This window comes from Lactuca sativa, chromosome 2 (genome assembly GCF_002870075.4).
Source record: "Lactuca sativa cultivar Salinas chromosome 2, Lsat_Salinas_v11, whole genome shotgun sequence".
Taxonomy (NCBI): domain Eukaryota; kingdom Viridiplantae; phylum Streptophyta; class Magnoliopsida; order Asterales; family Asteraceae; genus Lactuca; species Lactuca sativa.
The window spans coordinates 142778117-142850205 of NC_056624.2; the positions used below are offsets into that span (position 1 = coordinate 142778117).

The 72089-nt window shown below is 37.8% G+C and overlaps 2 protein-coding genes across 2 annotated transcripts; one reads left to right on the forward strand and one right to left on the reverse strand.

Moving 5' to 3' along the window:
• The first annotated feature begins 27241 nt into the window (after nt 1–27241).
• LOC111887803 (aldehyde oxidase GLOX) lies at nt 27242–28843 on the forward strand. Its single transcript, XM_023883951.1, has one exon. The coding sequence runs from the start codon at nt 27242–27244 to the stop codon at nt 28841–28843; it is 1602 nt and encodes a 533-aa protein (XP_023739719.1).
• Nucleotides 28844–35266: 6423 nt separating this feature from the next.
• Nucleotides 35267–36061, reverse strand: LOC111887806 (uncharacterized). Its single transcript, XM_023883952.1, has one exon. It carries the CDS (start codon nt 36059–36061, stop codon nt 35267–35269), a length of 795 nt encoding a protein of 264 aa, XP_023739720.1.
• Between the last annotated feature and the right edge of the window lie 36028 nt (nt 36062–72089).

Here is a 72089-nt window from a genome sequence, read left to right on the forward strand (position 1 = left end):
TTGAAGTAGCCTTCTACTAAGACCTGACTGTACAACTATTATCATTATAATAAATTGTATCCTTTGGTACTAGGATACTCAAATATAATTCACCTCATCGGTTATGTGAATATGACACATAGTAAACGTATTAATAATTTATTGACTGGAGTTTTATATCCTTTTGTAATTGTCGTAAGTACTGTAGTATTTGTAATAAGTGACTACTTTTGTACTATTTTGCCTTAATTGAGGGTTAAGGCATAATGTGATAGCTAGATCCTAGGCTAGACGCTCCCCTGTCAAAGAGATTTTGGGAGCCACACACGACCCCTGCATGATTGCAAGCCGCGAACATCCACATTACTATGATCATGTATACCCAATATAACTATCACTAATGCGTTAGTGATTCATTGGTATAGTTAGATCCTGAATTTGTTCCATGCTATAGCACCTAGTTATGTCTGTTCTATTGACGTATATGTAAACGTACTCATGTAAGCGTATCTATGTAAACGTACTCATGTAAGCGTAATCATGTAAACGTATAGATGTAAGCATATTCATATAAAATGTAATGTATTAGTATAGAACCATGAATGAACTGACTCTTGTGTGATTCCCTGTACTTGGAATGGTAAGTAGTATCTCCTAACTATACCTATAATAGTTACTAATAGTGTACATGTATAAGTGAAGTATGCCTTTGCTACCCAAAGGTACTGAACTGACTGAGGAAAACTTTTATGTCTCTATATGTATACATGATATATAACTGATAGTGAAACGACCTTCGGACAGATACCTGATACCCTACCAGACCACGTCCCAACGGGGAAAAGGAAATAAAGCGGGTTAGCCTTCCTAAGTCTTTTAAATATTATTTATACAACTATACATATACAGGCATGCAATTGATAATATAAAAGCATAAAAGAAGTTTTGTAAAACCTTTGAAAAAGATTACTATCTAAGAAAAGATCAACTTGATGTCAGTCTATAAAACGGGTTGAAAGTATTTGTTTGATAAAACAGTTTAAGTATAAAGAAACCTTTGTTTGAAACACAATTGTAAATGAGTTTGAAATGAAACATACAGTGTATAATGAATAGTTTAATAAAGAGTTTCAAACATATAAAACGTTTATGAAAATCATTTGAAGAAATCCGTTTGGTAAAACGGTAAACGTATAGTAAATCCATTTGCATGTTAGTTATTAATCACATGTGATTGATATAATAACTAACATGGTTCAACTTGTATCCCCCCCCCCCCCATAAAGCATTTAAAAACATGTAGAAACATTTTAAAGGTTAATTCAAGGGGTATGAACTCACCTGCAGTGAGCGGATCGGAAGGAAGTGTCGGATAAGTGCTTGGTGTCAAGTGAAGACTTAGACACGCACAATGATCCTAATAACATATAAAGACATATGTATATAAACAATTAGTGATTATAACACTAATTAAACATGTAAAAACATCCTAATGTGAGGAAAACACTTTGGTAAAAGTGTTAGGAGGCTATCGGGTTGCAACAAAGGAGTGCAAGGCCTCATACGGGAGTTTATGATCCAATGACCATGTTTGTTGGAGTTTACGGCCTAGAAGAGTAAACTCCTGGCCATAAACTCTCATTTGGTCACCAAAAGGGGCTTAAAACTCTAAGGGTTCAAGTGGTTAAGTGCTCCAAAGCTTAAACAAGTGTTTAGGTGAGTTTAAGGTCTTAAAATGACCCTAACTTGTGTTTACGGTTTTTGAACCATGTCCTTGGGAGTTTACTGCTGTAAACACATGAGTTTACGGTAGTAAACTCATGGTAACCCATCCATTTCATGAATTGAGGTCCTTAGGTCAAGGGTGTAAGGTTCTATGCTACTAACCAATGCTTAAAAGGGTGTTTAGGGCATTAAAACACACTTTGGGGGAGTTTACGGTTTTGGGAAATTCCCAAACCGTAAACCCATATTCCAGGGGGTTTTATGGTGCTTTTCACGTGCTAAAAACATCAAGGAAGGATTTATACATGTTTCCTAAGCTTGTGAAGGGACTAGGGCCATTTATGCACACTTTGGGGGTGTTTACAGTTTTGGGAGATCTCCAAACCGTAAACCCATATACAAGGGGGTCTTAAGGTGTTTTTCATGAGATATAACAATTAGGGAAGGGTTCCATACTAGTTTCTAAGCATAAGGGAAGAGTTGGAAGCACTTTGGCACCAAAAATAGAGTTTACGGTCCAAGAAGATCTTGGCCATAAACTCCTTCTTCTTGTGATTCTTGAGTGTTTTCAATCATATCTAAGCATGTAATACACTTTAATATACTCTAGGTTTGAACTACTTACAATTTGGGGTGAACAGATGAAGATCCTTGGAAGAGAATTCGGGCTTTTCTCTAGTTGAAAATGGAAGAAATGAACTAAAATGGCTAAATGTCCTTTATATAGTCCATTGAGTTTTTGGTCCAAAAATATTATTTGAGTCGTAAACTTCAAACTCTTGGAGTTTTGAAACTTATAAGATGCACAAGGTACTCTAGGGCATCCTCTCTCCTGCTATCACCCGAAGTGTAAATCCTAAAATACTCAAACTTGTTCCAAAAAGTTTGAAACTTAGCAGCAACTATTCTGACTTCTATTGACCTGACTTGTTTGTACATAATAGAAATTTCGGGTTGTCACATCAATTGTAGTCTGTTGTCAGTCGTCATAAATCGGAAGTCGGGAAGCAGTATAGAGAGAATGATTTAAATTCATGTCTTGTATTTATACGATATCTTGAGAATGGAGGAATATATGGTCCCTTATCTAAAGGACACGTGTATCTGATAAGATCAGAGTTGGTAGCGGCTTTTGAAAGCTATGATTGCTGATCAGGTTCTGAAGTCATACAGAAAATAGTTATTAGACTTATCCAAGTGGGAGACTGTTGGATTAGTGTCTAAGTCCATAACTATTTTGGTATGTACTTGACCCGATTATGAGCATGGTCCTTTTGGGTTGCCTTCACCATAGTAATATGTAGGATGAATTAAGGAGAGAAATGTTTAATTCTGATTTATTAATATATTATAAGAATAATATATTCAAGGAGAAATCAGAATGTTTAATTAATATTAGTCAAGAATTAATTTTGTGGCTAAAAGAGATTAATTAAACTTAAGAGTCTTATTGTGTAATTATAAGATAATTACATAGATGGGCATATGGACTCCATAGAAGGAGGAGTGGATGAATTCTATGGGGAAACCCATTAGAAATCGTCCAAGGCTTCTAAAGAAGGAGTCCATGGGCTGCTTAGGGCTTAAGCAGTCAAATTAGGGTTTCCTTGTTAGATAACCCTAATTGCCTAAGTATATAAGGAGCCCTTAGGCACCAAAAACGTGGCTAACACTTGTATTAGGGTTTCCAGCCGTTTTTGGTGCCTCCCCTCTCTTCTCTTCTTCATCTTGTTGCTTAGTGGTGTTTGTGACTCCATTAGAGGTGCAACACTTGAGGCACTAAGCTTTCTAAAGCTAAGGATTGATTGTTATTGCTATATAACAGTCTAAGGTCAGATCTAAACCCTATTTTATGTTAATATGATTAATTGTATGCTAGATCTAGGGTTTATAGCTTTGGATATTCAATTGCATGTTCATTAGACAAACTAGATCCAAAAGATATTAGGGTTTGCATGTACACCATAGGATTGATGTATTGCTCGAAACCCATCAGTATTCTCCTTGATTATTTTTAAAACCATTTGAATATTGTTTTAAATATATTTTTCCTTAGTTTGAGACTGGATTCACACGAGTGTTTCATCCAATTCACTCAAACCAAGGTTCTAATACCAACTTGTAACATCCATAAAATTCATGAAAAATTTAAACTTTTAAAACCAATCCACAAATCATCATTGTTTACAAAATTAGTTTTCAAAACATGTTTAATATCATAGTTTTCCCAAAATCATAAAAAAAAACACGATGAGGTGCATGATCACACCTTTTCCTTGCTGCGATCATTTGAGGTACTTGAAACATAACCCAAAGCTGTAAGCCCGAAGCTTAGTGAGTTTCCCCAAAATACCAAAAAATCACATAACCATAATAATAATAACATCAAACAACATGCATATAGAGCCTTCAGTCTAACTGGAACGCCCCACCAACCTACAGTCTACTTGGTACCCTCACAGAACCTTCAACATGACTAGTACGCCACACCAGGCCGTCAACCTATCTGGATCGTTCTTCGGGCCTTTGGCCTGACTGGTATGCCCCACTGGCCTTCAGTCTATCCGGGACACCATGGGTATGTTGGTCTTCAGCACAAAGCAAGACCACCTTAACCCAACCACATACAGACACACACACACACACACACACACACACACACACATATATATATATATATATATATATATATAAGCCTTAACCGACTTATGAATAGTAGCGTTCATAAGCCGACTTCAGGTTTTGAGTTGCGCCTTGAATAGGCATCGTCATCGGCTTCTGACACACCAAGCCACTTGTTTTCATCTCTTCATCCATCATCTTTTACACTACCTTATAGTCATTCAATTGCATGTTCTACTTCAACCGCCACTGTTCCTCAAATCGATTTCATTCATTCTTACTTCTTATTAATTTTTACTCATACCTCAGATCCTTCATCGTTCAATTTGAGCTGCATAAAACCACTTCTTCTTCTCTTATATATTTGTTGGTAAAGATGGACAAAAGATAGATACTTCGCTTTACTATGACGTTTTTGGTTGTTTCTTTCAGATTTTGCTTCTCTTCTATAACCTATGGTAAGAGATGGAATCCTAAATCTACGATACATAAACTCTCTTTCCATCGATTTCAAAACTTACCCTCTCTAATCTTTATTCACTCTATCATATTCATGCTCCTTAATCTCCACCAGAATTCTATAGCAGTTCCAATTTCCACCAACACAGATGCATTCTGCATCCACGGTTAGCTTTTCCGTTGCTACACATTGCTATGTGGTACTCAGAAGGGAGGACATGACAAAGACTATGCAAATAAAACTATCATCCTCCTTGCCTTGCCAACTGCTTCTCTCTTCCCCTTGCTTAAAATCGATTGGGTTCCGTTTATTTTGGACACGACATTAACAAGGTATGAACTTTTGAAATTCTTTTATTCTGCCATCAATTTCTTCGTCAGTACCAATTTATGTTTAGTTAATTCAGATGAGATGATGTTTTCTATTCCAAGTACTTCATTTGCCTCCATGGTACCCCAAGAAAACACTTTAGTTATACATACCTTGTTGGTTATGAGATATGAAAGTCAGTTTCATGATGTACACCAACTGCTTGATAAAAATGCTTGAACGAGTTTTTTGAATTTTTATTTGAATCTATTATTTAGAGTAATCTTAATTTTGTGCTCACTTAGCTTTTGGTGGTTTTGGAGCAATGTTTTCATTCAAGATTGATCCTTGAAGCTTGGCAATTGAAGATCTTAACTTTCATCTACCTTCTAGACCTTTGTAAGTTATAAAGTTCCAAGTTTTATTGCATGTCACCTTGGATCAAAGTGTATTTGGTGTTTTGGTCCATTTCTAATGAGTTTTGAGTGAGAGTTAAGGATAAAGTTTAGAACTTTATTACTCTCCTAGGTCCCAAGAACATTGTATGTTTCATATCTGGACTCCAACACTTTTTTTTTCAGTTTAGAATGTTTTCTTATGCCTCATAAAATAGGAAAGTTTTGATCTTTTTCCTTTCCTTTTCATCCATGCAAGTTATCTTAGTTATTTAGGTCATTTTGGTGTATTAAAGTTTAGAACTTGAAAGATTGAGACATTATTATGGATAAAGTTAGAAACTTTATCCATCTATGCATCATGTTGATTCATATCTGAAGGTTGGAGACTTGGACTTGATGGATTTAGCTGAGAAAGATGCATTCTTGGTTCCTTTGAGACTTAAAGACTAGATCTTGGTTGTCGTTGAAAAAAAAAGACTAGATCTTGGTTGTTTGAACCATCCTAATGGATAAAGTTGGAAACTTTATCCATTATGAAGCTATTTAGTAACTAGATATGAGTTTATGGGCCTTGGTCTGAAGAAATTAAGCACTTAATGAAGATTCTGACCTTCTGACCAGAAGTCACGACATGACATAGGATGTGTCACGACGTGACGGTGCCCAACATCATGATTGTTTTGTTGTTGCATTCTCACGACGTGACCAAGGAATGGTCACAACATGACGTTGACTTTGACTAAGTTTACCGTTCACTCTTTGAAAAGTTTGATATTTTGGTTAGAATTGAGTATTTGACTTTGGTTTCGGTTTGGATTTAGGAATCTTAAGTTGGTTGTTTTGTTGGTGAGGTAGTTGTTGAGCTTCTGATGAGTAGTTTAGGTGAGTTTTCCTCATTGTACTCGTGGTTCGAAGGAACTAATGTCGACCCACTAGGTTGTGTTGTTATGTATCTGTGTGTATAGGATGATGCTATGCGGTAGTGATCTATTAGATTGGTAGATTTGTATGATTACATGTACTTTCTATTTATTTTTATCTATTGGATATGTCGACATAGTGTGGTTGGGTTGAGGCGGTATTGCTTTGTGTTGTATGCCAACAAACCTGGGAGCAATCCAATCATAAGTTGAGGGTCGGGAAAGGCATTCCAGTCTTATATTGTGGGCTCGGGAGCAAGCCAGTAATAAGCTGAGGGCCTGGAAAGGCATTCCAGTCTTATGATGTGGGCTCAAGAACAAGCTAGTCTTGGGCTGTGGGCTGGGGAAGGCAATCTAGTCTCATGATGTGGGCTCGGGGTTATTCAGTCCAATAATTGTGGGCCCTCATGCATGTTTGTATATGTTTTGTTGTGTGGGGTATTTTGGGGGAACTCACTAAGCTTTGGCCTACAGTTTGGTTTCATGGTTTCAGGTACATCAGAGGATCGGGGCAAGGCGAAGGCGTGATCGTACACATCATCCTTTGGATTTATGTTGAGAGATGTTTTTGGATACTCTAGTTTTATGACTATGTTTGGAAATAATGATTTGTATAACTTATGGTTTATAAAAATGGTTTTGAAAAATGAAAAATTTTATCATGATTTTTGGGACGTTACATAATCTTTCTTCATATTTTATGTCACATTTACTTAAACAGATATATTCACCACATTTGGATTATGCTCCACTAATATGGGTTCATTTTGCCCATGGACTACTTCTCTTCTTGTATCAGGTTCCTTTTAGATATATTAACTTCAAAATCAATTCTAATAACTTTTGGTATAAATCTTCATTAATTTACTTCTAAATTTCTCAATCTTCATACTAGACCTTTAATGATGTTGATGGAAAACAAGCTAGAAGGACAAGTTCTTCTAGCCCATAAGAGAACTTTTTGATCATGGATGCGATGCACTTATGTGTGTTGTATGTTATCTTTAATCCTCAATTCTTCTACTCCTTTCTTAAATGATCTTTTTAGATTATAATTTCTTGATTTGTAATTTAGTTGAAGGCTTTGGCTTTTGGAAGCATTGTTATGTGTGGAAGAAATACATTTTGGTTTTGGGTGATATCAGGCGTTCCATTTTATGGTGCCTGTAAGGTCCTGAAACGGATCTTACCAGTGATCAAACAAGCAAAACAATCAATAATAATAAGAATGAAGTAGAAACAGAAATCAAAACAAGCTTGCACACGCTTCTATTAATGAAAAACGTATGGTACAACTTATCTATAGCAGTCGTGAACTCTATGGCATCAACAACCATTAAATGACCTAGCTAGCATCTATATATAGTGGACTTGGGCCGACTTTGGGTTTACGGCCGTAAAGAGGCTTACGGCCGTAAATTGATAACATGGCCGTAAACTCCTATCAACACTACCAAAACTGCGTATCGACACAAAAGAACCTATTACAATGAAAGCCTAGACAAAACCATTAATTGGACCCTTCAATAAGGTCCTGAAACGGATCTTACCAGTGATCAAACAAGCAAAACAATCAATAATAATAAGAATGAAGTAGAAACAGAAATCAGAACAAGCTTGCACACGCTTCTATTAATGAAAACTGTCTGGTACAACTTGTCTATAGCATCCATGAACTCTGTGGCATCAACAACCATTAAATGACCTAGCTAGCATCTATATATAGTGGACTTGGGCCGACTTTGGGTTTATGGCCGTAAACAGGCTTACGGCCGTAAACTCATAACATGGCCTTAAACTACTATCAACACTACCAAAATTGCATATCGACACAAAAGAACCTATTACAACGAAAGCCTAGACCAAACCATCAAGTAGACCCTTCAATCTCCCCCTTGGTTTGGTGCTAGCTTAAAATTAATCTATATCGACCACCATCACATCTACCTACCCCATTGCCTCATTCCACATACGTTTATTGATGATCTCTACAACCACAGGCGTGTATTCTTTCGTTGCTTGCTCAAAAATCTCCTCAGCAACTATAATTTGATGAAGACTCAGATGATGAATATCCCACCTCCTGAACTGGAACAAATCCCTTCGATCATGAAGATGGATGCATCCATTTTTAAGCTTAATAACATCAGACGTTGTAGTCTCGTCGTAAACCCAGTACTCCATGGACCTTAGAGATCCATTTGGGTAACTTTGAAGCACATGGATTTGTTTGACCTGATTGGTTGCAGGCCACATCACCACCTGAAGAGAATGACCAGTCTTGGGATCTATGACATCAGGATAATGCTTGATAACAGACTCAGCAGTCTTCATCGAAGGAAAACCCGTTTTCACCTGGTCTTCTAGAAAATGTTTAAATTGAGTTGCTTGTGGATTATCCGAGGGATTTGAAAAAGGAGATCATGACAACTCTGATAAATCCACCCTAGTCCATGAATTGAAATCATGACGGTCTTTGTAGAGCTCGGTGTTGCCACTCGTTCTTCGTACTATCCACATGTTAAGAGGATCATGAAATCCCCAAGAAATGATTTATCAGAGTTGTAAACCCAGTACTCCATGGAGCTTAGAGATCCATTTGGGTAACTTTGAAGCACGTGGATTTGTTTGACCTGATTGGTTGCAGGCCACATCACCACCTGAAGAGAATGACCAGTCTTGGGATCTATGACATCAGGATAATGCTTGATAACAGACTCAACAGTCTTCATCAAAGGAAAACCCGTTTTCCTAAAGCAAACAGCTCCAAGATCCGTAACGATGATTGATGTTTGATCTGCACGTGCATTCTTGTCAGAATTCCTCTTAAATAAGAGTTGTCCCTTTTCAGCAGCTTCAGCTTGTCTATCACATATAATTGCCTCAACATGGGGAGCATGGGTGGGCTCCTCATCAAAACGATTAACAACCCGTGAAGTCTGAACGGTTGGCATGGTAACAGGAAATGCTTGAGTATGTAGATTGATCCTATACTCGTCTGCAGATGTTTGGTATTTGTCACCAAAATCACCTTCAAGCTTCTTCTTCAACTCAAAATAACTGGAGGTCAGGAGATTAAAATGGTCTTGAAGATCAGAGATTTCCTTTGTATTTATCGCTCGATCATCCTAAAGATCAGACACTTGAGACTTCAGTTTGGCATTCTCATTCAATAACTCATTGACTTGAATATCAAGTTCAATGTTCTTCTGATACAGGACACTGATCTTCTTTTGAAGCTCATCAACTGACGGTTTATCTGCTCCTTGATGACCTTCTTCGAAAGAAATTCCTTTACCATGAGAAGAAGGATCTACATTTTCATTTTGAGCGAGATGCATAGCTAATCGCACAGAGGCATCATCAGGATCTATCCTAGGAGGAGAGAATCATGGTGGAGCAGAGGAAACACCAACTTCAAAAGTGGTGCTAGGACCTCTATGAAATGCTTCTATTGATACGATGGTTGGTGTAGTAGTTGGCGTAATCGGCATGTCATGAGACAAATCAAAATCCAATGGCCCAAACCTAGGATCACGTCTTCTTCTCTTAGGTGGAGGCTGGAAGGTCTGGTCTGTTGTATCATCACCTTGAAGTGGTTCAATAGTAAGTGAGACAACGTCAAGGGGAGGAATCCCTGACACTGTCACCATTGGAGTTGTAGAATCAACCACTTGATCTGTAGACATGGGTGTTGATTCGAGAACGTCTTCAGGATCCCTTATCTCCATTGTCGTGCGAGCAACATCACTGATATTATCAAGCAATGTGTCGAGGTTGACATTCGACAAAACATCATCATTGCTTCCAAAGTTAGTTGGAATCTCATCTTTATCAAAACCTGTAAGATCAAGGTCTTCATACTGATTAGACTCAGTTGCATTCTTGGAAGACCCTTCATTGTAGTCACCTTCAACTTGGACAGATTGCAGGTCATGCTCCTCAGCTACAGATACATTAGGAGCAACTGTCTCTTCCCCTTCTTGATCTGATACCGTGATCACATCTCCTTCCAAGTTCAACCTTTCTGATGAAGTAGGCTCCGAAGATATCTTATCAGAAGATCCATGGGACTCGGTCGCTTCATTCGGCTCAGCAAATCGTCCGAATTTAACCAATGGATACATTCCTTGAAAGATAACCTTCCCTTTGCGATTTTGTTTAATGAGCCCAATAGTGTGAGGGCCCAAGGACTTCATATCAAGCGTTCCTCCCTCCTTTACCATGTCAGGAAATTGTTTGTTGATGAAGAGCTAAATGAATCGAGGGTACATTAGGAAGGTATCCCGAGTGATGGCATTGATGTTGACCACAAACTCGTCCAGGATAAACCTATAAAAGTTGAAGCCAATCCCCACAGCAAGAGAAACAATAGCTCCAGTATTTCTCATGGATATTTCATCTGCACCAGACCTTCTGCTGGAGATACAGCTCACGAACACGTGGGCTAGGAATCTCCAATAGGGCGGAAAAAGCTTCTTCATTGTAGGAGGAGAATCACCTTCATACCTCATCTTCTTTAAAATCTTCTGAGCATCTTCAATACCAATTTCAGTGGGAAAGCTCGGTAGGTCATTGATCAGCAATGTCTCTCTCACGAACGACTCATCGATCATAATTTTGCATCCTTTTACGACTGCATATACTGTCACTGCTCCATCACCGTCTCTTCTTATTTTGGCAGTCTGCCAAAACTCTCTGATAATCTTCTGATAAACGATGGTGTTCATGGTGATGACGGAGGCCAGAAAACACTCCCTTAGTCCATGAATCATCGACATAAATTATCCATGTGCCACCGGAGGATCTACCAGTACTATTACCAGATTGTGCATGTCTGTGAACTTTAAAGCTGCCATTTGATCTACACTAAAACATACCAAATAAGAATCGAAAGACATTTGAGCAATGAACAATATTTTTTTTTATTAAATCAATTTCAAATTTAGCCCAAAATAATAAATAATTTTGATCAAAATCAATTTTACAGTCAACATAGGGTTTACGGTCAAACTTGAGTTTGCGGCTGTAAACTGTCACACCCCAAAACCGGAACGGTGGAAACGTTCTGGGGTGGATGACGTCACGTCAAGTATCACAACACATGCATTATAGTAATCAAAGTACAACAAAACATTGCATTAATAGTAATAGTTTTACATGGTTACATTACAAAACACCAAAGTAATATAAGTAATACAGAACAGATATATGTAAGTACAGCGAGGCACTAAGCCGTCTTCATCAACTGCTCTGGGGATGTACCTGTCTAATGCTAACCTGAGAATATAAGTTATTTGAAAAGCGAGTATCAGCATTTTTACAATGCTGGTGAGTTCATAAGTATTTAGTGTCATTTTGTCAAATAACTTTATGAAGTAGTAGTTAAGTGTTTACTATGTATAGAGTTCTTTCCAGAAAATCCTATATTTTCTTTAAATAAAGCAGCCTTCTACCAAGACTGGTCAGTGTTATGTGGTAAAAAGTAGTTTTCCCTAAATTGCTATCATTATCAAAATACTGAATTTGATTATTAAAGAAAGCAACGACATCAGGGAATAACATACGCCTCAGCAGTGAGGACTGCTGACTAAGGCAAGGAATCATAGACTCCAAGAGAGTATCGAACGAACGACACGCATGGTTTAGTCTAATTAAGTGGAGACATAGACCCCAGGAGGTACCAAATGAAAGATACAACTGGTAAGGTCCAAAACAATGAATACAAACCGCAGACAGTATCAAATGAAAGATACGTCTAGCAAGGTCAAAAACAGTGAATACAGTGGATTCTGTGAATACAGTGGATACAGACCCCAGACAGCATCAAATGAGAGATACGCCTTGTAAGGTCAAAACAGTGAATACAAACCGCAGACAGTATCAAATGAAAGATACGTCTAGCAAGGTCAAAAACAATGAACACAGCGAATACAGTGAATACAGTGGATTCTGTGAATACAGTGGATATAGACCCCAGACAGCATCAAATGAGAGATACGTCTTGTAAGGTCAAAACAGAGGACACAGACCCCAGACAGTATCAAATGAAAGATACGTCTTGTAAGGTCAAACAGTGTGACTCTGAAAATGAATTACCAGCATACAGTGTAAATTGTTGGCGAAATACCATTACCTTAAGGCCAAAGAATTATAAGGTAACCCGGGATACTCGTAACCATACTGACTAGAGTTCCAGACGCCCTACAAGCATCTATAAGATGTGACATTTGTCACCTGTTGGCTTGGTAGGCCGGGACTGTAGCTAGCAGTCTGGGTGTGGGGTTGTCAATCCCGTATAGATCTATACACACAATGTCCGCCCTCCCTACAGGAGATTCTGGTTACCGACTAGACGACGGAGAAGGCCGTGTCCTGAAGATGCATCCCAAATAGTGGGTAGAGACTTCCAAATAGTGGGTAGTGTGAAAGTGCTAAACTAGAGGTAGAGACTTCCCAATAGTGGGTTTCTAATGTAAGTGTAGGCTAGAGGTAGAGATTCTTAACTGAACTGACTAGAGAATTCCTATATGTCCATGCTCGTATACATAATATATAACTAATGAGTCAAACGACCTTCGGATGGCCATCCGATCCCACCAGACCACATCTCAACGAAGAAAAGGAAATAGGGCGGACAAGCCTTCCTAAGTCCTTCAATCATTATTTATATGCATCTATACAAGCACAGACATACCTCTAACTACGACTGAGTGTGTATCAAGTAGAAGTGATCTTTGTGAAGTAGGAGTGTCTAACAAGTGAAGTAGGAGTGGTCGCAAGTGAAGTAAGAGTGTCGAACAAGTATAAGCGTATCACGAAGTAGAGACGAAAGTAAGTGAAGTAAGAGTGTATCGAGTATAAGTGAAGTAGAGGCGATATCAAGTATAAGTGAAGTAGAAGTGTATCTCTAAGTAAGAGTATGAATAAGTATAAGCGTCCATCAGGTATAAGCGACTACAAGTATAAGTGAAAGCGTTACAGAGTAGGAGTATAAAATAAGTATTAGCGAAGCAGCAGTATTTAACAAGTAAAAGTATACGTCGTAAAAGGGAAACTTTGATGAAAAACCTTTATATCCGGAGAATATCACAATTTGTATTGTTTTGTAAAATATGTTTGAAAACCTTAGAACATCTTTCATAATCAGTTTAGAATGAATTTAGATAAAACAGTATAAGTAAGAGTTTGAAACAATTGAAAACCATTATAGTGTCCTACTCGGTAAACACAGTGTACAGTGGTAACACTACCATAAATAACCCCAAATCCAAAACTTAAACATCATGCCTCTTATGTTTCGCACACGAACATAAATAACACTACCCAGGTCATAGAAGGTGACATCTCCTCTATCGACTGATTGCTCAACTCAGACCGAAATTCTCCCCTCCCTCTGACTCCTTACCAAAATACTCTGAAAGGCTCTCGACCTCCCTCTCAAGGGACGCCTCTTCGAACTCAATCATGGCCCACAGGCCTAAAACCCATAGCGTCCAATCTCTACCTCATCAATCATGACCGGAAAACCGGAGAACCACAAGCATCATTCACTATGAACCATGGTACTCATCCCATGACATCTCTTCTTAATATGCTCCGGTGTATGGTACCCGAACCATAGCATCACTCCTCCATCTGCTCCGATGTATGGTACTCGGACCATAACATCACTCCTCTACCCGCTCCGATGTATGGTACTCGAACCATAACATCACTCCTCAATCCGCTCCGATGTATGGTACTCGAACCATAACATCACTCCTCAATCCGCTCCGATGTATGGTACTCGAACCATAACATCACTCCTCAACCCACTCCGATGTATGGTACTCGAACCATAACATCACTCCTCAATCCGCTCCGATGTATGGTACTCGAACCATAACATCACTCCTCAATCCGCTCCGATGTATGGTACTCGAACCATAACATCACTCCTCAATCCGCTCCGATGTATGGTACTCGAACCATAACATCACTCCTCAATCTGCTCCGATGTATGGTACTCGAACCATAACATCACTCCTCAATCCGCTCCGATGTATGGTACTCGAACCATAACATCACTCCTCAACCCGCTCCGATGTATGATACTCGAACCATAACATCACTCCTCAATCCGCTCCGATGTATGGTACTCGAACCATAACATCACTCCTCAATCCGCTCCGATGGATGGTACTCGAACCATAACATCACTCCTCAACCCGCTCTGATGTATGGTACTCGAACCATAACATCACTCCTCAATCCGCTCCGATGTATGGTACTCGAACCATAACATCACTCCTCAATCCGCTCCGATGTATGGTACTCGAACCATAACATCACTCCTCAACCCGCTCATTAGAACCTTCAGAATACTCCCTTATCAAGTATGGGTCCTCTACTTTCAGTAGTACGGGCCCATACTACCTGCCACATCTACCCATACTTTCCACACGGACTATTCCGGAGCTCCTAAGTAGCTGCTCGACCTTCTCATTCACCAATTCCATCGCGCGTGCTTGCTCCCCAGCAAAATTCTCTACACTGCCAGTGCACTCATCTGGCTAAGGTTACTCCCTAGGCTCTTCCTTGATTCCCACACTTCTCTGCCATCAGCTGCTGAAGAGCTCCTAATGATGCCAGCCATCTACCTCCTGAATATTGTCAAATTCACTTGGTAGCTTACTCCCATCATCGAGAGTTCCACAAAGCAAGCAGCATTCGAGCATCGAAGAATACATAGGACTCACTTTGGGTGATAACTCCGCTTGCTCTGCTCATCCTCGAAAGTACCACCGAACTCTGCAACTCTTCCCCTCGCAGGTTCTAACTATTCTTTCGCCAAGTACCACGGTACTCATCTAGGCATCTCCCCTAGATTACTCCTCTACTCAAATCCCTTAAAGGATTCCAACTAAATATTCTCACTCACCACATACTCAAAAGCAAATTGCATATAACAGCAATTCCTAGGCTAAGGTATCACAAATCAGGTCACTCTAGTCCTAAGATATGAAATACCTAGCATGTCTCTAGCATGCAATAATATCTCATAAAGTGCATCATAAATATCTCATAACACAAAAGTAAGGGTATTTTGGGAAATCATCGTTCGGCTCTGGTTGATTGTACACACTGCTCTTTCTCGCTTTCTCTTTGAACTCTTATTCGTTTTAGAAAATTATTTCTTTGAAAACCTTTCTTACTTCCTCAGTTTGAGTCCAGATTTACCCGAAGGTGCATCCGAATCCCTCAAACCAAGGCTCTGATACCAACTTGTAACACCATAAATTTTAGAACAATTTTTTTCATTTAAAAATAATCGTTTAATTCATAAAACACTTTTCTTAAAATCTCATTCATAATCGAATTACAAAACATAACTCCATTTTCACTTGCATAATAAACCAGGATCTTCAAAACATGACTCTTTCTCTGGTGTGTACAATCGAGTCGGTGCCGTCCCGTGATCCTGAGAGAAACCTGAAACACATAACACAAAACACTGTAAGCACGAAGCTTAGTGAGTTCCCCAAAATACCACACATAACACATATTAGCCACTCGAGGCTATAACTCTATGGGTCCGTGGACCCTACTCTGTGAACCTTCTGGTTCTAACTCTATGAACCCTCCGATTCTAACTCTGGGAATCTTCCGGTTCTAACTCTGTAAACATGCACAACATAAATCACATAGAAATAATGCAGTACATAACATTCATAGCATGCAAATACTCTATCACATAACTATGGTTACCTACTCAAGGTAAAGTATAGTGAGAAGACTCACCTGGCAAGCAGTAAGCAAATATCCTCATGCTTGCATCTCGAACTCGCCACCATCTATCACATAAAGCAAATGCTCTCATGAACATAACTCTCAAGACTAGACTCAAACCTCTCTTGGCACTCTCTTAAGGGTAAAAGACCATTTTACCCCCTTTTAGGCCCAAAGGCCACATTGCTGACCAAACCCTAAAAGTCAACAAAAGTCAGCGGTCAAACTTTGACCCAACTCGTCGAGTGCACTCCGGTGACTCGGCGAGTACACACATGTCCACTAACTCTTTGTCCCGCTTGGTACGTCGCGTCCCTCCCTATGCTCGACGAGTCATACCAGACAGGAATCGCGGGGCCACCCCGACTCAACTCGCCGAGTCTCAAGAACAACTCAGCGAGTTCATGCCATGCACAAACTCTACTCACCTCCTGAGGTCAGATCTGTTTCCCCAAACCATAGATCTGGCCTCCCCAAGCATGAATGTCACGTAAAGTTCGAAACTTGATGCCTGTATAACCACAATCAAGGTATCAAAAGGAGATTTGGTCCCAAAAATGGCAACCTAAGGCCAATAACCCCAAACTGGTCCATAAAGCTCCAAGGGTCAAGGTCTCTGGACCTCTTTGAGTCCAGATCCAAGGCACAAACTCGAAGAGGGACCATTTGCTCCACATAATCACTCTCCAAAGGGGTTAGAAAACCCTAAATCTAATGATCAACACCAAAACTAAAGGAGGTTCTAACCATTACCTCAAAATGATGTCTCTGAACTCTGGTACTGCTTGAATCGCACCTCCTCTTTGCTCTTGTTACCTTCTTCTTGCTAAACCAAGGGTTCAAGGATCAAAAAGTGACTTCTTCTCCCTCACAACGATTTGGCTCGCTTAGGGTTCTCTCAAGGGACTGGTAGCCGCAATGGGAGGCTATAAGTGCCCTTAAATAGGCTCCAAACCCAGGGGATTAGGGTTTCATTAAACAGCGTGGACTCGCCGAGTCCGGACGTGAACCCGGATGAACATCCGCGACCCTACTCGGCAAGTCTTGGCTCCAACTCGCTGAGTTCCTCCTCAAACACCAAAATAATTAAATAAAATAATATACCTGGGAAATCAGGATGTTACAGGCTTGCAGTAAGATACATCAACGATCCGATCATCGATCTGTAGTGTGTCTGATCTACGGATTCGCCATTAGGATCTGGAGTCAGAAGAGGTCTTTCAGCCATCGGCGTCAATGCAGGCTTAGCGTCTTGAAATCCGAACTTCTCAAGAATATCCTCCACATACTTGGCTTGATGTAACAGGACTCCGGTTGAATTTTGTTTGACCTGAAGCCCCAGAAACATGGTCATTTCTCCTAACGAACTCATCTTGAACCGCTTTTTCATAACACCTTCAAACTCCTTGCATAGTTGCTGACTGGTAGCCCTGAAGATAATATCATCAACGTAGATTTGAACTAGAATCTGATCATTACCAACATGCTTGATAAAAAAAAATTGATCGATAGTGCCACGAGAGTATCCATGCTCGAGCAAGTGCTTTGTTAGAGTCGCATACCACGCTCGGGGAGCTTGATGTAACCCAGACAATGCCTTGTCTAACTTGTAGACATGATTAGGATACTTCGAGTTAACAAACCCAGGGGGCTGATCAACATAGATTTCTTCCTTCACCTTGCCATACAAGAAGGCAGTCTTGACGTCCATTTGATAAACCGTGAAGTTCATGTAAGAGGCATATGCAAGGAAGATACGAATAGCCTACAAGCGAGCTAATGGAGCATAAACTTCAGTATAATCAAGACCCTCGACTTGTTGAAACCCTCGAACCACCAATCTAGCTTTATTTCGCACTATAACCCCTGAATCATCCTACTTGTTTCGATAGACCCAGCGTGTGTCAAGAGACTTTTTGCCCTTTGGTAACTCAACCAATTTCCAAACCTGAGTTTTTCAAACTGATTCGATTCTTCATGCATAGCATCTACCCAGCTGGGCTCATTCAGATCCATTTCAACATTCTTGGGCTCTATTTGAGAGATAAAGCAAGAGTAAAGACATGTATTGACATCTCCACTCTGACTTCTGGTTTTAACGCCATCGCCGAGCTGGCCAAAGATGTTCTCGATCGGATGATCGCGTTGAATTTTTGAGGGTATCTCCTGGCTGATATCATTAAGCAAGACAGGAAGATTGTTAATATTGACACCTCCTTCATTTGCTAATTGTTCCATACCGGATGACTCTGCTACAAACTCATTTGAAATGTCTTCAGGAAAGAGTAGTTCCATAAAAGTTGAAGTGACAGCGGAAGCATCTCTAAACATGAACTCTCTTTCAATAGGAGTGAGTGGTGTAGCCTCAGCATCAGGAGCATCATTCTAAACTCGAGATTTTGGATTATCAGGTGTTACATAAAACTCCCCCTCAGGCGAAGCAGAGGACTCCCCCTCAGATGGTGAAGAGGATATTGTTGGAGGTCTGTAGACAACTTCTTCGTCTTCGTATTCAGAAACATTCTTCGAACTAGAGAAAGACCCAGATGAGCTATCCGAAGACACGTTTATGGACTTGAAAAGCGATGTGTAATCAAATGACCAATCCGGACCCACTCGAGCATCCGTTTCATTCTCCTATAACCAGCACACGTCATAGGATTCCACAATCTGCTTCGTCTTCTTATTGTAGACCCTATATGCGGTGCATGCAGCATACCCTACGAAGTAACAATCATCGTATTTGGCATTAAACTTTGGGTTTGACTCTAGGTGAAGAAGGGTGCAAGGGCAGCCAAATACACGGAAATGACTTACTGATGGCTTGTAACCATATAGAATCTCATATGAAGTCTTCATCTGAGCTTTGTTGATCAACATGATTCTGAACGTAGCAAGCAGTGTTAATCGCCTCGGCCCAAAAGAAAACTGGCAACTTGGAGTCACATAACATTGTCCTTGCAGCCTCTTTTAAGGTTCTATTTCTCCTTTCAGCAACACCTTTTTTGTTGAGGTGTGTGAGTGGAGCTGTATTGACGCATAATCCCCTTTTCAGCGCAAAAATGATCAAGAATAGAATTCTTGAACTCTGTTCCGTTGTCGGTACGAAGTGCCTTCACCCAATTGTTGGTTTGGTTCTCAATTAGCACTGTGAACTTCTTTATCAGTTCTGCAACCCCGGCTTTGTTGGATAAGAAGAAGACCCACGTAAATCGATAAAAATCATCAATCACAACCAGACAGTATGAACTTTTATTGATGCTAAGGACGTTGACTGGACCGAACAAGTCCATATGTAATAATTGGAGCAGCTGACTGATTGAGTTAACTTGTTTTGGCAGGTGTGGTTTTCTATGATGTTTACCCTGGGCACATGACACACACTTTTCAAACGTTATGAAGTCTCTGACAAGTAAACCACGAACCATCTCATTCTTTGCAAGACGATTTAGGTTTTTGGCATTAGCATGACCGAGTCTTCTATGCCACAGCATTGCATTTTGTTCTGAGATCTTTGAAAAGAGGCATGTAACTTGTTCTGGAAGATTGCTATTCATATCAATAATGTAAGCATTTCCATCCCTTTTAGATTTGACAAGAATCCACTCTTCTGGGATGACAAAGCCTTGCTTGAGAATCATACATTCCTTGTCAGTGAAATGTGTAGAATAGCCTTTGTCGCATATCTGAGACACACTCAACAAACTATGCTTTAATTCGGGAGCAAAGTTGACATTCTCGAAACTTAACACTCCATTTGTAATGGTTCCTATCTGAGTGATCTTACCACCTTCTCCACCCGCAAAGGAAACATATCCCCCATTAAAAGATTGAATGTTGTTCAATTGGGAGATATCTCATGTCATATTCCGGGAGTAGCCGTTGTCGACGAACCAAAGTCTGACGACATTCCCCCGCAACTGTCCCTGCAAAATGTGCGGGTTCATTCAGATTTCGGAACCCAGGTCATCACTTTCCTGGGTTGACCCATTGCCTTTTCAGATTTATCATTATTCACTAATTTTCTTGAGGATACAGATGATGGATTGGAACTTATTTTGGGCAGCCATTGATAATTAGGTTTTCTAACAGTCACCGATGGTTTTGAGCATCTGGGTTTTCTACCAAAATTGGTTGAAGACCCAGAGCTGCTCCTTGACGAAACCAATCTTGGCTGAGCCATGTTTGGTTTTGGCAAACTGTTCGGGACTTTGTTATGAAAAACCTTTTTATTAATTTTAAAAACTCCCCATTTTCTACTACGATCATCCTTCCAATCATCATTCCGAGAATGAGTTTTAGAGGATTTTCTAGTTAAAGACCTTCCTCTAAATTCGTTCTCTCCTCTTTGTGACATATAATGTACAAACATTCTATTAGGACAATTTCTAGCTATATGACCACCAATACCATAATTGAAACAAATCTGTTTGTTATTGTTAAAACATGTACCGCTCTTTTCAGATTTGTTTTCCAAACCGACACCCTTGTTTTTCTCACATGAACTTGAACAAGAAGTAGGTTGTGAGATAAGTGAGGATGTATTAGATGGACAAACTTGTAAAACTGGTGGTTTTTTATTAGTATCACCACAAACATCAGAATTGTCAACCATCTCATCAAACATTTTAAAAACATTCAAACCAGTATCAGAAGGTGCAGAAAAATCACAAAAAACATTGTCACTTTCAACATTAGAAAAATTAAAGTCTTTATTTAAAACTAAAATTTCAAGTTCAGACTCAATTTTATTTTCAGAAACAGATCCTTTAACTTCGTGTTTTGACTGATTTAAGGATTGATATGCAGGAGATGTAGGAATGTTAGTACTTTCAACATTAATAAATCATCCCGAAACAAAATCAGACGGCTTGCCATAAACCATGAATGCTCATTGGCATTCTCCTCCTTGGACAACGGTTGAAACTGATATGAATGGTTGAAAGGAGGAGGCTCTTTGTCATACCCTAGACCCTTTGACTGATTATGTTTAAATTGCATGCAATGGACTGTCATGTTGGCAACTACTTCACTTGATACATCAAATTTTCTAAAATCGAAATCAGCAGTCTCAAATTTGCTCTTTAATGTGTCAAGTTCAGTAATTAATTCAGCGTTCTATCTCTTTATGTAGTCATAATTCTCACATTTATTACTGTAGTCTTCTTGAAGTCTTCTAAAGTCCTTTATTTAAGTTTCTAACTGGGCCTTAAGGGGTTTTTGTCCTTTTCTAAGTTGATAGCCCTCATATCTAAGGTCCTCTACTTCTCTACGTAATGTTTCTATTTCTTCATGAAGAATTTTAACATAATCAATACAAGCTTGAGAGCATGAAGGCAAACTTACCTCACTTTTCTTTGGTTCAGAAGTAGAAGATACCATCAACGCAAACTGAAGCTCCGTCATCTTTTCTTCAGCAGCAACACTCTCCATAGAAGCTTCATCTTTGACTTGGGCTAGGTGAGCATTTTTAGGTTTTGAAATATTTAAGGCCTGCATCTGGTCCTCCCAGTCAAATAACTGAGCAACCATAGCTTTCTTGTTGTTGACCTGAGCACCTCCCCGATTGTTTCCCATCGCAACCATTGTCCTGTCGTTGTTCAATCTTCGATCTGGCATCGGGCACTCACGAGCAAAATGACATGGCTCGTGACAATTGAAACATCGTAGCTTCCCCTTGTTGAACCCTACCTTCTTATCGGCACTCATACCCTAGTTGTTCTTCCCGGTCTTCTTAACAAACTGCTTCGCCCTGAAAACTGTCATAGCAATTTTCCATGTTATATCCTTTTCTTCCACGTCTTCTGGATGAATCTGATCCAGATCAGCAAACGACAGTTGTGGTGGAAGATCTCTAGCTACAAGAGCATTGTAGCAGTTAACAAGTCCTGTGGCGAGAGCAAGATTTTCATCACACTCCTTAGCACTTGAGGAAGAAGCCCCATTAGAAGAAGAAGCAACTTGAGAGGCAAAACATGATTGGTTCTGAGGAAGAGGCATGGATGATGCAGCAGGAAGTGAAGTTGCTGATGAAGTGGGAAAGGATTGAGTCTGAACTTGGTGAACAACATAAGGTTGACCTGTAGAGGGAAAAGTGAGAGATGAAAGAGCATTGTTAGATGAAATTCCAATATTTGCAGCTGAGTACGAATTCACATGGTTTATCTCCCGCTGTTTATCGTCAATATCACACGCCTTGATGATTGCCATCACTTCAGCAAGAGTAAGGCGATTTAGGTCTTTGGTCTTCTTGATAACGGCTACATTCATATCCCATGACTTTAGAAGGGCATTTAGTAGCTTCTTGTTTATTTCATACTTCGTCAAGAAGATTCCAGCTATGCTCATCTTATTGGTGAGAGTTGTGAATCGTTGAAGTTGTGCCTCCAGGGTCTCAAACGTAATTGAACATGTTGAACTTTTGGCGCAGCATGTCCTGGCGACTCTCCTTCATATCTTCATTCCCTTCATATACCTCAATTAGGGCTTCACACAAAGCCTTTGCTGAAGTATACTCCCTAAAACCTTGAGCTATATCCGGAGACAGGGCCATGGTCAAAGTGGCCAAAGCCCGTTCTTGCTCCTCAACCTTCTCAAAATCTTCATCACTGTAATTCTTAATCGTTTTGTCAACCACTTGCCCTGCACCAGTTGTGGTTATTATGACGGGATTCTTGACGATGCTTCTCCAAATTTTGAAGTCCTTCATTTTAATGAACTTCTCAATTTGGTATTTCCACTCAGGAAAACCATCTGCAGACAAGAGTCTTGGAATGCGAGTAGTTGTGCCCATAACAGAGTCCAGCTCATGGTGATGTGTTTGACTTTGTGAATCCATTGAATTTAAATAAAAATTAAATTATTTTCTTAAAAAAATTGAGTTTCCGATCAAAACAAGCGTTTACTGGAAAGGGTGTGTTTACGGTCGTGAGTTTGCGGTTCAGAGTTTGCAGTTTTTTAATACGGTTTATGAATCTAAGCTTGCAGTTATTAAAGATGTTTGATTCACGGTTTCAGAACTGAGTTTACGGCCCAAGAAATTTCTTGAGCTTGCGGTCGTAAACTGAGTTTGCTGCCATAAACTTTAGGCAGTAAACTCTCAGAACTTCAAGAAATCACGATTTTTGGATTAAACTTGATTCCCCTTTGCAGCAAACACCAACTCCAGTCGTAAACAATGAGGAATATGGCCAAAAACTCAATTGTAGGATGCTTTGACATTGGTTCTGCTCTGATACCAATTGTAAGGTCCTAAAACGGATCTTACCAGTGATCAAACAAGCAAAACAATCAATAATAATAAAAATGAAGTAGAAACAGAAATCAGAACAAGCTTGCACACGCTTCTATTAATGAAAAATGTCTGGTACAACCTAAGCTATCAATTGCGCGCTATAGCGTTTTGCGGAGGTCAAGAACCGCTATTTTCAGTTTAGCATTTTCATTTCGCGGTACCGCTATTAGCGGCGCTATTCACCGCTATTTACCGTTATTTCAATAACCGTTATAGCGGCGTTATGGGCGCTATTCCATTTTTGTTCACATTTTTGGCCATTTGGTTACTTTTTTCAATGAAAAACTAGTCTTAATGATTTCACTATACTTTCATTTTAAAAAGCCCGAACAAATAACATAATTAAAAGCATTCAAAGCAACTACGTCTATCGACAACTCTTTTACTCATCTCTTTTTGTACTCACGCCAACTTGAGTTGCCATGTTCACACTCCATTAATGCTTTTTGTAAATCGATCCACGCCTATGAGGCCACGACATGGGACTTAATTCCTTAAATCAACCACGGCCTACTAATACGATATTGAATCCGTGCAATCCAATTAAACTCGATTTGACACTTTTACACTACCTAGTTTCCATATTAATATAATAGAATATTATGTTATGTTTTATATGACTTTTTAGGTTTGATGATATTAATTTTATATACACTTATAGTATTAATACTCAAATATATAAATTCTATATAAATATAATATAAAATTATAAATTATACATAATATTAAAAAACCGCTATATCACCGCTATACCACCGCGATAACCGCGATCTCAAATAGCGGCATGTGACTGCTATTGAAATTTTGACTGCGATAACTGCATAGGGTACAACTTGTCTATAGCAGCCGTGAACTCTGTGACATCAACAACCATTAAATGACCTAACTAGCATCTATATATAGTCGACTTGGGCTGACTTTGGGTTTACGGACTTAAACAAACTTACGGCCGTAAACTACTATCAACACTACCAAAACTGCATATCAACACAAAAGAATCTATTACAACGAAAGCCTAGACCAAACCATTAATTGGACCTAACTGCCACATGGGAACAATAAGTAGTCCTCTTTTCCAAATTTTGTCATTTTCTTTAAAGAGACTGCTGACATGTCATGTTCCAGCTATTTCACCAGCACCCTAATCCTTCCAGTAGTAAATGGGCCTACAGTGGGTCTCATGCTCACACATATGGCACTTTTCTTTACATCTATAGTTGGTATTTAATGTAATATTTTTCTTTTTATCCAATATTATATAAATTATTTTCTTAAACGATAGAATCATTAGATATATCAGAGATGATTTTGAAAAATATTTACATGCATATTTTGACAAGCTCGAAGTTAAAGATCATTTAAACGTTTTTAATTCTACTTTTTCCAAAGTCTCTACTCCTTTCATGGTAATACTTCACTACCTGAATATAAATTCAATAATTGATTGAGAGCTTCAAAAAACAAACACTTGATATGCTTTAAATACCAAGAAGAATGTGAACATGTAGAGACTTCACCACAAAAATAATATGCTCATGGTAAGTAATGTATTCATTTTTTCTTAAGTAGGTTTTCATGTTTTTTTCTTCAATATATCGAATGCCTAATCTTGGGAATACAGGTCCATTTATGAATCTAAGTTATCATCTATAAGTCATTATATACTTACTATTAAAAAAAGCGTTATATATATATATATATATATATATATATATATATATATATATATATATATATATATATATATATATATATATATATATATATATATATATATATATATATATATATATATATATATATATATATATATATTTAATGTTAAGATTTTTGTGTGGATTAATTTGTTTTGTTAATTCCAAGATGTGTGTTTTCATTAAAGTGACAATTAGATTTTGTGTTCTCTCTATTTCTATTACAACAATATGCTTTAAAAAGACTATCAGTTTATAGCATGTTACTTACATTATGAATCAAAGCATGAAGCTATAAATGGATATGTTTTTGAAAAGTCAACAAATCAACTGATATAAGTATCAAATACTCATTTTATTACGCTTGTAATGGTTCGTTGATTGGTTTTCTAAAACTTTGTGGTTCAGTATTTCAAACAGAAGTACAACATTCATCTCCGATTTCCATATCTTACAGCAATCCAAGCTAAAAACTACATATTTACTAATAGATGTATGTTTATTTATATATTATATTTATTTGGAATGAATGGGCAAAGGAACTAACCCATTAGTAACCCCTTATGTTTCTCACAAGTACAAATCCCAGGTTCTCAAATTTCTTCAAAATGAATGAACTTTTTATTTATTGGTGACTTTTGTTTGTTGTTGCAGATCATGTGCATAAATCCATTAATACATTATCTATATCAACTCATCTACTGACTCAATTTACAACTGGTGTCATTGCTTTGTCATTGCTTTATAGGAACACACTTATTTGGCTAGCAATAAGGACAATGTATAATATTTGTTACATAACTCCCATTTTATGTAAAGAAATACAAGTACATTGCTATTATGAGAAAAAGTATTGCAAGGATGTTGCAACTATGTGTATAGAAATGTAAGTACATTGTTATTATGGGTAAATAAAATACAAAAAAAAAAAAAAAAAAATCCGACCCGTGCAACGTATAGGTCTTTTTACTAGTTATGATTAATTTATTAAATGTCAACTAAGCATTTCATCTCATTCAATCATTTTATTAAACTATGTATTATATATATATATATATATATATATATATATATATATATATATATATATATATATATATATCCTCTTCATACCAAGATCACCATGCATTACATTCCTTCATTTTCATTAATATATAAAGAAAATATGCAATTCTAACTCTCTATCTATATACTCATCACAATGAATATTCTGAAAATTAACCCATCCCAATCATTTTGGACGAATCACCTAGATGGATCCCATATCATAGAAGACTTTTTGATAAAGACATCACTTAACATGGCATGTGAGACCAATGTTTTTAGTGCCGAAACAAAGACATATTGAACAATGATACAAAAATTCACCAAAAAAGAGAAACATCTCATCTTTAAAGACTCCATGTTGTTTGATGGTATAATGTTACGAATGAGTACTTCAATTATCTATGTTTTATAGATTAATAAAAGGTCACAAACTTAGTGCATTAATTTTTTTTACAATAGATATGAATTAATATATTACTAATAATATTTGTATTTTTAAAAGAAAAAAAATAACTTGTGAATTCTTTTGAACTTTTTTTTTTTTAACTCAATGAATCAAGCATTAATGTATTTGTTTTCAATGTAAATCACTTTATTTGCGCGTTTTGAGTACCAAGTTGTTACTTTTAAGTTACCAACTTTTTTTAAGGCAATTTGCGAAACCGTATAATAAATATCGATAAAATAACACCTCTCTCATAATTACTTTTGTTCTTCTAAAACCCCAAAAAGGAAACGTCTCCCCCTTCGTACATTTTACTATAAATCAGAAACAACCCATCTTACATGCTTCACCATGCATAAGTCTCCCGTTTCTTACCTTTTCCACAAAAACTGAACTTTGAATCTGAAAACGAATTTCGAAGAAGTCATTATCAAATTGAAGTTAGCTTTTGGAGCCTTTTCAAAAGATTATCAGTAAGAAATGCTCTTAACTAATATTGATAAATGCTATCACTTATGACTAACTTCATTCGTTATTGACTTTAATTTGTCTCAATCCTATGATTCTTGATAGAACAATGGAACCTTCAAGATTCCTTCTTCTGTTATGTATGTGGATGGTGATGTTGAAATCACGTGCTGATCTCCCCGGCACGTGGGAACTACTGGTGGACGACGCCAGAATCGCCTCCATGCACACCGTCGTTACCCGGTTCAACACCGTCGTCCTTCTTGACCACACCAATTACAGCCCTAATTCCAAAGCTGACTGCCAATTAGACCCGGAACATCCCGTTTTCAAACCCGACTGCTATTCCCAATCTTCCATTCTCGATCTTACAACCAAAAAGGTCCGACCATTGTTCACCACCCTCACCGATACATGGTGTTCTTCAGGACAGTTTATGCCGGACGGAATCCTCCTGCAAACCGGCGGCTTCAATGATGGGTTCCAAAAGATACGTAAGTTCACTCCATGCGAGGGTATAGAGTCGTGTGATTGGGAAGAACTTGATGATAAAGTATTAGCAGAAGGTAGATGGTATGCAAGCAATCAAATACTACCCAACGGATCAGTGATCATCGTTGGTGGTCGTGGCGCCAATAGTGTTGAGCTTTTTCCTTCACAAGGTGGCGGAGCTTTGAATTTCCCATTTCTTGCAGAAGCAGAAGATATCCAGTCCGACAATATTTACCCTTACGTTCATCTTCTTCCCAATGGCCACTTGTTTGTGTTCGCCAACAATATATCAGTGTTATACGATTACACGAATAACGTTATACTGAAACGATACCCTGCATTGATCGGTGGCCCACGTAATTACCCCTCCGCAGGGTCATCGGTGATGCTTCCATTGAGAGGGGATTACCTTACAGCCACCGTCGTCATCTGTGGTGGAGCACAATATGGAGCATTCCATGAACGGAAGACTAATGCCACAGCTCGCAGGAGCTGCGCTCGGATCGAAGCAACCGGAGAAGACCCAGTTTGGGAATTGGAAGCGATGCCATTTGCTCGGATTATGGGAGATATGGTGATTCTTCCTGCCGGTGATGTTTTGATTATAAACGGAGCAGAAGCAGGTAGTCAAGGGTTTGAATTAGCAACAAAACCTTGTTTATATCCAGTTCTTTATAAACCAGATGAATCCAAGGGTCTTCGTTTTGTGACGTTAACCCCTACTTCAGTGGCTAGAATGTATCACTCAACGGCTAATCTTCTTCCCGACGGGAGGGTTCTGGTCGCCGGAAGTAACACACATGATTTCTACAACTTAACAGCTGAGTTCCCTACAGAATTAAGGATCGAAGCTTTTTCGCCGGACTATTTGACACCGGAGAAAGCTGATGTTAGACCGACAATCGTCGAGTTGCCGGAAAGGATACAGTACGGCGGAGGTTTCGATATATTGGTGAGTGGGAAGTTTCTGGAGGTGAGGCTGATGGAGGTGAATATTGCGAGTGCACCTTTTGTTACGCATTCTTTCTCACAGGGGCAGAGGCTAGTGAAGCTAACAGTGACAGTGTCAGCGGCGGAGGATCCGGAGGATGAAGTGGGGTTGTATAGATTAACATGTACGGCGCCACCGGACGGAAGGGTAGCACCGCCGGGATATTACATGGTGTTTGCCGTTAACATGGGTGTACCAAGTGTCGCAAAATGGGTGCAGTTGCTTTAACGTTAGCCGATGGAGAATCATGAGTGGATAAACTGAATTAGGGCTTTGTTTTTGACTTTTTTTCAATTTGAAGTATCTTCTTGTACGTAGATTGAGACAGGATAAAATAATTATTTCTATTTTAAAGTCGTTATATTGAGTTACTAAATGTTGGTAAAAATGATTATTGTATATACATATATAAACAAATACGTGCATTACACATTTACACACCTATTTTTTTTGTGGATTGTGGAGTTTTCATCGTTCACCCTATCAACGGTTTATAAAAAATGAGCATGTATCATGTATGATGGATATACGTTATAAAAAATCTGAAATAATTCCAAAACTCTGTTTCGAATAGCATTTTGAATTCTTTAAACTTTAAAGGTGGATTTGTAATAATGGCAGTATTTTGTGGTGAACCAAGTTAGTTCTAAACTTACAATATCATCGATTTGTAGTTAAGAAATAATAAAAAAGCGTTGTTTGAAATGACAGCCGCAATCCAAAATATGATGAACATTTCCTAAATGTGTATGTTTTTATTTAAAATAGGTGTTTTATTTTGTTATGTAATTATTATAACACCACTTGCAAGGACCTAGAAAAAATTAAAATGAGTCTCGAATAATTGGGGTTTTTAACCATAAAGTCCAAAGTATTACTACTTTTATTAAAGTAAGTCTTGAAAGGAACATCCGACCACTTCATAACCTTCGCGCCATATCTTACTAGCCACCTCATCTTCATATCTAGGGTCCAAAACACAGCATTGTTCCTCTACTACCAAAGCATCTAAATCGTAGTTAAAGATAATGACTTCCAATGCCTTATTCTTCGATCAAAGTTGATAAAGTGACCACGTCCACCCAAGAAAGAAGTTCTTGAATGTTAATAAATAAAGGGAAAGGAAGATCATACCACTTCACAACCTTCGCGCTAGCATATCTTACTAGCCACCTCACAGTTGACAAACACATTTTTCTTATCATGTACATCCAAAGAACAAGGACATAAGACTGTAGGAATATTTGCACCTCTATCCACTAAATTAACTCTACTAAGAATCCTATCCCAAAGAGCACGCCAAAGAAAAACATTTAATTTAGTGGGAACAAGGTTGCACCATCGAGTTGGGATCAAACCTACAATAAACATAGAATTATTAGTGAGGTGTTTCGTAGATCTAACTAAAAAGGTACCACCAGATTCAAGATCCCACTACCATTTATTCGGGAGTTTAATGAATTGAACATGTTGTCGTTATTGCAGAAACCATGTTGTCTTTGTTGCATAATGTCCCAGTTTAATAAAACATTTTGAGTAACAAACTTTGTTTAAAAAAAACCAAAAACACTAAGAATATCATAATCAATACACAAAAAAAACAAAAAACACGAAGGATGTCATAAAAATAGTAAGCATTAAACGTACATCTAATCTTTTAAGTAACAAATACTTTTATTAAAATCATACTCATAAAGTAACACTATACATGGTATACATTTAATCTTACAAGTAATAAATACCTTTATGAAAATCATGTTCTTAAAAATAACTACAGACTCACTTGATTAAAGGTGGGAGATTTGCAGATAAGTTTGCTCTTCGTCTAAGACTTTTGCTTTCCCTTTTAAACGACCTAAATACAAATATTATTAAGTTTTAGTATTCATTTATATTTATAAAGTTATATTAACTATTTCCCAGATTCTTTACTAATCCCAAAGAATACAAAGTTCTGTCAAATAAGGAATGATCATATTGGAGGTAGGATCCGTTTGATATATATAAATATACTGTTTGAAAAATCCATTTTAAGCATCTCACTAAGAGCTTGCATTGACACCACGCTCGTAAGTAAATCAATCAATATTATAACTAGTATTACTGATAGATCTTATTTATAGTTTCATAACAACGACAATGAACAAAAATATAAGTTACACTTAACAAGCATACTAAGTGCAAATCACCTTACGAGATCGACTAGCGAAAACTCAGCAATTCTGCGAGCGTAACTTCGAAGCGATTCCTTCTTTTAGAATGATTCTCCAGCACTCTAGCTCTTCGTTAAACGATTTGAAAAGAACGAAGAAATCAAATCACAAGGGACTGAAAATTTCTAGGGTTCAAAGAGAAACTCGATGGGAATTAGCAAGGAATGAAGCAGAAGCAATCGAGCTATTTATAGAAAAAAAATCTCGAAAAGCACGACGTGGTAGCTGAACTAATGAGTCTTCAGCGGCCATGTGGGAGCCCCTGGTTTTGCCACGTCACTTCGTGGTAGGTGGGGTTGAGAGCTCTCTTGTTGCCAGGTAAATTCTCATTTCTTCGGATAATTATCTTTCGCATACGAGCTCCGTTTTCGACGTTGTTTATCTACGGTTTCGTAATTTCTTATATTACAACTTTCATTTAGATCTTAACAACTAATTCACAATCTATTTTCATTTTGTACTTTATAATGAATATACAGTGAATGATCTTACGAAATTCATAGACTTCTTCATACGATTTCTGTTCTTGATATTCTTTATATCCACAAATTTGTATTTAAGTGTACTACAACTTTCCTTTACATTACTTTGGCTTAAAAGTAACATATTTTTGTTTTGTATTTTATAAGAAATATTGTTTCAATGAATAACATCGAAAAATCATAACTTCTTCATGTGAAATCAGATTTTCGCATGCTTTATACTCATAGATTCGTATTCACGACTAATACAACTTTCATATATATTATTTCATTATTTTATAAAAGTAACTTCAAATATTATTTATATACAATAACAGTTATATAAACAAATATCAACGTATTGAGAATTCTCACTTATTTAGTTATAAGAAAATTTACATTATTAACTATAATTAAAGATTCTTCTACAACACACTTAATTATAAAACACATGCGTTACAAACCAGGTTGCAAATATTAGCAACATAATAACAACATACTTATCTTTTTTACGAATAATAAAAACTTACTTATCTTTTTTTCGAATAATAGTAACATGTTTATCCAAAAAAACTACAATACTAAATTCTAAAGTAGAATGTTATACTCGAAATAAATAGAATGTTTATGAAATTGGATAAATAGTATGGTGTAATAATTTGAGCGAACAAGAAACCATAGTTCCTTATGGTAGTTAAAATGGATACGAAAGAGTAAAAGAAATTAAAAGATTAAGTTAATATACTTGAATGCAAACACCATCAACGAAGCGTAATCAGGTAGATATTAACCTTTCTTTTATAGAATTCGTAAATATAGTTTGGATTCAGAAACTTAAATGTTCAATCAGTTATGCTTCTTCCTTGGGGAACTCCATCGTATAAAATTTCCCAAAATTGCGCTTTGTTAAACTCTCATCATCTTCAACAACCTCCCCACCACTTGATTCACCGGTATGTGACGCATCTCGGTGAGCTACGTCGGTACGTGACGGAGGTGCATCGTAAGGAAAATTACCTCCGGCGGCGTTTGAAATTTCGCCCTCGCGTACCATATATCCAATCGATGGCGCTTGTTCGCTATTGTCAAAGATGTCACTACGCTGATCTGGAAACTGATGATGCTTGATCGAGATCTCTTGTCTTCCTATTGCCATATCCCCAATCGAGACTGGTTGAACAACATCGTCTGCTTGAGGTATCGAACGATCGAGATTCATGGCTTGAAATAACTGATTATACTCTGATGACTGCGATTGATCTTCCATGGATCGTATATCTGAGATTGATGGAGTACTGTACTGGGTTTCTTCGAACTGGTAAGGTTCATTGAGTGGAAGTTGTTGCTGATCAAAGTTCCTGACAATCGCCGATGAAATTGAGGGTGGCGCGTCCATTTGTTGAGAAGAAGTTCGGTGGTGGAGTGTGAAGTGCAGGGAGTGAAAGGAGATAATGGCCACCTTTATAGATATCGTACTGAAGGAAAAAATCTATCGTTCATTAATTAATGAGATATAACCTTTATATATATATATATATATATATATATATATATATATATATATATATATATATATATATATATATATATATATATATATATATATATATATATATATATATATATATATATATATATATATATATATATATATATGATTTCTTTTAAAATAACTTTTGATTTTTAACTCAAAAAATAACCTAAAAATTTTAGCCGATGAAAAAGATCTTCTAAAAATAACTTTTCTAAAAATAATTTTTTATATAGATGAAAAAATTGGTTCTTACAAAGTCACAAAATCCAATTTTTTTGTGATTTTTACAACTTTTAACCAAAAATTGACTTTTACTCTTAAAGCTAATACAAATATATTTAAAAATTTTTCTAGAAAAAATCACAAGTTAAAAAATCATTTTACAAAAAGAATTTTTAACCTTAGAAAGTAATCTCAAACACCCTTATAGTGTTATACACACCCCTTATAGTGTTATACTCCAATAAATCCAATCGAATATATGTTACATTTTTAATTATTTATAATGATATTAATGTTCATGATTTTTTATTATTATTAGAGAAAGTAGTAAATAGTCTTTTTCTAAATGACATGCCAAAAAATAACCCAAACTTTCACTTATTTTCATTGTAGCTATACATTTCGTAGTGGATTTGATGAGAGATAATGTGAATGTGTGACCACTGTGAAATTAGAAATACACTTTTGCTCTTCATGTTGCTAACTACAAAATGGGCCCTAGCCTAAAACATGAAAAATAAGTACTAAAAGATTGTTTTTCACTTTTTTGTACTACAAGATTGTTATTTGTACCATGAAACTTTTTATATTTTGACGAAAATCATGATTTGTTTTGTATCAAGAAAACGTTTTTTTGTAGTTCTTTTGTGGTATGTGTCTACAAAGACCATTTTTACATTAAAAGGGCTTCATATTCTGAACACAAAGTGTGAGGTTGAGAAAAACTTAATAAAAAAAGTTTGTGTAATGTGGACAAAAAAAAAGTCGCAACAGGAGCCACAAAAACGATTATTTAAAGGTATCAAGATTCTACTAAAACAAGAGCAACATACTGTTCGAATTCCTTCAAATAACTACGCTAATTGTATTTCATAGCGAATATCGCATTTTACAATAGTGATCAAGAAATGTGGCAATTTTTATGAATATGAGAAACTTTTGGTTAATTTTTAGCAAAAAGTGATTGTTTCAAGTGTTTTTTGTTTTGTTTTTGTTTTTTAATGAGAAGTGATAGTCACCATTAACATGTCTTTTAATAATGACTTTTGTCGCATGGAATTTTGGAATATATAGCTGGAAATGAAATGCATCTACAGTCAATGTAGCTTTACAAATGAAAGAGACGATCTTTGAAAGTGTGGAGTGGGAATCGACTTTTTTTTACAAATTGAAGGTTGATGAACCAAAAAGAAAAGAATATATGCTAATTTTTATCGTACTTTATTGAGTGGAATTGTGAACACCAACAAAAACCTCATGGCTGGTGTCATGAAAGACAACGTCATGTAGTAATATGTAACAACACGAATTATTATCATCATAAAGTTCCTTTAATTTTTAAAAATATTGAAAAAGCTACCAAAAGACCAAAAATATATTTGATTTTTGAGTAAGGCCCAATCTGAGCCGGTTAACGGAGACAATGTTTTCATTTCATAGGCCAAAAACACTTACGACTATCTTATACTCTTAGACAGACCTGCACATTTACGGTCTCAGACGGTCTCAGATGAGTCTCGAAACGGTCACGTCTGGTCTTAGGCCAATCTTTTTTCGGTACCGTCTTTCTCGGTCTGTTCTTTTTTGGGACCGATCTCACGGTTTTTTTGTGCACCTTTTTCGGTCGGTTTTCGAGTTTTTTCGGTCCAATTTTGGTATTTGTTAGTTTTTTAAGTTTCGGTTTCGAGTTTTTTCCTTAACAGTTGTGTAATTAATACAAAAATGATAGATTAAAATTTATTAAAATTGATACACTATATTTTAAAAAAAGAAAAAAATAAAATTAGATAGTGTGTGATTTAAAATTATGTAATTAACACAAAAATCATTACATAAGTTGAAGCAATAACCTAAAGAATGGCATAAAATTAATATGGGTCTCTTTTTTAGTGGTTTTTCTTTAACCCAATTTAAAAATGTTGTTATAACAAGTTTGATGTGTCCTATAAAATGTAATTATATGTAAGTATATTAATGATATGTTGATATTGTGTATTAACCAGATTTAGGTGGATAAAACCAATAAACGTTTATTGTCTATGAAGCATATAGGGGAGGTAGATGTAACCTTTTAATTTTTTTTTTTGAAACGGCAAATATATTATAAGAAAGGACCCTCAACTAGCAAGTAACTAAATGAGGGACCAAAAGCAACTTACAAATAGTTAAGACTATTATAAACTGATAAATGGAAAGACTAACCATTCGTCCCAGTTACAACTTACATTTTTGCCCTTGTTTTTACACCAAAAAAAGACCATAGTCTTAATGCATTCAGTACCGTGAGTCGATGATATACCCTCCATTTGAAGCAGTCGTTTGTTCCTGAACCGCCATAGATTCCATAGCATATTACAACTAGTCTTTTCATTTTCTTCGGATAGCTTCCCCATGTGGCTACAACATGAAGAAGGTCTCTGGTACTCCTTATTGAGTTTTGATCAAACTTTACCCCATACCAGCTCATAATGTTGTTCCTGATCGTAGACACAAAAGAGCAATCAATAAAAACATGGTATGCACTCTCCGAATGTCCAATACAAGAGCAACACATCATTGAATTGACCTTAATACCCCTAGTCTTCAACACGACAGCTACGAGTATTCTACCTTGTGTAGCTCTCCAAATGAAGCTTAACACCTTAATTGGGACCAACTTACTCCATTGCTGTACCGAAGAGCCCAAAATGTTAATATGATGTTTATCAATAGCCTTTCTAAGAGAACTAGCAATATACGAACCATCACCAGTTAACTTACATCTCCAATGATCTGCTCCATGACCTAGGCGAATGCCAGAGATGTCATTGGTAAGTGCTCTGACAGCAGGCTTTAACCCAAGAGCAGAGGGGCGAGACTTCCAGTTCCATGAGATAGTTGGTCCAAAGATTCTGTTAGCAACTGAACACTTTTTTCTGGATTCTAATTCGAATAGGGACGAGTATTTTGCTTTTAAGTTGTCTGGACCTAACCATGAATCATACCATAATTGAGTTTCATTTCCAGTTTCAACCATCACCTTGAAAACATCGCTAACTTCCACTCCATGCCTTAACAGATCCTTTTTAATTCCTCCAATAGTGTTCCATACCCCAGTGCTATTTTGTCTAGATAAGTATTCAAAGGTCTATGAATCCCATGGATTACTCGAGCCCAAAAAGATTGTTTCTCATTTTTTAGATGTCACCACCATTTTACAAGTTGCCTAATATTTAAGGCTTGTATAGAGTCCACTCCCAATCCCCCATCACTTTTAGCTGCTAGGACTTTATCCCGTGAGACCCAGTGTATCTTCTTCCTTTCATCACCCCCACCCCATAAAAAAGTTCTTCTGATTTTCTCCATTTAAGAATCAAATTTGTGAACAAGTATATCAGGATAACCTAGTCATATTACATTGATAAATTGTTAATAATTCAATTTTAATGAGTGTTCATGTGTTAGTACTTTCATGGCACCCAATGTAAATTTGATACCAAATACGAGCAAGGTCGTATCACAATTAAAATACTCTATTCCCAGTACATGAAAGGACTTCTCATAATTAGAATGCTATTAGGCTATTGGTTGCTTGATATGTGTCATGACAAGCTCCGAACCCGATATTATTTACTCATCGAAAAATTAAGTAGGTATACGAGGAATCTGAATAGTCAACATTGGTAAGATAAGTCAACAAGTATTTAACTATTTAAAAGGAACCATGAATTGTGCTTCAAGTTATCTTATATATCCTTCAGTTTTAGAAGAATGTATATATGCATAACGGCTATCAACATAAAGGATCACTCAACTGAGAATGGTTGGGTGTTCTTGCTAGGAAGAGGTGCCATTTCTTGTTCTTCTAGAAACAAATTTACATCACAAACTCAAAGATGGAATAAAAAATTATTGAGTTTGCCTATACTGATAGAGGCAGAATTGTTAATGAGTTAAGTGTTTGATATTGTATTATGGCCTAAACTAATTAATCTATGGGAAATTGAATAATCTAACCACTTTTTTGGTTGTTTTAAAAAAAAAAATATTTTTTTTCTCTTTTGGCATCCGAAGTGAGTTGTTTCAAACCCGATTTCAAATTCAGGTAAATGGGTAGTAATTTCGGCCCGGTACTTACGGTTCACCTATAAATACCATTAATCTGTCTCAGACTACCCTCGACATCCCTTGTTTCAGACTAAACTTCGACATCCCATTCTGGAAACCTCTACAACTGAGAATATCTTCTGATAGCAGTGAAGAAATACAGTTTTTATTTGTAAGTTTCAAATTTGTCTCTAATTAAATGCATTTATTTGTGATTATACGTTAAAAATGTTTAGTTTGCAAAATTATATAGGTATTATAGGGTTTTTTGTGAACTTTAATCTTGCTAAGACAATTATAGGATTACATCGACTTATACATATATACTTCATGACACATTGTAATCGAAAACCCTGATTTTTTCTACTCCGGAACATGTTCAGAATCCGAAAAACAAGTCCGGAACATGAAAATCATGTCCGGAATACAATGAGCTGGGTCCGGAATTTATGGTCTGGAATACCTTACCCGATTTTCGGATTCCGGAACATACATACAAAAATCCTAATTTCGGAATACAATAAAAAAACCCTAATTCTGGAATACAATCAAAAACCTTAATTCCACTTTGGAATATACATACAAAAATCCCTAACTAATAATTCTTTTGATTATAGCACGATAGAACATACACAACGATTGTTACTACAACCTGCAAACCTGAACTTGGACGTGAAATATGGCGTGCTTACAAAACCGACCAGTTTGTGCAGCAATGTTTACGCAATCATATTTTGGTGTTTACGTGCACATGCCAATGGGTGTTAAATGTCACCTTTTACTATGTCACTATCTTATGTGTAAGGAAGCTACTACTTTTGATCCAATTGACTTAGAAGAGCTTCTATTTCCAGTTGGCGACTATCAAGTTTGCTTTGACAGGAAAGCATTTTGCTTGGTCACTGACATGTAGTTCAGGGATTATTTCCATCCCAGTTCTGATTTTGAAGCATTTAGAGAACGGGTGTTTCCATTTGTGTCACATTCACGTTCAGTGAGTATGGATGACCTTCTGAATGTGTTCAATAAATCACATCATCAATTAAACAATGAAGACGTGGTGAGAGTCTCCTTCCTGTATATTCTAGAGCAAGGATTTTTTTGGAAATACCCGCGACAGCCAGTTACTAATAAACGTATGACACTCGTCTCTAATTTACAAGATTTTAACAGGTATAACAGTTTTTTATCCACATTATATCAAAATGATATATATATATATATATATATATATATATATATATATATATATATATACTTATTAAGTGTAATTTTTTTATATAGGTACCCATGGGACAGATTGATATGAGATTTTACTTACAAACAACTGTGTACTGTGTTTGATAAGATTGAGGATCATTTGAACCCAAATTCGACAAGAATCGACAGTAGACACACATATACTCTGTAGGGATTTGTCTATGCATTTAATGTATGTACACTATGTTTAATAAGAGTTTTTAAATAACAAGTATTGTAACTTTGTTAACTTGGTAAGTTGTTTATCATCTTAATTTTGTAGATTTGGATCTTCGAGACATTTCCCAATATTAGTATTGTTGGTTCCCCTATACCAGATGTTATCCCTTGGGCAGTTGCATACCCTAGGATGAGGCGTTTTCATGCACTTGATTGTGAACATATTCTCGATGTTAATAATGTATGTAGTTTAGTCCACCTTATAATTTATGTTGGGTTTTGTATGCATCAAATACACTCTAAACTAGGTAGTAGAAAAATCGAAACTATGATATACCTAAGTGTACATGCAACCTATGGATTTATGGTTTCATGCTTATTACATCTACCCTAGAAAACAAAATACAAAGCAGAAAAACATACCTCTTATGTAGCCCTTGATCTCCATGCATGAGATCTTGATCCTTCATGAAGTTTCTTGGATGAGAGGACCCAAACTAGAATCCCTCTAATGGTATCACACCCAATAACACCAAAGAGTGTAATAAAAATATCTAGGAGAAGGGTTAATTTCACAAACCCTAAGAGGGTTAGAAATCGTCCCTAAGAGGGGAAGGAAGAAGGGTTGGTGAAACTTCAAGCCAAGGTGCAAGGAAGAATGAAATCCCTAAGGCCCAGTTTATAGCCTTGGATCCCTTCTTAGGTTTTGTACTCCTTCCCATGTGGGATAGGAGGCCAACAACAAAATTCACTCCTTTTCTGATGTGTGTAAAACCAACTAATTTTAATCCTACTAACTTAAACACAAAGACAAACACATGAAAGGCAGTGTACCTATCGATTAGCAGTTTAGTTCAGGTAAGTAGGGTATCGAACATAGGGAACGGTAAACAATTAAAATAAATGCTAATATTATCTAAATAAAACAAGTAATAGAAAGAGGGGTTTCTCTAGTTTTGCAAGACTAGAAACTTAAACAATTAACTAAACTTAAACTAAGAAACTAAGAGCTAAGCAAATAAAAACCAACTAAATTTAATAATTAAGGAGACTTCTGTTTAGGTTCGAATCATTTATTCCTATGGTTGATTTTATGACAAGTGCAATGGATTAATTGACATTGGCTACCGGTTAGTGTGATTATGTTCACGTTCGCTACTACTAATCCTTAGAAAACAAATTAATTCAAGCAGTGATCAATTGATTAAACCAATGAGTTTCCTAGTTTATTGATTCGGGTTAAGTAAGACTTGTAATTAGCTAATCAAATTGGTGATTCAATTAACCTCTTGTTGATGGTGTATCACACAAGTTCACACATTAATTTACCTATCTTCTAGTTAATTCTAGTTTTACATTCGTTATTCCTAGGCATATAACTATGTGTTCACATAAATCATATGAGATTAGCAATTAAAAGATGTTCATACAAGTTAATTACTAATTTATTAACAAAAAATAGTTATTGTTAACATATAAGGTTCTTTAACAAGCTTAACAAAACAATATCACCAATTAAAATTAATCCTAACTATAAAATCAAACCATAATCACAAAATCATCTATCCTAAACAGAAGTTATGAGTTTTTAGTTCATATCTACAGCAAATAACAAACTAAAAACATAATCTAATGATTGAAACATGGTTCATGCAAAATATTAAGATAAAAGTAATGTGTTATTGCCTTTGATCTTCTTCCAAATTGATATCTAAGTTGAAATCTCGAAAACCACAGCTTCTAAGAACCTTTCTGGCCTCCAAAAATCGTCCTAAACTTCCCCCATTCGTTAGGTTTCGAATGAGAAGTGTTTATATATATATATATATATATATATATATATATATATATATATATATATATATATTATGAAAACAGGGGCGACTCGACGAGTCCATCACTTAAAATCCCGTGTACGGTTGGTCAGCATCAAGAATCGCGAAACTTCTGACCAACTCGTCGAGTTGAGGCCCAAATCATCGAGTCCGTTTGGAATCAGCATTTTCTCAAAACATGAAAGTCATCCGAAATTGTGTCTAGTTTTCAGAACATTTTGAATCACGTCAATCGAAGTTACGGTTCATGAGATATGGCCAAAACACTGACGAGGGGTCAAGCTGTCTAGCAACATCCTTCTTTCTTCAAAATCCAAGATCCAAGCCTCCAATCGCTAATTCCGCTTCCTTTTCCATCCGGGCATGTCATTGTTGCTGACAAATGAAATTCTAAACTAATTAAGCATCTTTTGTTCATTAAATGAGACAAAAACAACATAAAGTATTAAGATAATGCATGAATTTTATAATTAAATATGCCCATATCATTTTCCCATGTGGGATAGAGTGATTTCCATCCAACCCTAATCCTATAAGGGTTTTGAAACATTCTTGATAAACCAACTATCAATTAATGAATATTCAACCCTTTAATTAATTAAACCGTTAATTAATTCCCAGAATATATTTTCGATTAGTTTATGATTAGTTATTAACCACAATAATTAATAAACTAATTTCTCCATTATTTATTCTACTCAATTTGGATCTTGAGGGCAACCCAAAAGGACCCTGTTATTATTTGAAATATTACCAATAGTTAATGAGCTTGAACACTCATTCCAACAATTTATAAGTTGATATGAGATAAATAAGTTACGATTAACCTTTATATATCGTTTTTTATGTTGCGTCCCCCCCCCAAACAAGTTGTTACAGTCTACTGCGTAGGAGCATGTTGCTAGGTGGTGGATTGAGAGTGTCCAGTGGATAGATGCTGCATATTACGCTAATGTTTGAGTTATGGTTCTCTTTGTTAATGTTTTAAAACAATTTTCCTTCCGAACAACATTTTGTAGAATATTATGATATCGTACATACATCACTATGGGTTTTTTAAATTAACAGTATCATATTGTTGGCTACCTTTTTTACTACTATGTCTACTCTTAGACTGAACATTATTTTGTCACTTGACTTGGTCCTACTTGAAGATTCACCTTTTGTTGACTCTGTGTGAACGGAGCGTCACAGTTTCTGCTTGTGTGACCGATCCTTTGGCAACAAGTATATTTTTTCTGAATCGGACCTTCACGTGGGATGGGATATAATTATGGTCTTTAAGTCGTCCGACTTGTCGTTTGTCCATCAATGGTGGCAAAACAACCATGACTTTATTCGGTTCATCGTATTCAGCTAGAATTGGCACGGGAAACACAACTTCTACATATGTTGAACAATATGTTTCCATTGTGAAGTATGATGACACCCATGCACTACAGTGTTGATATCTCAGTTCCTTGAATACCGCCATAACATGAGTACAAGGTATACCTGACAATTGCCATTTCCCATACGTGTAGTAACGACTTTCCAAGTTTACTATACCAGTTTTCATTTCGCCAGTCCCCTCGTATCTACTTTGATCAATCTGGTATACCTGAAAAGCAGATGATTTGTTGATCCTCCTATCGATGACCTTCTCAGTATACTCAGTGACATCTTTTTTGCTTTCAACTATAACAAACATTTACGTATACGTTGTCATGCACAGTAAATTACACTGCAATTATGATTGAACTATTAAAATACATGGAAACACTTACCTCCAGCATTAGGTCGCTGGCACCACCATTGTTTCATAGTTCCTCAAAAAAAATCGATCAACATTGTTATCGATAGTTTTCTTGCGTCTCTTGATAATGTATTGAAGAACTCAACACTGTTTGATGTCATAATATTGTACCTAACTACGGGGAAACACGACCTTGCCCATCTCTCGTTACCGATTTTGTCTAGCCATGTCTGGCAATCATAATTTAGTGCACGACGTAGCCTACTTAAGCTTTCCTTGAAATCAAACTCTTGGTATGCCTTTGCAGCCTCACAAAACAAAATCTTTGTTCTCTCTTGCTTGTCGATCTTTGGTCTCATATTCATCAACAAATAACAACAACGAAGTTCGTGATATGCATTCAAGAACATTGGTTGAATGACAATTTCAATTGAATTGAATCTATCTGATATAATAGTCAATGCTGGCATGTACCCAATACATTCTTTGAGTCTTGATAAAAACCAAATCCATGACTCTCCACTTTCAATTTTCCTAACACCAAATGCAATAGGAAGGACTTGGTTATTACCATCCATGCCTACTGCTAGGAAAATGATGCCCAAGTATTTCCCTTTAAGAAGTGTGCCATCAATGATAATAATAGGATGCAAAAATCTTGAAACGCTCGAACCTAAAAAGTAGTTAATAATATAATTAAAGCAAACGCATGTGTATGGACGTTAAGTAGGTATATAAAATATATTACCGCGCAACCTATATCCATGAAAAAGTATTCAAATTTGTTGTCATCACTCGTCTTTATATGTGTAACCATCCCTAGATTCTTCTTCTCCAAGTTGTAACAATATATGGGTAGTATAAGAAAGCTTTCTTCAGGGGTACTTCTCAATAGATTTAGAGCATATATTTTAACATTCCATGCTTGCTAGTATGAAACATGTACAAAAAGACGATCATTTAAAGTTCCTTGTATTTGTTTCCCCTGCAACATATTATCGATACTATCCTCTAATATGCCCTTCAAGAAGTGACCCACTACCTTTTTGTTTGCTTGTCGGTGATGGGGACGTAGCTGTGTGTTTGAGCAAGTGTGTTTCTCTGATAATTTATCCACTTCAAATGAATCAGTAGTATAATGTTTTGTTGCCCTAATCCGCCAGCCATAATTATCCATATATCAAACAACTTCAAACCTATCTTTTGTAGATTTTTTCACTTTATATTGAAAACCTTCACTAACACTTTTCTTTCCTAAATTAAAATTAAGTTCTTCTTTGTCTTTGAAGTGTTTGAATAACTTAACATGGGAATTATAGTTGTGTGTTGTGGCCCCCTTACGATTTTTTGATCTAATTCGGACAGTGGTAAAGGATCAGACATACCCCAATGGGTGGGTTGTGTTTCTTAAAAATCGGAAAAATCATAAGGAAATTTTTCGTGTTGTGATTTTTAGGGTTGTGGCAAGGAATCAATTTCCTCTTCTCCATCTTCATGACCATCCCCCATCAAATTCAGTGTAACTCTAAAAATGTTCCATTGGCTCTCCATGTGGAACTATATTACCATCATCAACCAACATCAGTAGTTTTGCCTCATCATTCGCAAATTCATAGACATCAACAGTAAGGTCATCCAGAACAACAACCTTACCTTTAGACCTATAATCACCACCATGTATAGGGTCCTTGTAAGAAGGAACATGGTTGGTTGTCATAGATAATAAATTACAAATTTGGTTACTTCTAGCACCGAAAGAACCATTTCCAGAAGGATTTTCCCCAGGAAATCGATTAGTACCACTATTCATAACATTATTAACAATAAACAATGGTACTGTGTTGGGAGGCATAGTAGTAACAAAACTAAGAACATCACTATCGTCAAGAATCAGCATAATGTCACACCCCCGAACCAGACGGCGGAAACGTCCGAGGGCTATTGTGACTCAATTGAATATCATCACAATGAATATACATGAATTATAACATCATTCGTCACCATGCATTGAAATATTACAACCATCAGTGTTTACATTCAGTACATTGTTTTTACACGTTACAATTCCAAAACATAAACCGTTCGATAATTATTAAGCAAAACATCATGATATCACTAGATACATTTTCTTCGATTTACCTGTTACCTGAGAATACAAGTATTTTGGAAAACGTCAACATATGAAATGTTGGTGAGTTCATAAGTAATGTTTGAAAAGTAATGATTTGTATTATTTTGAAAACCACCAGAAAATCCGATATTTTCTGAAAAGAGTATCGTAAAAAAAAGTGTGAAGATCCGTAAGTATGCTTGTTGATTTCTATAAGCGTGAATAATTGTTAGACTTGGTATGCATCACATAGGTGTAAGTGTTGAATTCCCTAGGAAAACCCGATGTTCTCCTAATACTTTAAATTACGTGTCTTATATATTGTTATGCCGTTGCGACGTTTGTATTCGATAATTCCAGGTGACATTGGATTAATTATGGGTTGTGAGTAGTTATAATCACGCATTAATGAAAATGACTAGTTTACAACTATACAAACGATCCCTTAGGCGTCGTCCGTACTACTCACTTAATCCAACCACCCTGACTTCTCATAGCCCCACAACCGAGGAGAAAAGAGGGTGTGAAGCCCCCGTTATTTCCATAAGTTGTTCAAGGCTATCGTGAATGCGAAAGGCCCTTGGCCCGACTCGCATTTGACTTCTCGACTTTGCTAGCAGTACCAAAGGACCCTTGGGGCCCAACAGCACAAAAAGCTATTGGAATTCCTTTTACACGAAATTAGGTCATATAAGACCTAACAACATGTAAGCGTGTTTCCTTCGGGCCTAAAGATCATGTCATTGGGCTAGCTAGGCCCAACAAGCACGATTTGAAACTTTCAGGCCCAAAGATGGTGTATTGACTTCTTGTAAATTTTCGCGTGTGTATTGACTTCTCGTAAATTTCCGCATGTGTATTGACTTCTCGTAAATTTCCACGTGTGTATTGAAGTATCATTGTTTATCGATTTTTTATTTGTTATTGATTCGAGACCGAATCAATTCGTTTGGTAACGATTTTTGGGTGTTGAAGGTGTATTTGCTATTACGTTTTGCCAGTAGCCGTGGTACTCAAATTTTTATCTTAAGGGATTTATTGTTTTAAACATTAGAGTTTTTCTTTTTGATGCCCCTTCTTGGATAAAAATTTATACTTTTAACCCTTTATATAAAAGAATTTCCATTTTAGTCCTTAAACCATTTTTCTTGACACTTTAGTATCAAAACTTGTTGAAAAGACATTTTCAGCCCAAATTTAAGTCCCTCAAAAATGAAATTTTCTCGGTTGAAACTCCCATTTTCGCAACTTTTACAATTTTGGCCCAAAATGGAAAAATTTTGCATTTTTAGTCCCTTTTTAATTTGAAAACATTTTTGACCCTTGAAATAGTTTTATTACACTAGTAATCCCCTGTTTTTCATAAATGTGCAGTTTCAGCCCCTCTATTTCCGGATTTTCACAATTTGGGGCTTATTGGGCCGAAAAGCCCATTTTTAGCCCATTAGGTTTAAAATTCACATTTTAAGCCCCTCCAAAGTGTTTTTATTCAGAAAATTTATCTTAAAAAAACTGTTTGGACTTGTTTCAACCTCCAGAAATTATGTTTTGTCGTTTTGGGCCCCTTAGTTTTGTATTTTTGACATTTTGAGCCCAAAAATGGGTTTTGTGTCCAAAAATGTTCACCCTAACTAAATAAATCATTTTTATTGACTTGATTAGTGTAGAATGGTATAAGCTATGTTTATTTCATTCTTCATGTTGTATATCTCGGTTTTTAGGTATTTTTAGCTAACATAATCATCACATAACACATAAAAACCATACATACATGCATAAAATCACACAAGACATACATGAACTCATAGATCTACACATTTGCTTGTATTCTCCCCCACAAAAACTTATAAAAACAGAAAAATAGGGGGTATGAAGCTCACCTTTGGGTGTGGTTTCGGTTTTTGGAAGAAAATTAGAAGAAAATTCGGCCTTAGTACCCCTCCTTGGAAGATCTCGAACTTAGAGGGTCTCTAAGAGAGTGATCATGATTTTTACATGGGTTAGAAGGAGATTTTGATAAAACAAAGAACCTATATCATAGATCCAAACTTTATCTTACCTTAAATGAAGAATTTGTGTAAGAATCCCCTTGAATCCTTCTTAGATCTCGAAAATATGGAGGAGGTATGGGAGAGTTTTCTTGAGAGAAAAGTGAGTGAAATGTGTGTGTGTGTGTGCTTGAACTCGGCCGAGAGCAAGAGAGAGAGGGAGAAAAAGAGTGGAAGTATGTGAGTGCATGGATGTTTGAGTTTTCATGCATGGATGTCCCATGAACAATTGTGAGGTGTCACTCCCAAAGTCAACTCCTCTTTCTCTTGGGCTTGGGCCGAGAATGGGGAGGGTGAGAGGAGGTTTTTGGGCTTTTTGCCCTTAAGCCCATGTTATAGTTAGGTTGGATGATTTTTGGCCCAAAAAAAATATAAATGTGATTTTTATGCTTTATTAGGCTAGATTAGGTTAATTATGGTCCAAAATGGTTCATATAATTAATCTATTTCATTCTAGGCCCAATATGGCCCACAATATTGAATTAAATGGAAATAGGTCCAATTAGAGCTCATTTAAGAGTTCTAAGCCCAAGATAGCCAAATTGGAAGCTTATTGGTCCTTTGGGCCCAATAAAGAAGTCCTAGTCCAAAAATGGACTTAAACAAGAACTTCTAGAGTTTCCAATTGTTTAACGACTATTTGAATTGTTTGCATGGGGTGTTTGATTAAAATTTTGTTGTCATAGAGTAAGCATCATACATGCTCTTATGTTTTTTATTCATAATTTGACTTAAGTGTTGTAATTACAAGGCACAAAATTCCTGATTGTGACACATAACTATATTTGATCCTGGACATTGAAGAGATAGACGAATTTGATTTGTGTGTAATCTGGACTTGGAAGCAACCAAAGTAACTAAACCAACGAAGTTGATATCACTGACTATATCTACACTAAAACATGTGTAATCTAGAGCAAGATACTGCATACATCCGTCGATACGCTGCCATTGCCCTCCACTAGAAACTGGAACTCGGAAATAACCCGTATATGTACTCATTCCGGAATGTTTTTTCAAAAGTATCGAATACACAAATATATTAAAAACACAATTGTATTACATATTTTGAAGAAAAACATAGAAAACCCCTAATTTTATCTCTCCGAAACGCCATGCCGGAATGTACGACTGTTCTGGACGTCAGTCCAGAATACACTTTTCCAGTCTGGAAGATACAGAGTGTCATATTCCGAACCTCATCTTCACCAACCGGCAACCCCTCCGAAACAATATCATAAATACTATGGAATATTGTGTTCTAGATCACACCTCCGGAACAAAACATCGTACTCTATAATGCTATGTTCCGAAACAAATTGTCATTTTACCAAAAAATGTTGATTATTTTTGTTAAAATGGTCATTTATAAGAGTTAGATTATTCAATTTCCCTTCATTTATTCCGTATTTATACATTGAAATAGAGCAACTATCTTGGCTAAGGTATTTAGCTAAGCATATTTAGCTAAGCATATAACCGAAACCTTAAACACTTAAGGTGTTAGATATAGTATGATTAGGAAATTAATCATAGAATATGTATTATTAGTTAAGGTGGTATGGCATGAGGTTTAATAGAGACTCAATTCACTATGGAGAGTTTAAAATGAGAGAGTTAAATAATGGAGTTGTATCATAACGCATAGGTTAAATCGGTATTTTAGTGGGTCTTATAAGTTTTTATTAAATAAAAATGTGCTTATGTATTGAACATTGTAAAGTTCAATGAAGTGTAGTTATCAAATGACCAAATTGTACAGTATATAAGATGTGACAATTTATTAAAAGTTTTAGAATTAAATGGATTATAAATGCTATATTTTGGATTGAAAACATGTAATATGAAAACTTAACTTTTGTTATGTACTATTAACGTAAATGTGAATTTTTAATCGAGACCGGATATCAGATTTTGATTACTAAATTTTCATGTTCACATGGCAGCTTCACATGTTAGGTATGAAACTGTGAATATAAGTCCCTGCTCATTAATTAGTCAACGTCCAAAAGGAAATTATTTAAGTTACTTGGTAGTTGTCTAGAAGAAAATTATATTTTTACATACCTGTGGTTGGGCTTAAGATTATTTATAATCACATCTATTGAACACTTAAACAATTAAATAAACTAACATACATGTTTATACATTACTAAATATTTAACTCCAAAGACTTAAATTTTTTACTAATAACATGGATTTATATTGATAGTGATAATTAATAAGACCCAAGTTAGCTAACTTTGTTTAACAAAGTAGAGTGATGAACGATTAACTCAACTATTCGTATTAGTTAGATCAAATTCTCTGCGTGAAACAAAAAAGGTCATTAATGCATCCAAAAGATTTCAGATCTGGATCATGTTCCCCACATATTTATGATCTGGAAATAATGTTCCTTAAAGATTTTAGATATTGAAATCAAGATTGCTATTCAATAATACATCTGAAAGATTTAATAGGTATGGGTTCATCAATAATATCTTCATGTTCATCCTTCTAGATTTATGCGTTCCTGCAAATCAAGTTATCCATTTTCAACGGTCAATAACATCCCAATCTTCATCAGATTGCCAATCATAATGTTTTGATAAAGTTTTTATTAAAACTAACTGACTAAATAAATATATACTATTACAAAAATTTGCTACCTTAAGAATCATTATATCTTTATTGTTTAACAACTTAAAAGATACATTTCTATCTTGAGAGAAATGCACCTTATTGGTTGCTTTGATGTTTTATTGGTTATAAAAAACGATGATTGAAAAAGTCAAGTGGCAAGACACGACTTTTTAAGCTTATAATATGCTCCAAATTTTATGATATTCCAGTTGTGACTTTACAAGCATTTCTAAGAAATATTAATAGTAATAATACTATTAATAAATGACAAGAAAATAGAACTGTTTATTTCCAATTCAGCACATGACAAAAGAAAGGTAAAACCTAAAACTCATCATTCACGCAATTCTGAGAACTAAAAACAGGATAAACCATCAAAGCAATCGTCAACGCCATTAAAGATATCAACTTCAGGTCTTCAATCAACATCACCAATACTTCCCGAAGTTATCGCCGTTGTAACTCTTCGGACCCGACGAGAACTTATAAGCACCCTGTTGACCGCCGGAACTGTGAACAACCGGTCGCATGTCGCCGTTTGACGGCATTTTACCTTGCTGATCATATGGAGACGTACCAGCAGTGACGGAAACGTGCCTGCGTGCATCGGCGATATCTCCGAGAGTATACGGCTTCTCGTTGTCGTGAATCGCATCACGGTTGACGTTTCCGGCGCCAGCCGCCGGAGTTATAGATGACTTCCCAAGGCCTGGAGCCACGTCTTCGAAAGTCGGCTGCCGATTCATATCGGAATCACCATGGATACCCCTCATATGAGGTTGATCTTGGGTACCTGAAACCGGCCGGCCTGTATTCATATCTTTGTACGACGGAGCGGCTTTACCGGCAGTGTAGTATGGGTCGTTGACCGACGAGTAAGAAGGCTCGGTGCGTGGGCCATTGAACGAGGGGGCTGAAGATCCATCCATGGAATCAGAAGTACCCAAGAAAGAAAGAAATTTGTGAAGAAGATCTGAAGATGGAAGGGAAGACCGAGGGTGGGTATACTTATAAACACGATACGTAGGTGATGAAGTCATATCATGACGTTGTATAGACTTAACAACAGATTATAATGGAAATTAAGAATTTAATACAGCTGTGTTAATGGTGTTCATAAGAACAAAAACGCTGAATTAATGAAAAAGATATCATTTTAACAAATAAAATAGGATAGAAAATGTCAATTATTATGTTATGGTTATCAATGCAAATATCCTTGACCTGGTACAATAATGCAAGTGGGTGGGAATGCAAAAAAATGAGAAATTGACCCTTGGGTTTGCAAATAGTAAAATGCACCTTTTATGGGGATATTAAGTCCATCCTGACCTGTTTCGAAACGTTTCCAAACACAATGAGCTCACTAATTAATTTTAGAATGTACAACGAGATTTTAAGGGTTAATTCTTGCTTTACTTTACTTGTTTATGTGTTTTTATCTATTATTAATTGAAAAAATAGTCTTAAATGTTAATGCAAAAAAACATGTTCAGAATAAAATTTTAATTTATAGAGAAACCAAATATATACTCTTAACTTTTGTTCCTAGTAGTCTTGCTACTCACTGGATTAAAGCAAATGTAAAAATCAAGAAAAGAGTTTAAGAGAAAGAATTAGTGGATTACACATATCATTCTTTTATAGGAATAGAAAAATAAGTATGAATAAAACGTAGGAAGATATATTTAATTTTTCTAGTTGATAATCAAAGTCTTAGAAACATACTTATTTGTCCTTCCCCTCTGGTAACATAAAAACTACTATATATGCATGGGCGGAGCCACTACCGGGGGCTAGTGGGTGTTGTGTCCAACTAACTCCGTTGGTATTAGTCTATTCATAGTCAAAGCCTATTATCAACTATATGCTCCATTTCCTTTGTATGCATTTAATTGTAATTAATGTTATTGGATATTAATGTTTTGTTATTAATTTCCTTATTATAATCTTCTATTAATGATATAAGACTATAAACTCACATATAGTATAGACATATATCTCATTCAAATGGTTTATTATTATTATTATATATATATATATATATATATATATATATATATATATATATATATATATATATATATAGTATGATGTACGTCTAAGCTCCCGCTAATCTAAAATTCTAGCTTCGCCCTTGTATATATGGTCTTGTTCCTTGCCGTTAGCTTTCATTTTCACTCCTTATAATGAACGGGTTGAAAGATGTATATGCTCAAAAGTGAATTTAGAGTGATATTAGTAATAATATATGATCATAAATGGTCACGCCAATAACAAATTGACATAAATATATTATTTATAAAAATTTGATTTTTGATAAATAGTTATAATTTCTTGCAATTAATTAGAAATTATTTATTTTGAGAAAATAATGTTATTCTAATGAAAATAATATTATTCTAATGAAAGTATATTGGTTTATCCAAATCTTAAATGCTTATGTTGCCATCTTTGTGTTTCTAAACCATTTTTTTAATAGAACCCAACAATTCGTACCAGAGCTTAGGGAAAAAGACTATTTCGCCCTTTAATCCATGGTTTGAGCCTTAAAATCAACAAACTTGACCAGAAGTAAAACTAATGCAAAGTCAATAGTCAATGGTCACCAGTTTTTGGTCGCACCGCGGCCCATTCATGACAAAACAACCACAATTCCTTTGGCAAAACACTTAACTCATGAAGCATTTAATCCTTGTAGATCAAGGAATAAATTATCATATCTGATTTACTTTAATAACTTAATGGATAAAGTTTCCAACTTTATTCATTCTAATGTCTAGATCAAACGCAATCTAAAACCCTAACTTGATTAAAACCATAAAATCTCACAATATTGTGCATGGTTGCAAAAGAACCCATACACACTCATTTTTCCTCCAGCATTAGGTCTAAAAACATGTCTTCTAGCATTCTAGGGTTCTAGAGTTACTCAAACTCCAAGAACACAAGGTCAAATGGCTCAAAAGTGACCAAAACTCAAGATGAACCTTAGATTTATGCATCAAAACAAATAAAGTAGGGATCTTATGAATTTACAATGCAGAAGGAGTGACCAGAAGTTAGGCTCTTGGAATAAGGATAAACACCAACACCAACTTGCATACTTATGAGCTCTCTTTGAAAACTAAAACACTAGGAATTCCCTAATGCATGAAAATAGGCTAGGGTTTTGTTTAGGAGGGAGGAGGATAAGGTCTGGAGAAACCCTAGAGTTTAGGATGCATTAAATTGGGCTCAAGGCCCGAGATCTATGGTTTTGAGCTCAACATCCATCATGTCGCAGTCCATACTTGTCGCATCTCTACTTGATGACATGACCCACGTTGCAACATACAATCGTTCGTGTCGTGGTCCATAGAAAAATGCTAGCACCCCAACTTAATTTAATTCAACAAGAGGGATCAAACCGGATAAACATGTATTACATTTAGTTGCAAATATGTCTGTAACGACCCGTTCCCAGTATGATGATTCCTTGGTATTTATTTTGAAGTTTGTAAAGGGACTCGGCGAGTTCATAGCCTGACTCGCCGAGTAGGGACGGGATTTCGAGCACGTGTTAGCTGGCGACTCGGCGAGTCCATATTCTGGACTCGGCGAGTCTGTCCGTCTGGGAGAAACCCTAAATCCCCGGGTTGCTCACTATTTAAGCCACCTTATAGCCCCCAATCTCGCCTCCTTCACCCTCTAAAGCTGTGAGAAAAACCCTAATTCGTTCTTGAGTGTTCTAAGTGATTTTGTGTGCTAATTGTGAAGGCTTGAAGAAGGAGAAGAAGAAAGGAGCAAGGAGAAGAAGTGTAAAGCGAAGATTCAAGGGAAAGCAAGAGTTCTTTGAGGTATTCTTCAGATTTCCTTCCCTTTTATGCTTTAAAATCCCCTTTAGATCTAGTTGAGGCTTTTCTCAAGCCTTATGTTGATATGGAAGCCATTGTATGTCGAGATATCCATAGATCTGTTCATTTAGGGGTTGTAGAGTCCAGATCTATTGTCTTTATGGAGCCATTGTGCATCATAACCCTAGATCTACCCTTTTAAGTGCCTTTTTAGCCTTTATTCCCTTGTTCATATGTTTGTACACGTAAAGTTGGAAACTTTACGTGGTAAATCAGCTTATTGGACCCAGATCTATCATTTGTATGTATTGGATTCGAGCAGAATCGAGTGTAGAATAATTGCATGGCGGTGACTCGGCGAGTCGGAAGAACGACTCGGCGAGTCGAGTCGCGAGTCCCCGATTTCTTCCTTTTGAGCGATGTCGAGTGGGCCCAGTGAGTTGTGGAGTGGACTCAGCGAGTTCGAGGGTAGACTCAGTGATGGAGGGACTCGACGAGTTGTTCTTACAACTCGGCGAGTCCAAGGCAATCTTCTTAAGCTCAAGAACAACTCGTCGAGTTGTTCATAGGACTCGGCGAGTCGGATGAAGATTGTCTGAGTTCTTGGATCGGGAGAGTACTCGTCGAGTCGATGCCATACTCGACGAGTAGCAGCGAGTTGAGTCGAAGAGTGTGAATAGGGACTCGGCGAGTTGGCGGCCCAACTCGGCGAGTCAGGTCAACTATGGGTTGACTTTGACCGAGAGTTGACTTTGTCTGAGAGTTGACTTTGACCAAGGGTAAAAGAGTCATTTTACCCAGTGCAGTGTTTAGTATTTGATTGAGTGTGTTTATGGACTTGTAGCCGGGGAGATACCGGAGCAGCAGCAGCTAGCTTCCAGAGCCATACACTCAGCAGCCAGTTTACGAGGTGAGTTTCCCTTCAGTAGGAACGGGTCTACGGCCGCAATGCCGGCCCGTGTAATTATCAGTAGTTCTGGTCTTTAGTCTGATGCAGTAGCTAGAGTGCTTGATGTCTTTGTGATTCAAGCATATTCGAGTATGTGTTCCGGACTTCGGTCCGATGCAGTATGCATTATATGTGATTATAATAGTTGTTATGTGTTATGCCATGTCGTGATCAGTCAGTTCCGGACTTCGGTCCGATGCAGTTAGTTCCGGACTTCGGTCCGATGCAGTTAGTTCCGGACCTCGGTCCGATGCAGTTAGTTCCGGACTCTGGTCCGATGCAGGGGACAAGGTCCCAGTCAGTTCCGGACTTCGGTCCGATGCAGCTAGTTCCAGACCTCGGTCTGATGCAGTGGGCAAGGCTATGTGATTTATATGTATTGTATGGTATGTGGTAGTTTGGGGGAGCTCACTAAGCTTCGTGCTTACAGTTTCAGTTTTGGTTTCAGGTACTTCCGTTTGTAGAGGGAAGAGCTCGAGATGATGGCATCGCAGACACCACAGCTTCAGCTTTTATCCTGGGAGTTGATTTGGTTCTTGATTTTTATATGACATGGATATGATACAGTTTTCCGCACAGTGTTTTTATTATTATTTTGAGATACATCATGTATGGTTTATGATATGACACTCAGATTATGGTTTTTGGTTATGTTGAAAAACGAAATTTTTGGGTCGTATTTTTGGGTTGTTTCAATGTCAGCCAATTTAGGAGAAGTAATAGTTGGTGCAAGAGAAATGAAGTTCACGTATTTAGTTAAATTATTGGTGATAATCCAAATCGTGGCTTTTCCATTGGAGAGAGGTAAGTGCATTACGAAATCCATGGATATCCCTTTCTAACTTTATGAAGGCCGATTTAACGATTGTAAGGTACCATATGGTGGTTTGGTGGAATACGTGTCATGAAAAGAAATAAGGGAAGTAAGCGTGACAAATGTCGCCGCTAAAGACCCTACATGACACCGTTAAAAGACAGTTGTTATTGCAACATCACTATTTCTCATTTGTCGTTTCTAATATTGTCATCGCTAAATTATGTTGCCGCTATTGCCTCTCTCGCCACTATTACCGTCACCACTAAATACACTATATATGTGCCTTTGTCAGGAGATCCATTCCTTTCTCAGATGATTCAATCCTTTGTCTCATGCTTCATGAACTCCAAGTGCTCCATTAAGTTTCAAGTGCTCCATTTTGGACAAGACTTCAAAACCCAACACTTCAATCCAGCTCCATAGCCATGTGGGATGCACTAGCAGAACTATTTCTGGAAAAGTATTTTACAGAAGCTCGAGTTTCAAACTTGTGCAGGGTAATCCTCATAATCAAACAAGCAAAAAGAAAAGCTCTACATATATACTAGGAACGATTTAAAAAAGCTACTTATTTGCAGCCCTTAACATGGAATCAGTGACTACTAGTTGTACCAATGCTTTTGTGAAGGCTTCACTCCTATGGACAAAAGATTGATAAATGCTTCAAGGTGAGGATTATTAGGCAACATGACACCCACTCAGATCTGATAGCTGATCGAGAAACTAGCCATTGAGTCGAAGCATTTTGGAAACGAAGACGAGTGGTACATTGATAAACTACAGGAGTAAAAGAATTAGTTATCCTTATCCCCAAGCTTAGATTTCCAAACTGACAAAAGTTTTCTTACTACTTACAAAAGAAAAGAGAATCGTGCCTTCAATAAAGCCAATGCAGAATCTCCTTAAAAATAGGGCATCTGATTAATATGTGCCCAATCCTACATGAAGATGTAATAGATGTAAAAGTGGTTAGAGGTTACTAGTAGAAAAACTCAATCAACAAATTAATCAAACTTGAAATATTAATTTTTAGCCAAGACAACAATTTTAGCATCCTCCTGGATTTCAGCAGCCTAGTTATCAAAATCATCAACAACAAAATTACCATCAACATCATAATTTTCAGCAACAACCTTCAAATCAGCAATCTATCAGCACTGACATAGCCTTGGAAGACATCATAAAAGAGTTTGGTTACCAGTACTCACGCATTCCAAAATGAAACCAAAAAAAAGAATAACAAATCTGGAACAACAAATGTCTCATCTTGCCACCTCAGTGAGTCGGTTGGAGTCTCAAGGGAAACTACTCGCTCAGACAGAAAAAAATGTGAAGCATAATGTGAGCGCAAACTCATTGAGAAGTGGGAAAATTTATGGTGACCCAAGTAAATTGGATGAAGAAAAAAATGAGGTCGCGATTGAAAAAGAAACTGAAGTGGGTGAAAAATAATCTGAAGAAACCAAAGTGGTTAAAGAGAAACAACCTACAAGGAAAGCGAAGCCGGTTATTCCAGAGTATAGACTGGTGTCACCATTCCCATCTATATTGAAGAGCACGAAGCACGAACGAGAGGGCAAAGAGATTATTGACACCTTTCGAAAGGTAGAGGTAAATATTCCAATACTTGATGTGATTAAACAAATACCTCATTACACGAAATTTTTAAAAGAAATTTGTGCTAAGAAAAAGAAGTTAAAAAACAATGAAACCATTCAAGCTGACGAAAATATTTCCGCTACTTTGCAAAAAGGTTTACCTCCAAAGTGCAAGGGACCTGAAATTTTCTCAATTTCTTGTAATTTGGGAAATCTTAATTTTTCCGAAAGCCATGTTAGATTTAGGTGCCTCGGTTAATGTCCTCATATTTTTTTTTGTTTTTATTATATTTAGGACCTTTAAATAAGGTTGAGACTATCATTAAGTTGGCTGACCACCCGATGTCCTCCTATTTTCTCTTTTTGAAGAATTATATTTGGAACCCTTAAATAAGGTTGGAACTATCATTCAGTTGGCTGATTTTTACATTTTGAACATAAGCGATGTTGATGTTTTTGACAGAAACTCAAAAATTTAGAAAGACCATTCATGAAAAGTGCTAAAAACAAAATTTGATGGTTTTTATGGTACACTTTCTATGGAGTTTGATGGGAATATTGTTAATTTTAAAATTCATGGTGATGTTATCCCAACTGATAGCTTTTATGTTAATTTTCTGGATACCAGCAGGCGTTTTCCTGAGGACTGTTGTGAGTTTTCTAATCATTTTGTGCAAGAAATATTTTCAAACAGAAATTTCAATTTTAGAGCATCAACGGTGCTGGTAGAAAAAGGCAAGCTTGAGGAGGAGAAAGAGATGATTGTTGTGAAGGGTTTGAGAAAAAGAAAAAGAGCGAAATTTAAGAAGCTAAAAAGAGAATCGGCTAATTAGAATGTTGGCCAAAACCATGCATAAAAGAATATTACTAGAGTTACATACATTGTTCTAGTTTTCTGTAGTTTAAACCTCATTGCTTGACATATATGGTGAAGTATCTTACTAGAGTTACATATATATAAGGTGTTCGATGAAATACCTGAGCGAGATCTTGTCTCTTAGAATTCCGTCATTTCATTTTCATGTTCGTAATGACCAAACAATTCAAGGATTGAAACTGTTACACAACATGGTTTAATTAAAAGAAAGAGCAAAGAACCTCCTACGGGTAAATAAGAAGTTATTCAACAAAGGACAAACTAATAAAATGGGTTGAGAGTCATATCAAGTGCAATTAAAAGAATGGCATAGGGTGATTTAATATTCTATAAAAAAAGGTAGTAAAATAGAAATAGCAAGTTCTTAAGTCATTACGATCTAATGTCATAATGATTATATAACAAATAGGAAACTCCTTGTAACAGCAAAAACACACTTCAAGGCTTAACAATTAACTCATTACAAGATCATTACATAACAAATGCTTTAGCCAATCAACAATTAGGTCACAATATACAAATCGCTAATTCCTTATAATTAAGTCATTACAATTCCTATGGCTGTGATTTTCCAAGCAAAATAACAAATCGGTAACTACTTTCCAAACAAATTAACAAATCCTTAACCACTTTCAAAACATATTAACAAATCAGTAGCATGGCAAATAGCATAAACACAAAAATAGTAACATGTCTTTGTAGAAAAATCATGGAGAAAGACCTACTTGGTGGTGGTAGCGGTGTTTGTCCCGAAATTAAATCAAAACATTGGCGGGCAGTAATATGTTGACCTAATGTTGGTGTTGAATGAAACTCATGAAAGAGTTAATTTTGGAAGTTAGAATAACATGCACAAAAAGCTCTCCATAGAAATATAATAAACCGTTAATTAGGAGAAACCCTTCAAATTTATTAGGTTCAATGACTATTTTGATCAGAAATCGTTGGGTTGTATGGGAAGTAGCAATAAAACGACATATATGGTCTAGAAGTTTAAAGGAATCTAATGTTATTCAATAACACATCTGAAAGATTTAAGATGAATCAATTCATTGTTCCTTGAAATCAAGAACATATTCGTCTTCATCCTTTTAGATTTGTGTGTTCCTTGAAATCAAGTTCTCCATTTTCATCGGTTTAGAACATTCCAATCATCGTTAAATTTGTGTTTTTAAGTGTAGTCGGATCTTCATGAAAGAAATATAGTGGTGAGAGATGGTAGGGAGATGGATGGTAGTGGTAAATGCTGGTACGACTTTAGAAATAAAAGTCTTTAAGCATGCCAAGTTTTGTTGGTGTTGTCTTTATAATGAGTTCTTGTTAATTTATACCCTTAAGTTTGTCGAAACAAAAAAAAATGTGCGCATTTTACCGATAATAACAACTTTTGAGGTTACTATGAAATTTAATTTACATAAAAAAAAATCTTAATTTTACACATATTTTATGTATTTACACTAAATATGTTATTTTTATATTATACATATTAATGCAGAAAAACATATTTATTTAGGAAAAAAAAAAAGTTTAACTAAACAACATATAAATATATTTTTTAGAGTTATAAATTATATCTTTACCTTTTTAGAATTTTAAATACTACTACTATTATATATTATTATTACTACTATGTATTTTATGTTTTAAGAAGTATAAAAACATATTTTTATGTTTTTAGAAGTGTAATTATAGTTTTAAGAGGTATAAATACGTATTTATATTTTTATTCTAAGTACAAATATTCATTTTTATTTAGAGGTACAATTATATTGTTAAAAGTATAAATATGTATTTTACGTTTTTAGAAGTATAATATTATTTTTTTTGTTTACATAAACACGTGTTTTCTAGATATAATTCTAGAACATAAAAATACGTATCTATAATTCAAAAGAATAATTAATATTTATTTTTTAAAATATATTTATCCGTCTAAAAAAATATAAAAATAAATATTTATATTTCTATAAAAATGGTATTTAAATGATGTCTAGTTAATTTTTTTTCCTTGTATAAATGCATTTTTTTCTTCATTAATATACTAGTTGTGAGACCCATTTATTATATGGGTTAATTTAAAAAAAAATTTGTAACAGCCCGGATTTCCAGGTATTTTATTGTTTTGTCTTTTTGGTGTTTTGAGAGGGGACTCGGCGAGTTGGAGCTCAGACTCGCCGAGTAGAGTCGCGTTTCTGGACGCGGGATTCGTCTGGACTCGGCGAGTCCAGGATATGGACTCGGCGAGTCCACGCTGTTTAATGAAACCCTAATTTATCGGGTTTGGGACCTATTTAAAGGGCCTTATGGCCGTCATTTGCACCCAACAGTCCATAGAGAGAAACCCTAGAGTGCTTTAGCGATTTGAGAGAGAAAGGAAGCATTTCTTGAAATTTGTGTGTTGTTTAGCAAAGAAGAGGAAGGTTCTAGCCAAGAGGAGGCAAAGGAGACTGTTATTCGGTGGATTTGAAGCTTAGCCCTTCAATCTAAAGGTATGATTTCGACTCATCTCTTGTTTTGGGAAGTATAATTGATTTTAGGGTTTCTTGTGACCTTGTTGAGTTGATTGGATGGTCAAATAGTCCCTTGCTAGTGATGAGACTTCGGATCTGGATCCATAGAGGTCCAGAGGGCCTCATTCATCAAGCTTTATAGAGAACAATGGAAGTTATGACCTTGTGTAGTGAGATTTGTTGATAATTCTTCATAATTGGTCATATAGAGGTTGTTTATGCACCAAGTCTGGGGCTTTACGTGGTGAATCAATCTAGGAAGGCCAGATCTATGAATTGTTGGAGTAGATCTGACCTTAGAAGCAAGTTTGAGTGATTGCATGGCATGGACTCGCCGAGTCCGATGAGCAGACTCGGCGAGTAGCTTGAAGATTGCCTCGGACCGATCAGTGAGTGGTCCAGTCGAGTCATGGGTTGACTCAGTGAGTCAGGGCGAGTTAGAGAGGGTTGTCAAGTGGACTGAGTCAAGCTGGGACTCGCCGAGTCGTTTTTGAGACTCGGCGAGTTGAGTCGGGGTGGCCCCGCGATTTCTGCCAGGTGAAACTCGTCGAGTCAGGGGGGAGTACTCGACGTGTAGAAAGGGAATCCTAGAGAGCTGGTGAGAACGTCTAGACTCGCCGAGTTGCCGTGTGCACTCGCCGAGTCCGGTCAAAGCTGACCGTTGAGCGTTGACCGTTGACCTGTGTTGACTTCTTAGGGATAGTCAACCTTAGAGATAAAAAGTGTTAATTAGAGTCATGTGATGTTATAGGAGGATTAGAGCTCGGAGGATCGAGCACGAGGGATTTCCAGGATTCGTGAAAAACCGAGACACGCGAGGTGAGTCTTCTTACTATACTTTACCTTGAGTAGGTAATCAGAGCTATGTGTTAGCGTATGTATGTTATGTGTATGCTATGTGTTGTACTGCATTATTTCTATGTGATTTATGCTGTGCATGATTTCAGAGTTGGAACCGGAAGGTTCCTAGAGTTAGAACCTGAGGGTTCACAGAGTTGGGTGCACGGACCCATAGAGTTATAGCCTCGAGTGGCTAATATGTGTTTTGTGTGTGGTATTTTGGGGAACTCACTAAGCTTCGTGCTTACAGTGTTAGTGTTGTTGTTTCAGGTACTAGCGATGACCGTGGGAAGGCGCCAGCTTGATTTGTACACACGCAGGGGACTTTTGATATATTTATGTGATCTTGGGAATTGTATGATACAAATTGGAATTTGAAACTTAATGTTTTTATGAAATTAAAAGAGAAATGTTTTTATTATATTGCGAAAAATATTTTCGAAATTCACGGTGTTACAAGTTGGTATCAGAGCCTTGGTTTGAGGGATTCGAGTACACCTTCGGGCGTATTTGAACTCAAACTGAGGATTTGAAATGTATTTTCAAAAAGAGTAAAAGATTTTTTGAAAAACGCATAGCAAGAGATGTGTGTACGATCAGTCAGCGCCCGAACGGTGATTTCCCAAAATACCTTTATATATTATGTGATATTGATATTGTTATGATATATTCGCATGCTAGAGTAGGCTAGGTATTGCTATTAGGACTAGAGAGGCCTGATTTGTGATGCCTTAGCCTAGGTAGAGGTGAGCTGCTATGAGATGCTTGAGCGTGAGTAGGTAGCAGCGAGGGACTTATGAGAGATCTGTTAGAGAGTGATCTATGCATAATAGAGTACTTGAGACCTGGGATCCAAAGAGAAGGACTTGGAGTGTATTCTGGTGCGGTGCGGACAGTAGTATTGGGCCCGTACTACTGGAAGCACCGGAGCGGTGTGCAGCCCAAGTCGGAATCTTTGGAATGCCAAGAATCAAGGAGGAAAGAGTTGACGAGTGTGAGCATACTCGTGTGAATTCTAATTTATCGTATGTTGTATTTCAGAGGTAGATCATGGTGAGGACACGTTTGATGCCCGAGAGCAGTGGTACCAGTGAGGAGGAGATCCTCCGGATCATTCAGGAGGAGGTGGCTGCGGCCATCAGGGCAGAGATACCAGAGATGTTTGGGTCTATAAAGACCACATTGATTGAGACGTTTGATGAGCGTTATGCCGCTCTTTCTGAGGCTGCTGTTGCAGCGGCTACCGCAACAATTGTTGCTGCGAGACCGCAGGGTGGGGATGCGTTGCTGTTCCGTGAGTTCAGCAACACAAAACCACCAGAGTTTGATGGTACTCAGGATCCGGTGGCAGCTATGAGGTGGATATCTGATATTGAGGGGTGTTTCTTCACTTGCTCGTCTCCTGAGCATTTGAAGGTCCGGTTCGCGCTGAACCAGCTTCGCTTGGGAGCGAAGGACTGGTGGAAGTTTGTGACGGCGCATTATACGCCTGCTGAGCTTTCTGCGGTGACCTGGGAGAGGTTCACCACCATGTTTCGGGATGAGTACGTTCCCCAGGTGGAGAGGGAGCATTTAGCACAGGAGTTTTTGACCCTCAAGCAGGGTACTGAGTCTGTTACAGCGATCACGAGGATGTTCCACGAGAGGGCGATGTTCTGCCCTGAGCACGTGTCCACTGAGCAGGCACGTATGAGCCGATACTTGAGCATCTTGAGGCGGGATATTCGGGAGTTCGCTGCGAACTCCTCGTACCGGACATTTGCCGAGCTTCAGGCAAATGCCCGGAAGAGGGAGATTGAGCTTGAGACTCAGGCCAGGGAGGAGGCGGAGTCTCAGGGGAGGGATCGGCGACCGGCACAGTCGCAGCCGGCCGCCAAGCGGGCCAAGCCTGCTGATCCCAGACCAGGGAGCCAGAAGGGCCGCACTTGCGGAAAGTGCGGCAAGGGTCATGACGGAATTTGCCGAGCGGGGTCTTGCTACAAATGTGGCAAGGAGGGGCACATGGCCAAAGACTGCCCCAAGGGGTTTGCAGTGTGTTTTCACTGCAACCAGACCGGACACCGGAAGGCCGAGTGTCTGCAGTTGCGCGGAGCATCTCAAGGGTCTGCTCCTGCCGCCACCAGAGTTACAGAGAGTTGGCCTGTGAAGGCCGAGACGCCGAGAGCTCGAGGGAGAGCCTTCCAGCTGACTGCGGAGGAGGTCCGCGCTGCGCCCGATGTTGTGGCTGGTATGTTTCCTTTCGTGTATTTATTTTGATATTGAGATGTTATGCTTATATTATGTTATGCGTAGGTACCTTTCTTGTGAATTTCGTACCTGCTTTAGTGTTATTTGACTCGGGTGCGAGTCGGTCTTTTGTATCTTTGGCCTTTAGTCAGCATATCAGTGTTAGTCGTGAGGCACTGAGTCGGCCTCTGAGAGTTTCCATAGCTGATGATAGAGTGATTTGTGCCACGGAGGTTTTCCGCGGATGTGTATTAGAGATTTTCGGGGTTGGGTTTCCGATTGATCTGATTCCTATTGCGATGGGTGATGTTTGTGTCATTGTGGGCATGGACTGGTTGAGCCGATTCGGCGCAGTTATCGACTGTGAGCGTCAGCTGGTGACTATACGAGACCCTAGTGGGGGAGTTCTTTCGGTGTACGGCGAGGGTACTCGTTTGGGATCAGCCTTTTGTTCGGCCGCTAGGGCGAGGCAGTGTCTACATGTAACGCCCGTAGATCAGGGCTAGTCAATTTAGAAACAATAAGCGTCAAAAATGACTTTTTGATGGAAGGTTATCCAGAAGGATTAATCTTAACCAAGTTGTAGTATATGTCACAAGGTTTCCGTGCATATAAAGAACGCCAAAATCCGAGTTATAACGAAGAAGTTATGGCCCGTCGAAGTTTCGCGACAGAACCGGCACGACGCAATGCAACGTAAAAAGTGAATTTACGTTAGAGCGGTATTTAGCCGAAGCAATCTAAATGAGAATCGAAGATCTCATTGTTGGTATCGAAGCGATAAAAAGTTAGGCGAGAACGGACGTCAAACGAAGAAGTTATGAATTTATAACGAAAGTTTATGTCGCGGCCTATTAAAAATAATTAATAAAAATAAAGTCAAAATTAGCCGACGGAGTCTAAACGAAAGTTGTAGAGCATGGTCTCACCTTTCCGTGGATATAAAGAACGTCGAAAACGGAGTTCGTATGAAGAAGTTATGAATTTCCGAAGTTTATTAATCATTTTATATTTATTTTTAATTCAAAATCGGAAGCATTATCCGAAGCCGAGTCACCGGTGTGATCCGGAGTACGCCCCGCGTACGAGGTTACGCTACCGCGTACTCAGCATAGTGTCGACACTTCGGATGACGCATGCAATGACGATTTCGGACGCGTACGCGCTGCGTACGCCTGTACGCCCCGCGTACTCCGAGGCTCCAGCCTCTATATAAAGGATCCGAAGGCAGCCGATAGTTTTGCCAATTTCTCCTCTTTTTTCTCCCATTTTGCATCGGTTTGCGTGCCAGAAATACCCCGAAGCCCCGGTATTATTCTCTAGCCCCGAGGCGAGTCCCGAGATCCCGAAGATCCCGAGAAGTGCGGTTCCCGAGCCGAAGCTCTGCCCGCGAGAAGTTCGATTTTTGAAGAGATCTTCCAGATCTGCTGAGGAATACTACTTCTGCAAGTCGTAGTACTGTCCGATCATCTTCTGATCAAGTGAGTGTATACTACCTTTCATAAACACGATAATAATACAAGTATGGTTTGAGTGTATTAAGTATATTGTTGTTTATATGTGTGGGTGTGTAGTTGCTTTCTTCTAACACATCAATATGAAGTATTTTATACGAAATACGTGTTATGTGTATAGTTTTGTTGTTATGTGTGTGAATGTATATTCACTTTCTTCTATCTCATAGATCTGATTTATTCTCTATGAAATACGTGTTATGTGGGTGTGCCTCATCTGTTATGTGGAATAGGTATTGAATGAGAATGTTATACAGGTTTCAAACTATGGATAAAAATATATATTTTTATCTACTAATATGTTGGGTAGAACATGGGGAGACAGTTGATGTGTGATAAACAGATGAGAGGCCCCGATGTTGTTGTTGTTGATCTAGTTAATCAGCGAGTATGGATTAGATCAAGAGGTTAGTTTAGATCCGTGAGTAGGGATCAAATCAAGAGGTCAGTTTAGATCCGTGAGTAGGGATCAGATTTAGAGGTTAGTTTTAGATCCGTGAGTATGGATCAGGTAAAGAGATAAACTTGCTATTAGTCCGGGAGTATGGATTAAGACTAAGTTAATTGTCCCTAGTCCGGGAGTATGGATTGGGCACAGTTATAGATCCGGGAGTATGGATCAGATATGGATTAAGATTAAGATAATTGTCCCTAGTCCGGGAGTATGGATTGGGCACAGTTATAGATCCGGGAGTATGGATCAGATCAGGATTAAGGTATAGTTAATTGTCCCTATTCCGGGAGTATGGATTGGGTACAATTATTGATCCGGGAGTATGGATCAGATCAGGAGGTAGTTTTAGATCCGTGAGTATGGATCAGGTAGTTTTAGATCCGTGGGTATGGATCGGGTAGTTTTAGATCCATGAGTAGGGATCAGGTAAAGAGGAAAAATATTAGATGTGAGAGTTTAGATCGTGTCATTGTGAGGATCAATGGGGTGGGTTAAGAGTTGTCTTTATGTGGTGAAATTGTGCAGGTTTGAATGTTCTATATTTATAAATATATGATGTAACATTGTGGGATGAAAACCCTATATGCTCACCAGGCTCCCAAGCCTGACCCACTCAGTTTTCTTTTCATTACAGGTAATGACACAAGAGTATAAGTCGGCGGACTTGACGAGAGATTTTGGATTATAGATCAGTAGTTGAATAACTATTGTAAGGTCTATATTATGTTGTTTATGCTTTTGGTCTGTAACGAACATGACATCCCGAGGTTTTATTATTTAATAAAAATACATTCTTTTCGAGAAATGTTTTGATAAAATGGTTATCATATTTTATTTTGGGAACAAATTCCGCAACCGTTTTCTTTAAACGATCACTCTGATTTTGAAAACAAAGCATAAACAAATCGGTCTTTTCTGGCCGTGAAATTGGGGATGTCACACTACAGCAGGGCTGTAAGGGTTTTGTGGCGTATGTGTTGGATACGCGGGCGACTTCCGAGAGACCGAGTTCAGTTGAGGAGGTACCGGTGGTGCGTGAGTTTCCAGATGTCTTTCCCGAGGAGCTGCCGGGAGTGCCTCCTGTGAGGCAAGTGGAGTTTGGTATTGATTTGGTCCCGGGGGCCGCGCCTATAGCTAAGGTGCCTTATCGTCTTGCACCTCCAGAGATGCAAGAGTTATCCTCGCAGCTTCAGGAGTTGCTGGGGAAGGGATTTATTCGGCCGAGCAGCTCGCCGTGAGGAGCACCTATCCTGTTCGTCAAGAAAAAGGATGGTTCACACCGGATGTGTATCAATTACCGGAAGTTGAACAAGCTGACGGTCAAGAACCGTTACCCGTTGCCGAGGATCGACGATTTATTTGATCAGTTGCAGGGAGCATCCTGGTTTTCCAAGATCGACTTGAGGTCGGGATATCATCAGGTGAGAGTGCGGGATGAGGACGTCCAGAAGACAGCATTCAGGACGCGATATGGGCATTATGAGTTTGTGGTGATGCCTTTTGGACTCACCAATGCCCCGGCGGTGTTCATGGATCTCATGAACAGGGTATGCAGGCCGATGTTGGATCGGTCGGTGATTGTATTCATCGATGATATTCTGGTGTATTCGAGATCTAGAGAGCAGCATGAGGAGCATTTGAGGGAGGTCCTTGGGGTATTGAGATCGGAGAAGCTTTATGCAAAGTTCTCCAAGTGTGATTTCTGGTTACGGGAGGTCCAGTTCCTAGGACATCTCGTTAACCAGGAAGGGATTATGGTCGATCCGGCCAAGGTTGAGGCGGTGATGAGTTGGGAGGTGCCAAAGTCACCCTTGAGATCAGGAGTTTCCTTGGATTAGCAGGGTATTATCGGAGATTTATCAAGGATTTCTCCAAGATCGCAGTGCCGCTCACCAGATTGACCCGGAAGGGTGTCGCATTCTCATGGGGTCCTGAGCAGCAGACCTCCTTTGAGACACTTCGCCAGAGGTTGTGCGAAGCCCCGGTGTTAGCTCTCCCGGAAGGGATGGAGGATTTTGTGGTATATTGTGATGCATCGATTTTGGGGTTGGGTGCGGTATTGATGCAGAGGGGTCATGTGATAGCATATGCATCGAGGCAGCTAAAGCCTCATGAGACGAGATATCCCACGCATGATCTAGAGCTGGGGGCAGTAGTGTTCGCCCTCAAGATTTGGCGTCACTACTTGTATGGGGTTCGATGTACGATATACACGGACCATAAGAGCTTGAAGTATTTGATGGGTCAACCCAACCTAAATATGCGTCAGAGGAGGTGGTTGGATGTGGTCAAGGATTATGATTGTGAGATCCTGTACCACCCGGGCAAGGCCAATATGGTGGCCGACGCGTTGAGCCGCAGGGCGGAGAGCACTCCTTTGCGAAATGTATGTTTGAGATTATGATAGCTCCGGTATTGGATGCCATTCGTGGGGCACAGGCCGAGGCTGTGCAGCCGGAGATGCAGAAGAGGGAACGGGTCGTTGGTTTGGTTTCAGAGTTCGTTACGGATGGACGAGGACTTATGACTTTTCAGGGTCGGATTTGGGTACCGTTTGTGGGTGGTACGCGCACTTCCTTGATGGAAGAGGCTCATCGGTCGAAATTTTCGATCCATCCGGGGGCTACGAAGATGTATTTGGATTTGAGGAAAGAATATTGGTGGCCCTGTATGAAGAGGGACGTCGCATGGTTCGTTGAGAGGTGCTTGACCTGCCGTAGGGTTAAGGCCGAGCACCAGAGACCGCATGGTAAGTTGCAGCCATTGGAGGTTCCCGAATGGAAATGGGAACAGATCACTATGGATTTCATCACCAAATTGCCAAGGACTGCCAGAGGAGTTGATGCAATTTGGGTGATTGTGGATAGGTTGACGAAGAGCGCTCACTTCCTTGCCATCAGTGAGAGTTCTTCAGCAGAGAAGTTGGCAGAGTTATATGTGAGAGAAGTGGTATCTCGGCATGGGGTGCCAATCTCGATTGTTTCAGACCGTGATGTGCGCTTCACTTCCAGATTCTGGAAGAAATTTCATGAGGAGTTGGGTACTAGATTGCATTTTAGTACTGCATATCATCCCTAGTCAGACGGTCAGAGTGAGCGGACGATTCAGACGCTTGAGGACATGCTTCGAGCATGTGTGTTGGATTTCGGGGGTAGTTGGGATGCGTATTTACCCTTGGCAGAGTTTTCCTACAACAACAGCCATCATTCGAGCATCGGTATGCCACCCTTTGAGCTGTTGTATGGTAGGAGGTGTCGGACCCCCATTTGTTGGGGAGAAGTTGGGCAGAGAGTGATGGGCAGTACCGAGATCGTGCTTCAGACGACAGAGCAGATTCAGCAGGTCAGACAGAGGTTATTGACCGCCCAGAGCCGACAGAAGAGTTATGCAGACAGACGCCGATCCGAGCTTGAGTTTCAGGTCGGCGACTTCGTTCTCCTGAAGGTCTCTCCTTGGAAAGGAGTGATTCGATTCAGGAAGAGGGGCAAGTTGGGGCCCCGGTATATTGGGTCATTTCGTGTGACTGCGAGGGTAGGCCGGGTAGCCTATCGTTTGGAATTGCCATCAGAGTTGGGGCAAATCCACGACACCTTTCATGTGTCGCAATTGAGGAAATGCATTGCCGATGAGTCGGCAGTGGTTCCATTAGAGGATATTCAGGTGGATGCGAGCCTGAATTATGCCGAGAGACCAGTAGCCATCAGAGATCGGAAGATCAAGGTTCTGAGGAACAAGGAGGTACCTCTGGTGTTGGTTCAGTGGCAAAACCGGAAGGGATCAGAGATGACCTGGGAGCCGGAGCGCGAGATGCGGGAGCAGCATCCGGAGCTATTTTCTGAGCGAGACTTCGAGGGCGAAGTCTAGTTCTAGTGGGGGAGAGTTGTAATAGCCCGGATTTCCAGGTATTTTATTGTTTTGTCTTTTTGGTGTTTTGAGAGGGGACTCGGCGAGTTAGAGCTCAGACTCGCCGAGTAGGGTCGCGTTTCTGGACGCGGGATTCGTCTGGACTCGGCGAGTCCAGGATATGGACTCGGCGAGTCCACGCTGTTTAATGAAACCCTAATTTATCGGGTTTGGGACCTATTTAAAGGGCCTTATGGCCGTCATTTGCACCCAACAGTCCATAGAGAGAAACCCTAGAGTGCTTTAGCGATTTGAGAGAGAAAGGAAGCATTTCTTGACATTTGTGTGTTGTTTAGCAAAGAAGAGGAAGGTTCTAGCCAAGAGGAGGCAAAGGAGACTACTATTCGGTGGATTTGAAGCTTAGCCCTTCAATCTAAAGGTATGATTTCGGCTCATCTCTTGTTTTGGGAAGTATAATTGATTTTAGGGTTTCTTGTGACCTTGTTGAGTTGATTGGATGGTCAAATAGTCCCTTGCTAGTGATAAGACTTCGGATCTGGATCCATAGAGGTCCAGAGGGCCTCATTCATCAAGCTTTATAGAGAACAATGGAAGTTATGACCTTGTGTAGTGAGATTTGTTGATAATTCTTCATAATTGGTCATATAGAGGTTGTTTATGCACCAAGTCTGGGGCTTTACGTGGTGAATCAATCTAGGAAGGCCAGATCTATGAATTGTTGGAGTAGATCTGACCTTAGAAGCAAGTTTGAGTGATTGCATGGCATGGACTCGCCGAGTCCGATGAGCAGACTCGGCGAGTAGCTTGAAGATTGCCTCGGACCGATCAGTGAGTGGTCCAGTCGAGTCATGGGTTGACTCAGTGAGTCAGGGCGAGTTAGAGAGGGTTGTCAAGTGGACTGAGTCAAGCTGGGACTCGCCGAGTCGTTTTTGAGACTCGGCGAGTTGAGTCGGGGTGGCCCCGCGATTTCTGCCAGGTGAAACTCGTCGAGTCAGGGGGGAGTACTCGACGTGTAGAAAGGGAATCCTAGAGAGCTGGTGAGAACGTCTAGACTCGCCGAGTTGCCGTGTGCACTCGCCGAGTCCGGTCAAAGCTGACCGTTGAGCGTTGACCGTTGACCTGTGTTGACTTCTTAGGGATAGTCAACCTTAGAGATAAAAAGTGTTAATTAGAGTCATGTGATGTTATAGGAGGATTAGAGCTCGGAGGATCGAGCACGAGGGATTTCCAGGATTCGTGAAAAACCGAGACACGCGAGGTGAGTCTTCTTACTATACTTTACCTTGAGTAGGTAATCAGAGCTATGTGTTAGCGTATGTATGTTATGTGTATGCTATGTGTTGTACTGCATTATTTCTATGTGATTTATGCTGTGCATGATTTCAGAGTTGGAACCGGAAGGTTCCTAGAGTTAGAACCTGAGGGTTCACAGAGTTGGGTGCACGGACCCATAGAGTTATAGCCTCGAGTGGCTAATATGTGTTTTGTGTGTGGTATTTTGGGGAACTCACTAAGCTTCGTGCTTACAGTGTTAGTGTTGTTGTTTCAGGTACTAGCGATGACCGTGGGAAGGCGCCGGCTTGATTTGTACACACGCAGGGGACTTTTGATATATTTATGTGATCTTGGGAATTGTATGATACAAATTGGAATTTGAAACTTAATGTTTTTATGAAATTAAAAGAGAAATGTTTTTATTATATTGCGAAAAATATTTTCGAAATTCACGGTGTTACAAAATTAAATATAAAAGTCAAAATATTTGTAAACTTTGAATTTATAAGAAAATTAAAAAAAAAATAATGATTTATCGTAATGTAAATGTTTTTTATTTTTTAAATTTAAATAAAGAAAAAAAAAACTAATAAGCTTTAATTTTGAGAATTTATAAATTAAAATGTAAGTCTATCAGTGATAATAATATTCATTTATTACTATATTTATTGCAATTATTACATTAAAATATTATTTGAAATTTAATAAAATAGAAAAACTCATAAAATTACATGTGTAAAAAAAATTAATTCAAAATAACCATAAAATAACATTTGACAAATTGAATGAAACTGTGACAAGTAAAAAAAAAAAAAAAAAAAAAAAAAAAAAAACAACAACCTTCGTTTATTATACATAAAGTAGAAACTTAACAGATTTATAAATTTAAAGGTTTTTTTATTAAATTATATTTTATAATAACATGAAAACGTGCTAGCTAAAATGATAATTTTTTTTTTTTTTAATTTTTGGCAAAGATAAGAACATAATGGATAAAACATCAAACAGATCTTGACAAGCTCAATAACTATCAAAATATAATCACCAATCAAAAGAACAAAATAAAATAGTTTATTTTCAATTTCCGATTCAACACACAAACCTAAAATAGTTTATCATTCACACAATTATGAGAACTAAAAACATGATAAACCATCAAAGCAATCGTCATCGCCATAACGATACCCACTTCAATCAAGATCACCAATACTTCCCGAAGTTGTCGCCGTTGTAACTCTTTGGACCCGACATGTACTGATAACCACCCTGTTGACCACCGGAACTGTGATTGATCGGTCGCATGCCGCCGTTCGACGGCATTTTATCTTCCTGATCATATGGAGATGGACCTGCAATGGCGGAAACGTGTTTGTGTGCAGCAGCGATATCTTCGAGTGAATACGGCTTCTGGCCGTCTTGAATCGCATCAACAACAGGCTCACGATGGACGTTTCCGGCGCCAGCCGCCGGAGCTACAGATGACTTCCCAAGGCCTGGAGCCACATCTTTGAAAGTCGGCTGTCGATTCATCTCGGAATCACCATGGATACCCCTCATATGAGGTTGATCTTGGGTACCTGAAACCGGCCGGCCTGTATTCATATCTTTGTACGACGGAGCGGCTTGACCGGCGGCGTAGTATGGGTCGTTGACCGACGAGTAAGAAGGCTCGGCCTCGGCGCGTGGGCCATTGAACGAGGGGGATGAAGATCCATCCATGGAATCCGAAGTACCCAAGAAAGAAAGAGATTTGTGAAAAAGATCTGAAGATGGAAGGGAAGACCGAGGGTGGGTATACTTATAAACACGAATCGTATGTAGGTGATGAAGTCATATCATGACGTTGTATAGATTTAACAACAGATTATAATGCAAATATCAAACTAATACAGCTAGGTGAATGGTGTTTATAAGAGCAAAAAATCATTTTTGACAAATAAAATAGGATGGAAAATGTCAATTATTACGTTTGGGTTATTAAAAGTTAAATAATATAGATATAAATAATTTTAAATAATAAAATAATTGATATAAAAATATCGTTGACCTAGTATAATAATGCTAGTGGTATGCATTGACAGGAAAACACAAATGACTTAAGAGGAAACTACAATTTTTTTTTTTGGAAACCGCAAGATTTTTATTATCAACCACTCTTTAGAAAGAACCTAAGCAGGGACCAAAAAAAAAAAAAAATTATACAATCGAAGAGGATTACAACATCAAAAGGTACCGGTATGAATAACAACAATACTCCTTAAATTATTGAATTCTCTCAATTATCGAAGCCCAATTACAAATGATATTAGGAAACCACATACAAGAGGAGAGTGTATATGTTTATATGCCTTTGATTTTATTTCTTCGAAAATAGAAAAAGTGTTTTTTTTAAATAACACGAGATCGCAAATAAGATAACGACTTTA

What these genes read in the sequence shown, in the direction of transcription:
- LOC111887803 (XM_023883951.1), top strand. Translation starts at nt 27,242, where the DNA reads ATGGAACCTTCAAGATTCCTTCTTCTGTTATGTATGTGGATGGTGATG.
- LOC111887806 (XM_023883952.1), bottom strand. Translation starts at nt 36,061, where the DNA reads ATGGTTGAAACTGGAAATGAAACTCAATTATGGTATGATTCATGGTTA.